This window comes from Bactrocera neohumeralis, chromosome 4 (genome assembly GCF_024586455.1).
Source record: "Bactrocera neohumeralis isolate Rockhampton chromosome 4, APGP_CSIRO_Bneo_wtdbg2-racon-allhic-juicebox.fasta_v2, whole genome shotgun sequence".
Classification (NCBI taxonomy): domain Eukaryota; kingdom Metazoa; phylum Arthropoda; class Insecta; order Diptera; family Tephritidae; genus Bactrocera; species Bactrocera neohumeralis.
In genome coordinates, this window is record NC_065921.1 from 11825836 (window position 1) to 11879502 (window position 53667).

Consider the following 53667-nt stretch of genomic DNA (forward strand, 5'->3'; position numbering starts at 1 on the left):
CTAAAAATACAAATATGATGCAGCGTGGCACATTTGTGGCTAATTCACATAGAACTTTTGCTTCGCTTTGTGTCTCACATTTGGTTTAGAAAAGTTCTTTGTTTGCTTTACTATGAGTAAGTTTACATCGAAGCGACACGCAGCAAGGCGAAACTAAATGTTGAGCAACTCTCATTTTTTTCCGCTTTGTCAAGCAACAACAACAGTCAGTCGGCATAGTACAAGTATAGCCCATAAATACTCACAGAAGGCTGATCTACGACACCAACGAAGGCACCAAGAGCTATCCTATTTCAAGTAGAGTACTACAAGGTTCAGTATTAGACCATAATTTATGCAATCTCGTGTATGATGGGGTGCTAAGAATGCAACAACCAAAATCCATACAGCTAATCGCTTACGCGGACAACATTATAGTGGTAACAGTAGCTGAACAACTTGATGAATGCATAAATGGGCGCCAATGGTTTTCGTCCATGAGAAAAAATTCAAAGTATTGCTTATAAGCACCAGGACAATTGAGAAAAAATTAATATCCCTATACTTAGGAGAGTGTGCGATTACTTAACAGCCACAGTTGAAGTATTTAGAGATAATATTGAACTCCAAATTGAAACTCAAGAAGCACTTGGCGACCACATCAACTAAAGCAAATAAGATTTACCATGTCTTATCAAGAATGATGGCGAATAGAGGCTGTATGCGCTCCAGCCGTCGACCTTTACTCGCAAAAGCGATCAGCTCAGTAATACTCCAAAGCGCTCAGTAATACTCCAAAGAGTATGCCAGACCAATGAATGCGGTTCATAGACTCACAACAATAAGAATAACTAGTGCTTTTCGAACTATATTCAGTGAAGCAGCTGAAGTAGTAACTAGTATGGCGCCCATAGACATCCAGGGAGACGAATTCACGAGATTATATAAGCTATCAGCGCCAATTACATAAATCAAAAAGGAGAGGAGGGAAAGAAGAGCATAATTATATATGGCAGCAACGGTGGCAAACCTCAGCCAAAGGATGGTGGACCCACAGACTTATACCTGACATGCATACGTGGATAACTAGGCAACATGGAGACCTGCATTTCCACCTGACCCAAATATTTAGTGGGCATAGGTGCTACAGAGGCTATCTAAACAAATTTAAAACTGACATCAGTCGGTATTGTTCGATGTGTACGGAGTCCATAGAAGACTCTAAGCACGTGTTTGTTGTCTCTCGGTTCCTAAGTTTAAGGGAAAAGTTAGAAACTGCACAAGGTGGTAGTTTAACAGTGGAAAATTTGACTGTACTTATGTGTCAGTCCTCTGATAAGTGGAAAGCTGTTCGCGAAGCTGCAACTTGCATCAGGTCTAAATTAACAGTTACAGCAGAATAGGCGTCAGTCCCTCCGAGCTATAGAGGAGACGTAAAATGTCTTCTCACTCCTACGAAGTAATGGGAACTAATACAAAATTCCTTTGTGTTCCGCTGATTGGAAGACAGACCCAGCTAAACAAAGAATTTATCTCAATTTTTTTTTTCTAACCGAATTTTTTGTGCGGAATCTTTGCGAATGTTGGAAAAGCCGACAAGTGGTACAAAGACGATTGAGAGATCGTTGAAGACATGCCTCGTTTTGGACGATCTTTGACCTCTTCAGCTTATGAAAGTTTTAAATAAGTGAAGGACATGGTGCTTGAAAATCGTTAGCCAAGTGTTAAGAGATTGCAAGACATCTCCGAGACGAGTCCGTTCGAATGATTTTGGAGGATATTTTTAGTATGAAACGCGTTATTGCCCGGCTCGTCCTGATAAAGCTGAATTTTCTTCAAAAAGACTATAACTGCGGCATGGTTTAATAAGTTTGACATGCAAACATGTCAACAATTCATCGGAATGAAGCGCCTTTTCAGTCGATTGAAGAGATAAAAAAATTCGTTGAAGTAGCTGAGTAAATATTGATGAATAATTAAATATTTTGCGTTTTATTTACAATCTCCGGGGACTTTTTTGCCACATTGTATAGATGTAGGAGTCTATTTTGAAAGCGATATTAATAATTTGTAATCGGATATGTGAAAGTGTTGTCCAAATATATATTTCATAAACATTTTGAAGACATTTTTTGTGAACAAGCAAAAGCGTTTCGGATATCCCAAATCGCAAGCTGGTTGTCTAAGCTTAACAACTGCTAAAATACATCAGACATTGGAAAACAGCTACCAAATTTCTAGGTGCCTCAAGGCATCTGCCACAAATTTTCAACTCACTTATTGTCAATTTACTCATAACCCTTAATTTGAAAAACAAAAATATAAAAACTTTGTCAGCAGAAGTTTGGGCTAAGGCGTGTCTTAAACGAAGCAATCATCCACTCAACAAAAATGTTAAGAAATGTTCACGGAAAAAGTACGAAAGCTAAGAGCATCTAAAAATGTAGATATATACATATGTATGTATGTAAAAATATGTGTATATACTTTTGTCATCCCACGCAAATTTTCAAATGTTTACATTAATGCTAATTTTGCTCTTTGAACTTTTCTAATACTTTTCTGTTGCCTTTGTCTCTTAATTGCTTTATTTCTTCGAGGAAAATTCATAAAATCGTCAGACATTAAATATTTTATGAAGCAAAATTCAGCAAGAAAGTCACAAGATATGAGTACCAAGTTTATATATAGCCCATTTATGTGTAAATAAATATGTAAGCACATAAGCACATATTTACAAAATTTTCGCATGAATAAAACTTTGATGTGCCGCTGTTAAATGCTCAGCATAAACAAAATTGATGGCGAATTTAATGAAATTAATAGAGCACAACCTTTGTGAAAAGGCGACGAGCTGACGTTATTGTTGTTATTGTGGCTTCAAGCAGCCAGAAAATTGCGCAAAATTAAAGCGGAAAGAATGTGAGTATATACACCATAGATATACTAAATATGTATATATGTATATTATAAGCGCACTGAAGTCGAAGTCACTCTCATAATGACCCCGAAAAAAGACGTCAACTAAATGACAACAGAGAAACAAAAACAAATACGAACACACACAAAGCCAACATCGCTCGTTGTGTGATGGCCAAGGATACTACGAATGCCAAGTAGACATGCCTACAAATCCATAAAGCGCTCGCATAAGAAACGGAATATTTATTTATGCGCAACGAAAATGCTTGAACCGTTTAAAGGCGACAGGAGACGGCGACAACAAGGTTATTGGCTTTGATGGCGAGCCGGATGAGTGTTTTACTGATTTTTCGCTCACTTGCTTCCATGTGCAGACAATCAGGCATAGTATTTACATATACTGTATATATACATATATTATTGTGCGTATTGGTGCTCTCGCTAAAAGCCAGAGTTTGCTATGTGCACAATTAAATTAATGTGTTTGTGCAGACAACTCTGTGTGTGAGCTTTTCTAGTGCTCGCACTCATCGATAGTTGCACCCGTTATAACTTTTAAATGAGTTAACGAACATACATATTTACATATACATACATGTATGTATATATATATGGTATAAATGTCAAAGGAACGTTTAAGCACTTTTATTTGTTTTATAAATTGTTGGAAGTACTTACGGATATCCGCAGTGGTATGGATCTATTTGTTTAGTAAATAATGAAGAAGTCCTTCACACAGTTAAAATTAAATGTTGGAAAGTCATTTAATGAAATTAAATGTGTTTTGTAATACATACATATGTAGTATATATGAAAATATAGGGTATATGTTATTAAAATATTTATAAACTGTGAGCTGGGTATATTAAGTTTGGCCACGAAAATTTTAAACCCCCAGAAGGAAACTTAAGAGACCCTATAACATATGTATATAATATTAGTTGTCCGTCTGTCTGTCTAAATTTGCGCGATTTAATAATCCCTCGGTTTATTGAGATATACTATGTATGTATGTATGCCTGAAATTTGGCACACGTATTTTTTTCCCCAAAAAGCTGTTTACTTGTAGGAACTGCCACCAGTATATAATAAAGCCGTCATACAAGCCGATCGATCAAAATCAAAAATTCGTTTGAAAATATTTTATAATATTTTATAATTGACAAAATAAGTAAACTTATTATAATTCGACTTGAAGATTCGTTACATTGCAACATGTTCTCGGTTAGATGCAAACTGTTGGCCGGTTAAGTTTTCAGGTACCTTATTATACCCTGAACGGGGTATATTAAGTTTGTCACGAAGTTTGTAACACCCAGAAGGAAGCGTCAAAGACCCTATAAAGTATACAAATAAATGATCATTATGTTGAGCTGAGTCGATTTAGTTAGGTCCGTCTGCCTGTCTGTCCGTCCGTCCGTCCGTCTGTCTGTATATATACGAACTAGTCCCTCAGTTTTTAAGATATCGTTTGGAAATTTTGCAAACGTCATTTTCTCTTCAAGAAGCTGCTCATATGTCGGAACTGCCGATATCGGACCACTATAACATATAGCTGCCATATAAACTGAACGATCGGAATCAAGTTCTTGTATGCAAAACTTTTGCATTTGACGTGGTATCTTCACAAAATTTGACATGGATTACTGCTTAAGGTAATAATATAATCTCCGAAAAAATTGTTCAGATCGGATTACCAAAGCATATAGCTTCCGTACAAAGTGAACACATAGCTACTAAAAGAAATTCACCTGTGAAGGGTATATTAGCTACATATTGTATATTCAGTTTTACAAACGGAAAAGTGTCGCAGTAAAGTTATTGTTGTCGCAGCGGTAGAATTCTGCTGAGTTTAAAGTATTCGACGGGATAAAAAATTCGGGGCCATTCCGGTTATGTAGACTCGAAAGTCGTGGAAACGTGTATCAGTAATATTTAGCGCGGGTTATGATCCTTTTATACGAACTTTGATTACACTTTTTTACAGTTATTTTGTGACTGTGATATTAGATGCTGTTTCTTACTAATATTGGCTTGCTTAAAAAAAATTATCGTAAAAATTTCTGCCTGATTTTTTGTTTTGTAGTCAAGGGTGAGAGGTAAAACTACTACTAATTACTAAAATTACAAAAATAGCTGTTTGCGATGCAATTCTTTTAAGGGGTTATATGGGTTTACGGGTTTCAATAAATCGATTTTTTTTGTTAAATTCTACAACAGCTCTTGAATATTGTCCTAACTTTTCAAGTTGATTCGAGCAATAGTTTCGGAGATACTTGATTCCTTGAGAACTTGTATGCTCGAGGCTAGCTAGGCTAAGTGAGGCGTCTTTATAATCGTCTTTCTCGTTTTTTTTTTAAGTCGTTTTTTTTTAAAGTCGGTTTTCAAGATATCTCGAGAACTACTCAATCGGCCTTCATGAAATTTTACACAGGTCTTTGAGATACAATTCTAAAAGACTTGGGCGAACGGTTTTTTCGATTACAACTGTTTGAGAAAAAAAATTCGCGAAATTTTCACTGAAAATTTTTTTTGTAAAATGTCGGCCAAAATCAAAGTTTCAGTTTTTAAGTTAAGGTTTTAACTAAAATACGTATTTTTTCACTTTAGATGAATATGTAAGGAGTTATCCTGACAACGCGGGCGCATCTCTTTTCCGAAGGGTCTCCGGAAATGGCGTCTCAATGGCCGAGTTTAAAATTTTTTTCTTTGTTAATAGTATATTTTTGTAACAATAAAAATTCCAATAACTATTTCAGTTTTTATAAGAGAAAAAAATTTTTGAAAATAGGCTGTTTTTTACTCGAGGAAACCCATGTAACCCCCTAATGATAAAATTCAGGACTCACAGGTATATTAGAGCAGGTCGATTTTTTTCTATAAATTCGCGTATGAGGGAAAAGATCATTCTGAAGAATTTTGATCGAGAGAGTGTGTGCCTAAAACAGAGTTTGAGCTAACGATTTTTAAGACAAAGGTTAAAAAATATGAGTAATTGGTTGTATGGGAAATGTGTGATTCACGATTCTTGCATTATTTGGCTCCCTATAAATCAACCCGCTACAAGGTACATATTTCTAATCTCTTTTATCTGGAAAAACGCAGAATACTAAATAGTTGTATATAGTTATGACCACGCGAGATGAAACAATATAATAGAAGGACTTTGAACAATCTTTATATATCCAATTAAGTCATTTAAAGACATTCTCAAATGAAATTTAATTTATATATACATTTCTCTGTATCCGGGATATGAAATAGAATATCATATAATGTTCTTTCCATATGAAAAAAAATGGTATCTCAGAGTACCGCAATATTAAACTAATTCTCATGTGTAAAAAAATTTTGATATGAGCTTGCAATGTGCGGTCACTTCAAAAGTCAGTGTACATATGTATAATACATATATAAAATATGTACGGTTGCTAAGAATACACATGTTTTCGTGACTATGAATTTGCCCAATGCTTGCATCATACCATATTCATACATATACATACATACAAGGTGCGTTCCAAAGTAAACAGGACGTTTTGAATCTAGCCCCCTGGTTGTGCTATCTATATGTCGACAGGCGCGTTAGAATATGCTATCTTTATCGATTGTTCAGTGAGAATTTCATGACATTTCATTGATTGGAAGTGAAGTTATTGCGTTTTAAGTGTCAGTGTGTTTGTGTTATCGGTGCGAAAATGAGCTTCGAACAAAGATCGAACATTAAATTTTGATACAAAATTGGTAAAACAAGTTTATGGCGATGATTGCCTATCCCGTAGCAGAGTGCACGAGTGGTTTCAACGTTTTCAAAGTGGTCGTGAGGACATAAATGACGATCAACATGTGGGCCAATCAAAATCCGTGATCACCGGAAATTCCATCGAAACTGTGTGTGAATTAATCAAAAATCAGTCGAAATCATCATTGAAATTAATGAAAATGGAATTGAACATCTCCAAAACATCGATTTATCGCAATTTGACTGAACATTAGGGCTTACGAAAGGCGTGTGCACGGTTTTTTTCCGCACAAATCGACTGACGACCAAAAATTGCTCAGAATCGAACATTCGATCGACGCTTGTGACCGATTATTTGACCAAAAATCACATTTTAACCATTAACTACTCCCCGTATTCACCTGATATGGCACCGTGCGACTTCTTCCTTTTCGGAAAAATGCATTTGTCCATGAAAGGAAAGCGTTATGCAGACGTAGAGGATCATTCAAAGGCTTGCACCGGCATACTGGCGGCAATACCGGCCAATGAGCTAAAACACTCGTTCGACATGCTTTTGGACCGTGCAAAAAGCTGTATTGAAGCAGAAGGAGACTATTTTGAATAAAATAAATTGATTTTGCCAAAAAAACCATTTGTTCTGTTTTTTTAAGTCCTGTTTACTTTGGAACACACCTTGTATGTATAGTATGTCCAACATGCATGGTGTTATATAGAGACACAACTTGGCTGGCGCTTGTAATTGCTCGAAGTCATGCACAATTTCGTTACTTTGCATGTCTTTTTGCATAAATATATACATAAGCACATACATATGTATGTACTTGATGTTGGACTAATATTTGCCATGCCTTGTACACACATGACTAACCGCATTCTATCCACTATGATGCCGTTAACTTCTCATGCAATTGACTTTGAACTAACATGTTGGTAATGAGTAAATGAAATGCAACTTGACTGACAGGATATTATTATTAAATAGACACCCACGTAAGGATTTGCAGACGCCACACATATTGGATATTCAAACCCACGTTCTGAATTAATATTAATGCTGCCAAGAGGTCATTGACTAGATTAAAAATGTTTGAAAATAAAATAAATTGCATAAAAAATACATTCTTAAAACAAACTTATTTAATTGCTGCGACAATGTTTAGTAGTGTTAAAATTTGTTTGAATAAAGCGGAAACCCCAGACATGGCATAATCAATATAACGCATCCTTTTGTTAGAATGGTATTGAAATTCAATAAATCTCATTTATTTATGCACGGAGAACAGATGTCATAAGCTTTATTAGTGTTTACGCATATACAGGGTGTGAAGCCTAACAGAACGGTATTTATAGGAAACATTGAAAATTTTTTGTAGAAAAAAAACTTTGTTTTTTTGTGTGTTTGAAAAAGATTTTCTCTTTATTCAGCATTACTCTTTATTTATTCGGTTATCTTGGGTGGAATAGCGATGTTTTCAGAAATGACGTTTGTCTTAAGCTCGTCATAGCTCTTTTTTCAATTCCTTTGTGGTAATGCGCCAATATCCTTCGAATTCCCTTTTCATCTACTGATTATTAAAAAATTAAAAAAATTCGGCGCAGTCCCCTACCCAAAGAGTAAGTTTTAGGCCATGTAATCGGGATATGTTTCACGATATCGTGGTCCGACAATATGCAAGTTGTCTTAAGGGGTTGCATGGGATTTTTCGGGTATAAAACAGTCTTTTTTCAAAACATTTTTTTATATTAAGAAAATCCTTCAACCAAATCTTCAAGAATTGTATCTCAAAAACCCATGTAGTCATGTAGATCGGTTGATTAGTTCTCGAGAAATCTTGCCAATTGACTGCAAATACAAAGTTTTGAGAAAAACGCGTTTAAAGGTAGCACACTTAACCTAGCTAGCCTCGAGCGCACAAGTTCTCAAGGCTGTATCTCCGAAACTATTACTTGGATCAACTTGAAAATTTAGGACAATATTTTAATATCACCCCTTAACTCAACTGGTTACCTTTTTCAATGTAAAGCGACACTATTATAGAATTATAGCGAATTGAGTATCCTAAATTGTATATAACACAACCCTTAAGTGAATGTCAAAGCCGTTTACTGTTTACATAACGATAAAAAATATGGCGCACCCTGTATACTTAGATATAAGTTCAATGCAAGCCTGCCGCAAAATCAACAAGCAAATAGTCAGCGCCTGAACGACATGTGCTTCCCGCAAAAAATTAAAATTTAATGTCGCAAACGGAAATATCCTTGACAACAACAGGATGCGCTTTGACTCCAAATTGTACAAATACTTTAATATTGTTAGATACATTTACACAAGTACTACAGCACGGGTTGAAAAATCTTTGACTAGACAGAGAAGTCATCCCACAAACTAAAAATAACTACCCTCGGCTAGAGAGGTAACCTTGAACTAGAATTAGATCAGTGTTTCGTTACATTTAATACAATCGTTCTCAAGTTATTGGTCTCAAAGTGCCAGAGCGTATGCTATTTCTGCTTAAAATGGAAAAAGTTAACTTTATTTTGATCAAATATTAATTAAATATTTTTGACTCGAAACGAAATATTGTTTAAAGGCTTCGAAGCTTCACATTAAAATCGGTATTAAAACCCATAGAACCCGTACAACAAAGTCGACTAATATATATACATATTGACTGAAATATACGGTAAAAGTCAATCGGATTTTTGAAAATCCTTATATTAGGTATGTATATGGAGGTTAAGTAAAGTATTTACTCGATTTTCAACATTTTTTACACAAGGACATATTTTTAAATGAAAAATATTCTCTCTGAATTCCAGTAATATATCTCTCAGATTTATCGTTATTTTCGGTAAATAGTCAGTTATAGACACTGGTGTTCATATATCCCTGTCTATGGATTGAAAAATGATGGTCCGATTTTGAAACTTAAGTGATATCCCTTAAAAAAACTTTTGTAAAGTTTGATCTCTATATATAGTGTACCCGAAAGAATCAGATGGAATACAAAATTGACAGTGGGAGACCCGTTCTTACCCATTTTTATATCGTAATATAGGAATTTCCTCGTAATATTATATATTGATTGAAACATGTGGACTAATTCCTGAGATATGGGATTTCACGTATAGGAGAGTGGTGCCCCGCCCATTGTCCCAATTTGTAACACCTAGAAAGAAATATCGCAGATCATATAAAATATATATGTATATAATTGACCAACATGTCGAACTGTCAAACTAGTGCCTCAGTTTTTGAGATATCATTTCGAAATTTATCACAAGTAATTTTCTCCTCAGAAATCTGTTCAACCGCCGATATCGGACCACTACAGCTTATAGCCAAACAAACTAAACGATCGGAATTAAATGCATGTAGCTGGGTATCCAAGTAGAAGTACTTTTATCAAGCTATGCTGATATATTTTGTCAGTATTGTTTGCATTTCAACATGAAGAGACTTACGCCTGAACACAGTTTACTAATCGTTCAACATAATTACGAAAATTTACGATTTGTTAAGAAAATGTTTCGCGTACTTTGCTCAACTTATGGTCAACAGAATCGGCCTACTCAGCGTACTATTCGCAACACCATCACCCATCTTGAGACCCAGCATTCATTATCATAGAATAAAACATGGCAGCCGTATTTGAGAGTGTACCAGAGTGAAGACCATGGAGAGTCGATTTGACGCCGTTCGCAACAACTCGGACTGATGGATGGAACAACTTAGCTCATTTTATAGCGAGATCTTAAATTGAAAGCGTACAAAATACTGATTGTCCAAGAACAGAAGCCGCTTGACCTTTCCAAGCGTCATTCCATCGCTCTATGGGCTCCCGAAAAGTTCCAAGAAGGACCGACGTTTTCGAGCTAAATTTTGTTCAGCGATGAGGCCATTTTCTGGCAAAATGGGCGCATTTGGGACGAAGAGAACCTGAATCTCTTCAAGAGCTGTCACTTCATCCGGAAAAAACAACGGTTTGGTGCGGTTTGTGAGCCGGCGGAATCATCGCTCCATATTTCTTAAAAATTCTTAAAATAAACTTAAGTAAACAGATGCAATAGTAATAGTCAAATAGGAAGAGTATCTGTTCGAAGATTTTTAAGTTTTGGAAGATTTTTGGTAGTTTTAAGGGTGGCCCTGATGTATAGTATGAGGTGGACGCAGTTATTACACGATTTTTTATATTTTTGAACAATAGATACATTACTTCAAATAAGTAGTAGGCAGACTTGGTTCTGCTTAATGAATATATAAAAAATTCACAATGAGATTAGAGAAGCGTGAATAAACGTGAGAGCAATAAGTACTAAGCAAAATTTTCTTTTGGAAATAATATGTGTATTTAAACTCACTAAACAAATTTATGCGCAATGAAAAAATAAAACTGTTCAACTCAGTATATGTCATACAAGCAACTTTCTTTGTGTGCCGAAATCAGCTGAGTATTGAAAATCGTACGCCAAAACAACAAAAGCATGGCTTGAGCATAAATTCGATTTTCGCATCCAATTTTAGCACACATTTTTACTTCCACTTCACTGACATACATATATTTAGCGGGTATTCCTTCGTGTTGCCAGCGTGAGGAGGTTAACCCGAAAATCTGTGTTGAGTATGTGGAGATTTTTTTGTGGCTTTATCCAAAATAAAAAGCGCTTACTTGCTAAACAGAATCAAACATGAACATGAGCTTATACATTTACACACACACTCACGCAAACTCTATTTTCTATGCAAACAAACAATAACAAGCTAACACAAGTATAAATGGTGACACTTACACGCATGTTTGTATGTGTGTGCGCTTTTGGCGCTGGCGCCATTGCGCCCCCTCGCACCGCTCGCTGCTATTTTTATTGCCTTTTAGGCTCGTGCTGCTTGACACTGATTTTATTTGACTCTCTTGTTGTTGTTGTTATTGTTGTTGCCGTTGCTGTTTACTTGCGTTTTGGTCTTGTCGATTTTGCAAACAAAAATATTAGAATGCTTTACGCCACTTTATTACTCGACTGCCATACGCTGAGTTGCAGTAAAATATACACACACAGAAATATGGAAACTAAACATTAAAGGCTCGCATTCATAATCGCACTTCTCACATCCTGTGATTTTGCTAGCATGTGTGTGCGAGTGTGTAGTTGTATTGTGTGGGCACTCTTATACCCCACTCGTGCACGTAATCCCGGCAATGAGGTAATTGGACCGAGAAGCAAACTTTTTTTTAATTTTGCAAAACTTTTCACAAGTGCCTAACGCTATAAATTGCCATAATATCACTCACTTAATATTTTCTCATTTTTCTTATTTTATTGAAATATTTTTTATTATTCTTCCGACTTTTCACTATTCATTTATTTATTTAAATATTTTTTATTTATATTCTTTATTCTAAATTTTTCACATTTTCTCTGCTGTAACACCACACTCTGCGTCCTGCGCTTTATTTTTGGTTCACACGCATCGCGTCCATCGTATTGAAGTGTTCCTACGCAACTGACAGCTCGCTTCGCCATTTGGCTGGCTAGCCGATTTGGTGGCAACAATATGCACGCGGTCAAAGCTTTCAACTTTGTTCGCATCGCTCCCGTTACACAGCGCCAGCAAATACAACAACTCACTGCCCTGCTTTGCGCTCGACTCTGAATTTCTACTCAATTTAACTTTTTTGTTGCTTACACTTCAATTGTCAGCTGTGTTGGTATGTATTGCGCGCTGGCGGCTTGCTTGTGTGTTGTTGGAAAGGACACTTTTATGAATGACAGCCATTGCCAGTGGGTACACTTTGGGGAAATTGAGAATAGTTCACACATAGCATGGAGTGTGGTTGGTGCTATGAAAAAATGCTTATGTTGAAAATGTGGAGTTTTTTTTATGTTGAATAAATCTTTGCTTATAGGGTTTTCTAAAGTGTTTTCTAGTTCCAAATACTTATTTTGACAGTTAGAAAACATCATATAGGCTAGACGAAAAAGTCTTTTCGTATTTCTAATCAAACTTGAACTTATTTTTTTGTATAATTAGAATGCACTTTAATGAACCAAATATGTACCATTTTAATCGACCACTTTTGCCATCTTTTTGCTGGAGACACTATTCCATAAGTATAAAAATTGTCTGGTTTCTCGGCGAAAAATTGCGACAAGTAATTCAAGGCTTCTCTTGAAGCCGACTTTACTTCATTAAGGGAGTTCGGCATAGACCGAAACAAAGGTCAGGGCAATATGGTGGATGCTTGAAAACTTCCCAGCCAAGCTCTCTCAGTTTTTGCCGAGTCATCAAAGATGTGTGTGGTCTAGCGTTGTCCAGATGGAAGACGAAGCCCTTTCTGTTGATCAGTTCTGGTCGTTTTTTTCGATTGCTTGCTTCAATCTCATCAGTTGTTGATATTAAAATGTAGAATCAATCTTTCGACTAGGATGGAGTACCTCATAGTGGATGATTCCTTTGAAATCCCATCAAACACTCAGCATAACCTTTCGAGGCGTCAATTCTGGCTTTGCGACAATTTGTTGAGCTTGGGCCATGATTTTTTTTTTCTTGTCTATTTGATCCACTTTTCGTCTCCTGTTATCATTCGCTTTAGAAATGGTTCGATTTCATTTCGTTTCAGCAAATAATCGCAGATGTTAATTCGATCCATACAATTTTTTACAGACAATTCATGTGGTACCCAAGCATCGAGCTTCTATTTGTAGCCAGCCTTTTTAAATGGTTCAAAACCGTTTGATGATGAATGTTATGTTGCTTAGCGATGTCATGGCTGCTTTTGTGATAGTTCTGGTTAATATTTTCCATAATTTCATCGACTTTTTCAACAATAGGTCGACCGCGGAACGGAAATTTCATTGCTGGCTTGCGTGGCATTCATCCATTTTTATACAAAAATTTCAAAGTATAGGAAATTTTTTCATTATTTTCACTCGTTTTTGAACAGCTTTAACTTTTTTTCAACTTCCCTGAATTAAATTTTTGGTTAAATGAAGCTTAAAACCTCACCTTTCCAACACTATATGGTATGACAGAAAGTGTTTGGTAGTACTCGAGATATACGACTGCAACAACATCTATTGATAAAATACGAAAATACTTTTTTGACTATCCAATATATAACTCTCGGCAACAAAAGAAGAACAATTATCTCAAAAGAGAGTTTAATCAAAAATTATGACCTCCCGACTGGCTGAACTCTTGATATATCCCAGCTTAATACAAATTTGTAAAGTGATCGTTTTGAAACAAATCCTCACTAACTGCACACTATAACTATTCCAGTTTTAAGAATAATAAAGTAATGAACTAGAATTGAAATAAAAAGTACTACCATGAAAACCGTAAAAGAAATTAAATCCCCAAATGTCGTCAGTTGGCAACTTCTCGAGCATAACTACATTGACAAATGTCACGAAAATATCCTTCGAAAGCTTACTATTTCTAAAAAATGACGCACACATTCATGTATACATATGTATATTGGTAGATGCGAGAAAAACAGCTGATTGTCGGAGCTTTCTGCTCAAACATGCACGCTTAGGACATGCGCTCACTCAGCTACACGTGCCTCGATAATATTTAGCTTGAGAGAGTAATAATAATATAGAGAGAGTGTATAATATATTTACTGGCTCTCGCGTTCAATCACAAAAGGAAAACATGTGATTTTGCAAATAAGTCCAATGAAAAGTATTGACAGTTATTGCTTTGAACGAAATTAATCACAGCACAAAATAATGGCTGAAAGCTCTGTACAAATAAAAGTTTCTCTTTTCATGCATAAGTATGTGTATACATATATATAAGTATTTAGTATATTTTTACGTACATCTGCATGTTTGCATTTAATTTGTATTATTATTTGCTTTGTTTTTTGCCGGTAAAAGCAATATTGTGGCGTTTTCGAATTTTCGCGCAATTATAAATCAGTGTGTGTGCGTGTGCGGGTACACATTTGCCTGAGCATAAATCGTTTAGAGCGCTTGACTTGATAATGTAAACAATTATTTACATGCAAGAACAACAACTTTTACTTTCACAGCATATTTATAGAAGCGTAAATATACGATTAATTGAATATACTTAAGATGTCAACTGAAAAGTCCCCGGCCTACCATAGAAAAGTACATATTTTAGCAAAAATTGTTTTATTCAACATAAGTAATTTCCTTCAAGGAGGATACACTTGTTATAGCGACCATCAAACTTTTCGATAGAATTTGTGTAGCTCGATTTATACTTTGCTTAAATAGGCCTCAGTTTCATCGATTTACTCTTTATTCGACGAAACTCTCTTCCCAGCGAGCATTCTTTAGAGATCTGAGAACAAGAAATAGTCGCTGGGGCCAGATCTGGAGAATACGGTGAATGCGGAAGCAATTTGCAGCCCAATTCATAGAGTTTTGTCAACGTTTTCACTAACTTTGGCATTGTCTTGGTGCAACAGCATCTTCTTTTTCTTCAAATGCGGCCGTTTTTCTGCGATTTCGTCCTTCAGGCGGTCCAATAAAGTAATCGCCCATCCTTTTTCAAGGTAGTCAATAAAATTTATTCCATGCGCTTCCAAAAATACAGACGCCGTAACCTTGCCAGGCGACTGTTGCGTTTTTCAATGCTTCGGAGTGTGTTCATCGTGTTCAGTCCACTCGGATGACTGTCGATTGGCCTTCGGAGTGAAATGATGGTACCATGTTTCATCTATTGTTACATATCGACACAAAACCTCGGGTTTATTACGCTTGAACATCTCCAAACGCTGCCAGGAATCATCAACTCGTCGCTGTTTTCTTATACCCAAATATTCGTGAATGATGTGATGTACACGTTCAGTTGATATCTTTACGGTGTCTGCTATCTTGAATAACTTCTTTTTATGGTAATCGAAAATTAATCGAAATAACAGGTTGTTACCGACGAAAACATCGAAATTGTGGACTTTTTCGATGTTTTCGTCAGTAACAACCTCCTTTGGGCGGTCACTGCGCCCACCGCCTTCGGAGCTCATATCACCACCTCTAACCTTAGCATACCAATCTTTAATGGCTGATTTTTCTGCGGCAGTGTTCGGAGACTAGTCATCGGGGAAAGTTTTTTCTGCAATTATGTGGTTTTCCCGTCAAAAAGCAATATTTTTATCAACACGCAAAATTCCTTCTTAACCAGTCAAAATGATATAATTCGCCAACTACTGAACCGACAGCTGTTGAAGTTTAAGGCTAGTAACGCCATGTATGTGTAAAGCCGGGAACTTTTCAATTGACTTGCTATGTATAGTCCTTAACCCGCTAATGGATGCGTATGATTATAGATTTTTTGAATAAAGTTTTGATATTGTACAAGTATATAGCATCTGATCAGTATGATCATAAACCCGACTAAATAATGGATGGTTGGATACTTTCGTTGTCTCCTCTGTAGTATGATGCGTTTGATGGATGTAGCATTGGCAAGCTTTATAGCCAAAACATTAACCAATATGTCTTCAGTCTACCAAATGGAACGTGGTTGTTCTCTATTATCCCTCAATCTACGAAATATTTACTATTTCGGTTTGCACAAACAGTTTAAATGGTCTTGTCCGGATCAAATTTGGTCAGATGGCACTATAACTTTGCCATTTTCCTTTTTTTCAAGAGAGTAAAATACAATGAAAATGTAGTCTTTTGCAATTTATACAGAGAACAGAACTCATACATTATATGTACATTCATATAATCCTTGTTAAATTTCCTGTTTACCATAACTTGCAGACTTTAAATTAATACGACGGAGCTAATATACAATTCCAATGAAGGCATAAATTACAAAATTTCAACAGTGCCAAATAATAAGAAATATACAGCCAACAATAACAACACAAACACCAACTAGAGTCGTGATTTGAATAACAGAAAACGCAGCTCTCAACGCAGCTTGTCAAAGTGACAGATACAGCAGCTGATAGCTGATAATGCATAGAAGAGAGCCGCTGACGATGGTCACATAGCCGAAGATCGATTGCGATGCCGATGCCGTTTTGAATGCCGAACGCGCAAAAGGCGGCTCGAAATCTACTTGCAAGTTGACCAACAGAGCAACGAATGACTTGCGGTGTCCATCAGCAATCAGTCGGAAATTGTACGGATGCACAAGTTGCTGAAACGCGTTACCGTTCAGGTGGTGGAAGAAATGTACTAAAGTAGGACTTAATGCTAAATTTAAGCATATTCAAGTAATAAACGCAAGTGATAAGCAAATACAGCGGCGATAATTTAAATATTAAAAAAATTTATATAAAAACTTTTAAATCATAAAAAAGTGCAGGTGCAACTGCCGTGCTTAAATATATTGTGTGTGTATTTGTGAGGAACTAAATTTAAAAAATTAATTTTTTTTTTGTAATATATCGCGTTTATAATTGGTAAGTTTAAACAATTGTATTCAAAAAAAATGTTATATTATATTATTTTATATAGTACCAAAATCGAAAACTGCGCAGCCCGGCTTATATACCTCTGTCTATGTATTCGAATTTTCGAAGTTATACTACAGTTATCGGTGTTATATAATTACTTATGTATTTGCTTACATTTACACCTCTCCGTGGTGCAGTCAAGCTGCTGTTGAGGCCACTGTCGAAATAACTTTCGCGGTCAATTTGTGTAATTGCTCTTCGCCTGCACGCGGTCACGATGTCCGTTCTTTATTCTGACTTCGCTTTGCACGTACCTTCCGCTGCTTGTCAGCTTGCATGCTTTTACTTTCCACTCAATTCTTTATCACTTACATGTCATTTATTTTTTTCTTCTTCTTCATATTTTAATATCACGTCTTCGTATCGCGCTCGCGTCTCGTCCAGCGTCCGCTACTTTATGGCGACAAAATCGGCGAAACTGCAGCCGTTGTAGACTCCAAGCAGGGCAATCGAAACCGGCGTTCACGTTGGCTCCTAAGAGACACAAGGCGGGAGCTTTGCAATGGTCTATTGACGTTCGAGTGCGTATTTTTGGTTTCTGCATACAAATGAGCCCCTCTATGTGTGTATGTTTGTACAGTTGAGACTGCAGAAATGAGCATTTTTTTGGTTTTATTTCGGATTTTGTTTTCTGAAATCGAATTGAATGAAATTTTTTTCACGCTGCTTCGATACACTTTGATCTCTTTGCTGGTTGATAATTTTCAGTTTCATTTCATTTTCGCTTATTTTTCTTGTTGGCACTTCCTTTGCAATTTTTTCAAAACATCGCAATTTTTTGCGTGTATCTCAAAGTTATTCAAGCGATGAAATAACCGCTAAATATAAAATATTTTGAATTATTGCTTTTCGCAAATATTCGCGACATTTGATTAAAGTTATTTACTTTATTGTTCATTTCTTGCTGGAAAAAATATTTATATTTTTTAGTCAAACAAAAAAAAAATAGTGAAAGCTGAAGATTAGTAAACCACAGATATTCAAATCAATAATGGTTCGAAAAAGTACTTCCAGTCTCTAAATAAAGGAATAAAGAATTATATTGCAATTCATTAACAGTTTGTATGGTATTTTTTGCTTCAGACAGTTTTTTTAATGAGTAATTTTTACGAATGAAACAAGTTTTTTTTGTGAATGTTTTAGGTATTTAAGTCTTTTAATAATTTTCTCGTGGTTAATACATCATAATAATAAACACGACTATACACAGCCACTGTAGCTCCTTAAGCTGTCTGTCCATCTGTCTGTATATATACAAAACAGTCCCTCAGTTTTTAAGATATCGTTTTCAAATTTTGCAAACGTCATTTTGTCTTCAAGAAGCTGCTCATTTGTCGGAACTGCCGATATATAACATATAGCTGCCATACAAACCGAACGATCGGAATCAAGAGCTTGTATGGAAAACTTTTGCATTTGACGTGGTATCTTCACGAAATTTGACATGGATTACTGTTTAAGGTAACATAATAGTCTCCGAAAAAGTTGTTCAGATCGGATTACTATGGCATATAGCTTCCATACAAACTGAGCACATAGTTACTAACGAAGTTAACGTTTTTTCTTGTTTTATTTTGCTTATACTTTATTTATTTTGGAAATAACGAAGTAACGCATACTTTTCTTATAAAAGTTCCAAAATTAACGCAAGATTTAACTATGCCGCCATTTATGTAGTAAAATGTTGGCAACTCTAAAAGTCTTAGTGAAAATGGAACGTTACACGATAGAACAACGTTTCACTATGACATGCGTGCTCCAAAAGAGGATATTTAGCTATACTTATGCAGAATAGTCAAGGAAAATTTCGACAAATGAGTACGATACCTCACAGACGCAACCGATTTGTCAGCTGCACTGTGTGGAACTCAAAATTGTGCTATATTAAAAGTAGCCGTGGTTATGGTCCGATTTCGCTCATTTTCAATAATTTAATAATATTGTGTAGTCGAAAAAGTCTTTTCGTATTTCGCATCAAATTTCAACTAATTGTTCTTTCAATTTACAATGAACTTAAATTAATCAAGTATGTATATACCATTTTGGTTGACCATTTTTTGATATTTTTTCGCTGGAGTTATTATTCCATGAGTGTAAAACTTTTCTGGTTTCTCGGCGAAAAGCTGCGACAAGTAATTTTCACAGCCTTCTCTTGAAGCTAACTTCACTCCATTAAGGGAGTTCTGCATTGACCGAAACAAATGGTAGTCCGATGGTGCAAAGTTAAGTTAGGGCTATGTGGTGGAAGCATCAAAACTTGCCAGCCAAGCTCTCTCAGTTTTTGCCGAGTCAGCAAAGATGTGTGTGGTCTAGAGTTGTCCTGATGGAAGACGAAGCCGAAGTTGATCATTTCTAGCCATTCTTTTCAATTGCTTGTTTCAATCTCATCATTTGAGGACAGTAAAATGTAGAATCAATCGTTAAACCAGGGTGGAGCACTTCATAGTGGATGAATTCTTTCCAATCCCTCCTAACACTCAGCACTTACTTTCGAGGTATCTATCCTGGCTTTGTGACAATTTGTTGAGCTTCACCACGCTTGGACCACGATCCTTTTCACACATTATTGTCGTATTTGATCCACTTTTCGTCTTCTCTTACCATTCGCTTCAGAAATGGTTCGATTTCATTTCATTTCAGCAAAGAATCGCAGATGTTAATTTGGTTCATTTAATTTTTCACAGACAATTCGTGTGGTACCCAAACATCAATCTTCTTTTTGTAGCCAACCTTTTTTAAATGGTTCAAAACCGGTTGATGATGAATGTTGACTTCCTTAGCGATGTCACAGCTGCTTATGTGACGGTCCTGGTCAATCTTTTCCATAATTTAATTGACTGTTTCAACGATAGGTCGACCAGAGCGAGGTGCATCTTTCACATCGAAGTTTCCAGAGCGGAAGCGAGCGAACCATTGTTGCGCTACACGAAGCGTCGTCTATGTAAAGTTCAAAAATTTCATTGGTGGCTTGCGTGCCATTCTTTACTTTTTTATACAAAAATTTCAAAATAATGCGAATTTTTGCAATATTTTCACTCATTTTTGAATTGCTGTAACTTTTTTCAACTTCCCGAATTTTATTTATTTTTGATTAAATGAAGCCTAAAATCTCACCTTTCTAACAGTATATGAAATACGAACTTTGTCGACTACCCTATATATCAGATTTGACTATAGCACTGGCACAGTTTCAGCTAGAGTATACTTTGCTACTAAATATATCCATGATTTGTAAAAATGTTCATAACTGATTAGTAATGTTTTTAATTTATTACATTTTTTTATTTTTTTTTAAGAAAAGTTAAAATAAATTAAAAAAAAAATATTTTTCGCCGAAAAACAATAATACAGTCATTATTTATTAAATAACAATTTTATAAAATATAAATCTTATCTTTATTTAACACAAGCCATATGGAAATATAAATCACACGCTCTGTTGGAAACTCGCCGCTTTATATATTAATGTCGCATTATGCATATAAACAACCAAAAATAAATATTAAAATTATTTAAAAAATTATCGCAATGCAAGCAACTTCATACAAGTATAAATATTTAACTTATATAAATGCATAAGTAATTGATTAAAAATATATTCAATTAGTTTACACAATTTATAAATAAATTTTATAAAATTTTAGCTTGAAATCTAGAATTGTTGAATATATTTGGAAAACTTTTGCGGTGTCGATTTATTTGTATTACTATATGTTTTTAAATGTATGTGTATGTGCACAGTGGAAGCCTAACGCCTACAATCCCTTAAAATATTCAAAACATTTACATTCGTAGCGCCACTACTGGGCTTAAAGCGCAAAAGTGTTTTTGAATTTTTCTATCAATGACTCCAGTGAACCCGGCGCGTACACTACATACACATATGTAAGCTCACGGGTATTCAAATTTGAGAAATTATACTCATACATACGTCCTTTTAAATATATTTATATATTTACAATGAAATTATTTTATATATAAACTTTATCACGTGAACAAAACAAAAATTAATAATTAATACTATTTAATTTAAATAAGCTAAAAAAAGCATTTCCAAAAAAAATCCAATAATTTGAAGCGCTTGATGTAGTAAGCACTTGCTGATAGTGAAATCTGCACCCACAAAAACAAAATTAATTTTAATTATAAAGTCTCGAATAGTTGCTGATAAGCTGTCATAGTTGTAAAAACACAAGAAAAAAGATTACAACAACAAAAAAGATTAACAAGAACAAAATGTTAAATAAACTATGTTTTTGCAGCGTTCAAAAATGTTCAAAGTTCGGCATGTTTCATATATTTCTAAATACCCACTTACCTACATATTTATGTTAGCATAATAACTCGCACATAAATTTACATGCGTGTTTACTATTATGTTTTTATGCAAGCAACGATTACCTCATCCATTTTTTTAAAAATTGAGGCTTTCCGTCTGAGCGCCGTATTCAATGAGTCAAGTTCAACATAAGTTTTGTCTCATGGCGCACAGATGCCTCAATTATATGCGCATACTACAAGTATATATACATACAACTTAATCATTTGCATTGTTTTTGTAAACGTTGTATTTATTTATATGGTCAGCGGTATACATATATAAATATATGTAAATATAAAACAGAACTAGCTTGAAGCCAGTGAAATTATATTCAGTGATAAGCAAATAGAGCTGAGAATAATAATATAAAGTATATAGTATATACATACAGCCTTATGTATTTGTCGTTAAATTAATAACTTTTTTTTATTTTTGCAGTCTAAGTTTCCTACTTTAAAATGGTGCTAGAAGTCAGCGTCGATCCAAACCCCGAGCATCAGCAGCAGCCACAACGTCGAGCGGACAGTGTGGAAGAAGAACAGGAACCAGTAGTAGAGGTGACCACAAGCGGCAGCATAATCTTCGACAAAGCTTACCAAATGATGGAGCGATTCTCGTCAATGCGCATCGGGCAATTTGTGTTGGAGCGAGTTGATCGAGTGCTGCGCATCTTCGAGGATACCGCTAAATGGAGCCTGCCACAGGGTAAGTGAAAACTATTGAAAAGTGAAAATAGCGGTTATTTTTGTTTTTACCTTACTAAAACTACCTTCTACTATCATTTACATAATATTGTAAATACTATATACTAACTTGCTTGCCTCCACAGATAAGGCAGATGAGACTCTGGTGCGTCCTTTGCCATGGCTACCATTCCTCGTCTTAATCGTATTCTTACGTCAAGTACGCATTTGGCTATCGCTGGTAGCATTGCTTATCGGTGATGGTCCGGTGACCGCTAGTAGTATCGTCTATTTCGTACAGACGCGTCGTCGCAAATTGCGCTCCATACGCATGCATGGCTTGAAGGCCATACAGCAGCGTGAAGAAGAGCGCAAAGCTATGCTTTGTGAGCATGAAAACAGTTTAGTGATGCGAGTGGGTAAATTACTCAGCACGGCTATGTGCCGGCCGCGCATTCATTGTGAACCAGCGGGCGTAGTGTTTTCGCCACAAAACCCAGCTATGCGTGAATTGTTGCGGGTGTGTATTGCTACTTTGTTTTCGTAAACCTTATTATTTGTTCCTGTTTTATTGACTATGCATATACCCTTAACGCCAATGTAGCCCATCGAACCACCGCGTTTCAGATTTAAGCGTCAGCGTGAGGATGACAGCCCCGAAGTGGAGTTAAGCTGTTCACAGATGCTAACGAAATATGCTAACGAGAGCTCCGAAGATGACTCTGATTATGTACCGCTACAGGAAGAGGATGATGATTCGACTATGTCCGCGAATACCTCAAACGATACGCAAGGTGAATATAACATGGTAAGTGTATTGAGGTTATATTTGCATTTACAAAACTGATTTCTAATCAGCAGGTTGAAAAATATTTTTAGATTTTAGAAAATATCAGACCAATTGAAAAGACTCCGGCGTACCTTTGTAAATACATTTTTTTGGAAATTCTTTTTTATTCAACATAATTTCCTTCAAGGATGATTCACTGATTATAGCGGCCCAACAACTTTTCTATATCATTTTTGTAACATAATTTGTCTTTTGCTTCAAAATCGGCCTACGTTTCGGCGATCACCTCTTCATTCGAAGAAAATGTCTTCCTTTCGTTCTTTTGAAATCTAAGAACAGAAAACAGTGTCTGAGGCCAGAACTGTAGAATACAGTGAATGCGGAAGCAATTCGGAGCCATTTTTTTGCCTCCGTTTTTACTGACTTCTGGCTCGGGGCATTGTGTGGATGAGATGGCACTTTCTTTTCCTTCAAATGCGGCCGTTTTCGACGATTTTCTGCTTCAAGCGGTTCAATGCTGCTATGACAGTCCTTCCTTTTCCAAGGTAGTTAGTAAAAATTATTCCATGCGCATCCCAAAATATAGACGCGGTAAACTTGGCGGCCGACTCTTGCGTTTTTCCACGCTTTGGAGCGGGTTCATCGTGTGCAGTCCACTCGGATGACTATCGATTAGACATCAACATGTAATTATGTAGTTATGTTTCATCTAATGTCATATCTCGCTGTGAAAACTCGGGTTTATTATGTTTGATATGTTCTCCAAGTACAGCTCCGAATCACCAACTTGTCGTTGTTTTTGGTCAAAAGAGAGCTCGCGCAGCAGCGCACAGAGCTTTCTCCATCCCAAATATTCGTGAATGGTATGATGATTTACCGTCATCCAAAATTATTTTGGAGGCTTTTTTGATATTTTCGTCGGTAACAACCTCTTTTAGACCCCACTGCATTCACCGTTTTCGCTACTCCTTGATGGTTGATTTTCCTGGTGCATTGTCCGGAAACTCGTCATTAATTCAAGTTCAATAGGATCGGATACCTTTGATACGAGGATCACCTCTACGACGTAATCTAACTAAGCATATGTATAAAAACATAAACATATCAGAGAATTTCAGAAAAAAACTTTGATCTTTTGCTCTTTCAGTCTTTCTCTGCTTTCCCTGAACATATTAAAACTTAAACTTTTATAGGTTTTCAGAAAAAACTGTGTACTTTTGATCATTCAACTTTTCTCCGCTTTCATCGACAAATCTCTTCACGAAGCCTTCTCTTATTAAGAGCCTTCTCTCTCTTAAGTAAGGCGCATAAGCCGAGAGTAGTGATGCGGCTTTCTTATAATATAGTGCTGCATCTAAGACTCTGAAGTTATGTCCATTATATTTTACAGTCCTTATCCCGGAAATATCAGAATGCTCCACTGTAGCACTCATTATTTCAAACATATTTTAATACCATATCTTGTAATGTTCTTCTTTACTATTGTAAAATATATTTGCTTCGAAGTTTTCTTCTAAATTTTATTTATTTTATTTTCTCTAATTCAGGATACAAGCGAAGATAATGTCAAAGATCAAAGTTTCTCCGAGAAAACAGAAACGACCGAAGAAAAGTCACCAAAGGAAAAGAAAGTACCAATAATAGAGATCAATGCTAAAGAAGTGGGAAATACTTCGACACCCAATAATGATCATAACGTTAAGAAAGAGCAAAAAGCAGTTAAATCGGAGATTGATAAAGTGGTAACTAAGTCACCGAAAACACCACACACAACGCTGGATAATGGCCAAAGTAACAGCGGCAAGAGCGGTGGGCTGGGAGAAGAGGCAGTAGTCGGTAATGGATATTAAACAAATTACTAATAAGCTATGCTTTTACGCTTTTAAATACTATGTTATGATATATTAGCATTAACTCTCTTTTTTTTTACAAAGCTACCTTTAAATATAGTATAAATGTAATACAATTTTACAGAATCGCAAAAAACCAAAATAGAAATATTCACTGAATTAGTCGAAACGAATCAAGCATTAATCAAATATAAAACTTTTTAACGAAGTCGAAAAATTTATCGAAATACTTTCTTATCGAAATCGAATAAATTTTTATGGAAAATTCTCTTATCGAAATTTGTATAACCTTTTTTATCGAAATCGAAAAAAAAATTTTAAGGAAATATCTAACTCCTCTTTATAGATTTTTTTATCGATATCGAATTTTTTGTTATCGAAATTTCTTGTTATCGATTTTTTTTTATAAAGTTCTGAAATCAATACCTATACACATAATTATTTAAATAAGTGTCTTTTATAAAATAATACGAACAGATGTGGAAATATATAAACACAAATACGATTTTAAATCTATTGAATTTATTTAATATCGCTGCTATGGTTTCCTGGAATTCAGTTAGCTTAGATGGTTTAAGTAGAAAATTTTTCCAATTTTCCAAAAATTAACAATTTTTTTCACACATTGTAATGGCTTTATGCTTTCGGCAAAATTTTTTTTTCGTTGCAAACTCTAAAAAACCAGCATAATTCTCTCTTTTGTGCCGCTCTCCCACACAGTACAAACACAGGCAACGCCTGAGGTCACAAAACCTCAAAATGCAAAATCGCTAAATCTTTCCAACGGTCACAACGATGAGCAAAAGAAAGCAACGCCTGGACATGAAAGCGCCGCCCACACCAAACCACATTTGCCTCCACAATTATTGAGCAACGTTGTTTCCAATGCAAGTAATTATCAATCGAATAACATTACTTTTTATAAGAACTTTTATAAATATTTATAAATATATATTTTAGCTGTATTTAATCGATAGTATTTTGCTTTTGTTTTTGTTATTCCCTTTACATATTCAATCAAACCTGATTCCAAAGATCCCAGTGATGGAAAATTAATAGATGCTAATGATGCTTGTTCCGATAAACAAATTGAAATCCCAACCAATAATCCAGTACTACCTCAACCACCAACACCACCACCACCACAACAACCACTGTCATCTTCCTCAACACTTTCGTCTCCATCCTGCTCCACCACATCCTCCACCTCCTCATTAGTTTCGTTTACGGCAAGTGATGATTTTGTTGTCGACCACGATCGTAGTGATCCGCCGACTCCAACGCCCTCACTCAATACGGCATCGTCGGCAGAGGACGTCTATCTGAGTCCGTTCGGTGTGTGTCTGATTTTCTGTAACACTAAAATGCTTGTTTGAATTGGCTTGGGAGTGAGAGCTTGTTTAAGTTTTGAAATTATTTTATTAAGAATTGTTAAAAAAATATTTTTTTGTTTAAAAATAATTTTTTATTAAAAAATCTTACTGACTAAATTTAAAATTTCCACACACATTATTTTTACTTTGTAAGCTCTTTCTCCAAACCAATTCATAAAACATCAGTTTTCCGCTCCATATTTTTTCATTCATCCTTTCAATCGCCCATCCTTTTTTAATGTGTAAACAGTGTTCATTGATCTGCCATGATCCTTCACTTCTATGCAATTACAAATCTTCTTCATATGTTGAGTCATGCAATATATAATCATGCCTAATATTTGATTACTTTCTTTTTCAAGGCTCTCCCCCAAACTTCAACTCATTTCATAAGCCATTATCCAGCCAACAGAATATGAGTTCCAAATTTGGTGATGTAGAAGGTAATTACGCTTTAATGATTATATTTGAAATACATTATAATATAAGTACAATCAACAATGTTTCTAGATTACCATTAATATTACTGTAATCGTAATGCTTAAAAATTTTGGTATTATCATTCACTAATTTACATACATATAACCACTTTTCTTTCTTCAGATGCAGATCCATCAGTTGAAGATGGTGATGAACATTCTCAGCATGCCAAACAATTCAAATCTCAACCTGAGCATAAACCACAACATCAACAGCAACAACATAAACAATCATACCGATACCGCAGAAACCGACGTTGAAAATCCGATTATTTTATATACTATATATACATAATACTTTTAACTTAGTTTAAAATATAGAAAGTCTTTGTAAGAAGTACGATTTTAAATTGTCTGTTAAATAATATGGATTTCAATGTAATTTTTACTACTAAATGTTAAACAAATAAAACTTACGATAATTTCGAACTTTCATTGAAAGTAATATAATACATTTTTCTTGTGACTAAATTCATGTAGGGAAATCTGACAATTCAACAGAGTTGAGACCTCGAAAACTAATATTGACACAGCACATATACAGATAGATTTAATTCGGTGGCGGATTCCAGACCGTCGTCTTTTCCTCAGGCAAAAAAGTCAAACTCAGAGAATTCGAAAACATCGAACTCAATATAGAAACTGACGGCGTTAACAATGTTTTAAGATACATTAAAAAAATTATTATCGTATTTAATTCCATAACATCCTTAGAATTATGTTCCAATTGCTCTAATTGATCCGAGTAAAGGTTTTAAAGATACATCCTTGAAAAGTTGATCACTCGAGGTCTGCTATGAAGTAACTTAAAACTTTACGCTAACGTGTCCTTCTCGAAACTGAGTTTTCAAAGTCGGTTGGCAAGTTTGTGGTCTTAACCCTTGGCACTCCGAGAGATTTTGAACGTTGGCTATCAGCTACTCTGCGCCACTTTACAGCAAAAACAAGCATTTACTAACCCTGGTTATTATAATTTTAGAACTAAGAAACGTAATGTAATAATGTTGGACTGATATGAATTGGTTGAGATCGAGAAATATTTATTTTTAAAAATTTTGCTACAAGTTTTCGAGAGAAGGGTTCTGCGGAATATCGCATTTGATGGAACGATCAGCTGTACGAGTTATACGACGACATTGATATAGTTCAGCGAATTAAGAGACAGCGGCTACGCTGGCTAGGCTCTGAGAGTTTTCGACCCCGTACCCGCCGGGAGAAGCAGAGGAAGAGAAAGACCTCCACTCCGTTGAAGAGATCAGGTAGAGAACGGCCTGACTGCACTGGGTATCTCGAACTGGCGCCAAATAGCGAAAAGAATAAACGACTGGCGCGCAGTTGTGAACTCGGCTGTAACCGCGTTAGCGTTAGGTATTATAGCTTTGGTCAACCGAATCGAACCTTATTATAATTCGATATACAATCTTTTATATGTTAAGTTAATTTCCTATATAATATTGATATAAGTACTAGGCTTTCATTGATGAAAGATGTTCCTATATTTACTAGACTTATAAAATGTGTTAGTTATTATTTTAACATTGTAAATAGTTAACATTGTACATTTTTCCCCTTTAATAACACTTAAGTAATCTATACCAACTTAAGTAGTAACACTTTTCCTAGTCTAGAGTGATTTATTAGTAATTTTCAAAGTGGTCCGATATCAGCGATTGATAAAACTACTATAGAGTTTTAGCTCTAGCACGAGATAGTGCGCTTACTTCTGCTGTGAAAATACTGAGTTATGACAAAAACATAAAACAACATTATACAAACTATAACTTTTTTATTCGACAAGAATGTGTCAATATGGGAATTAACAGTTTAATTAACATACTTTATTCTAAGTGTTCATTTGAGTTATTTTTTTTTTTTGAATCGTTTAAATTCAGGTTTCTGAAAACAGCGACTATCGCTGCTAGAGCAATTTAACTGTCACAATTACAGTAATAATAATAATAACAGATAATAATATCTACAAAAGAATTTTAAATGCGATAGCGTTAATCTGTTAAAATGGCCAGACTTGTTACGTCTCGCTATTTCCATTTTTAAAGTTTCCAATCATATTTGATCGCGCTCATCCCGCTGTAGATCATGTGTTTTAGGATAGTTCCAGGATTGGATTTTCGTCTGGCCAAACAAGATGAACAATAAATTGCCCACGAAGTACATGCCACTGGCAATGTAAAAGACAATGCGCCATTGCTCCACATTATTCTACAATTAAAAGCCGCTTAATAAAAAAAATTAAGAGTTCTGTGGAAATAATAAATAGAAATTATACAAACCGCATCGGTGACAATGACGCCCACCGCCAGTGGGGCCAATAAGCTCATAACATTTGCCGCACAATTCGCTATGCCCATAAGGACACCAGCAAAATTGGGGGATAAATCAATATGATTGATGAGGAAACCCAAATTGCCGGCTGTATTCACACCAACAGCGATCACCAGCATAGTAAGCGCCAGCGCACTCTGATCGGCACGCATATAGCCAAGTAGTATGAGCGGTACTATAGGCACCCAATATCCGATAGTGTTGAAGAGTTTACGACTGGCATTAACACTGGTGTAGCCACGTTTAATCAGAAAACCAGCTAAAACACAAAATACGAATGTCAAAAGGATATTAGCCAGATAAGGTGCTGAGGACATGATAGCATTGCTCTGGATATTTTGTTTCAGTATATTCTTCATATATGACGGGATTTCTGTCATCATTGTCCAAAAGCCCCAAGCGTAGGCACACTGTGCCAGCAATAAAACCCAGAAAGGCAGAGACGTGAATATCTTCAACCATGGTGTCTTCATAGTTGCATGTTCAGGCTCCGGTTTTGACGTTGTCACCATTGCGGCTTCAATATACAAACGCTCCTCATCGCCCATCCATTTGCAATCACGAGGTGTGTTAGCGCCAAAAAAATACCAGGCGAAACCCCATATTATGCTGAATAAACCGGCGAAATAGAATATGCCCGGCCAACCTAATGAGGAGGAGGCAATCAAACCGCTAACCAACATCATCAGCACGCTACCAAAGGCCAGCCCGGTATAGCAAAAGGTGCCAAGTGAGCTGCGCTCCTCGGCCAGTATCCATTTGGAGAGCAGTGTGTGTACAGATGCAAACGTGCTACCCTGTAAGAGACCTTGACACAAACGCAGCCCAAAGAGCACTTGCCAATCGCCCAAACGTACGCTCAGCGGCGTGAGTAAAGCCAAAAGTCCACTTAGTACTATACTAAGTAGTAGCGTTATTTTACCACCAAATCTACGCGCCAATTGGCTGCCCGGTATTTGTGTCACAAAATAGCCCCAAAAGAAACTGCTCAGCAGGTAGGATTTTGTCGACTCGGACCAATGGAACTCCTTGGGTAAAAAACTTTGTTTATGAAGAAATGTAATATATTTTTTTTCTAGTTTTCTTACGTCAAAATCGGGGTTTGCGAAATTCTTATCCATCATTGCCACTATCGCCACCGAGAGATTTACGCGTTGCGCAAACGCAGCAGAGAGCCCGAAAAACATTAGAATACATTGCACATGACGAGCGCCAAAGAGCGGTGCTGGAATACAGAGAAAATGCCATAATATTTATTCAAAATGTATTACGTAATTTGTTTTAATTATTATTTATTAAAAATTAAATTAAATTGTTCCATGAACTTTGGGTAATTTATTAAATTTTTCCACTTGAAGAAATTAGCACATTTTGAATTTTTTTACAAACTTTTATTTTTGTTATCATCTTTCTGCTCATTTTCCATTTAATATTCAGGTATTGTCACAGTGTTAGAAGGAAATGAAACTTTAAGTTTAGAAACCAAACAAGTTGATTGATCGAGCGATGAAAACCATCTAACAGTTTTTGATTTTTCATAGTAAGTATAGAGTGAACAGCGGCAATAGGCGGTTAGGGTGGCACAAAACACACTTCCGTTAAATTAACTTTTAGTTGTGATAGAAAATTATAGTTTTTTTTCAATTTGTAAATATAAATACTTTATATACTACGAACAGAATATATTTAGTTTGCCATGAAGTTTCTAACCGTCCCACTGAATGGAATTGAAATTAGATGAGGTTTGTACGTACGGTCGATGATGTCTTCTTCGCCATAAATCTATTTCCAAAGGCCCAGAACTCTGACGAATTCCATGAACTTACAGTGTGCTATTGACGTGATGTTTTCTTTATCGACATAAATGCATGCGCTCAAGGGGAAGATCCCATAAGACATAAAAACAAATAATCAGCATGACGAGCTGAGTCGATTTCCATCATCAGAGATTGAGGAATCGGATTGACCATATCCAAATGCTACAGCTTTATTGCCGTTCAGAAGACTGGACAAGTGTTCCCTCCATAAATTCAGTATGCTCTGGACAACAGCCATTAGATCACCGTTTTGGGTCCAACAAGTGTATGCTACGGTCGTAACTAGTATTCAATGTCATACATTTTATAAGAATAATTTAAATATTACATTAATGTAAGAAATACATATTTCTATTGGGTAGTCGAAAAAGTCATTTGTTATATTTCCAGTGCCACGAATCACATTGTGTCATACCATATTGGAAAGCTGAGATTTTAAGCTTAATTTAACCAAAATTCAAAATTAAATTCAGGGAAGTTGACAGAAAAGTTACAGTTGTTCAAAAATTATTGAAAATAATGAAGAAATTCGCTATATTTTGAAATTTTTGTATGAAAAAGGGAAGAATGCCACGCAAGCCACCTATAAAATTTACGATGATAACGGAGACGATGCTGTATCAGTACGTGTAGCACAACAATGATTCGCTCTTTTCCGTTCTAGAAATTTCGATTTACACTGATGGAAAAATGTATCCAACGGAAAAATGGCAAAAAGTGGTCCACTAAAATGGTACATACTTATACTTGTTTATTTATTTTATAAATATAAAAAAATAAGTTGAAGTTTGATTCAAAATACGAATGTATATATGTAATATGTATTTGCGTGATAAATTTCTGTTAACTTCTTGAGTGGGCCTTCTTCGCTATTTGTTGTATATTTCCTGAAGTTTAACGGCAAATGGAAACACCATTTTTTGTTGTGAGGCAACTCCGAATAATTTGTTGAAATGCGATGTTTAATTGCATGTCAAGAGCATGTTACTAAAGTAACAATACTTCACAAATTAACTACCATCATTACTCTGATATAAGTTAATAAAGTACTTACTGAGAGGCACTGACTTTGATATTTGATCTTATCAGGCCAATTTTAGTTAATTTAGTTAAGGGTCGCTAAAAAATAAATACATTTCTAATTATACCGGGTTTTCCTGTAAGGATGATATGATTTCTAAGTGTCGTTTACAATTTCATGTTGGAAAGATATACACAAGAACAGCGTTTACAATTTATTCAATTTTATTATGAAAACAATGGTTCACCAATTGCAACTTTTCAAACATTAATCAAAAACAAATTTTTTTATCAAAGTCGAAAAAATTACCGAAAAACTTTCTAATCGAAATCGAAAAAATTTTTATGGAAAATTTTCTTAACGAAATTTGTATAGCCCTTTTTATCGAAATCGAAAAAATTTTCTTATCGAAATTTTTATAACTCCTCTTTATAGAATTTTTTTTATCGAAATCGATTTTTTTTGTTATCGAAATTTTTCGTTATCGATTTTTTTTTTATAAAGTTCTGAAATCGATACCAATACACATAAATATTTAAATAAGCCACTTTTATAAAATAATACGAACAGATGTGGAAATATATAAACACAAATACGATTTTAAATCTATTGAATTTATTTAATATCGCTGCTATGGTTACCTGGAATTCAGTTAGCTTAGATGGTTGAAGTAGAAAATTTTTACAATTTTCCAAAAATTAACAATTTTTTTCACCCATTGTAATGGCTTTATGCTTTCGGCTAAATTTTTTTTTCGTTGCAAACTCTAAAAAACCAGCATAATTCTCTCTTTTGTGCCGCTCTCCCACACAGTACAAACACAGGCAACGCCTGAGGTCACAAAACCTCAAAATGCAAAATCGCTAAATCTTTCCAACGGTCACAACGATGAGCAAAAGAAAGCAACGCCTGGACATGAAAGCGCCGCCCACACCAAACCGCACTTGCCGCCACAATTATTGAGCAACGTTGTTTCCAATGCAAGTAATTATCAATCGAATAACATTACTTTTTATAAGAACTTTTGTAAATATTTATAAATATATATTTTAGCTGTATTTAATCGATAGTATTTTGCTTTTGTTTTTGTTATTCCCTTTACATATTCAATCAAACCTGATTCCAAAGATCCCAGTGATGGAAAATTAATAGATGCTAATGATGCTTGTTCCGATAAACAAATTGAAATCCCAACCAATAATCCAGTACTACCTCAACCACCAACACCACCACCACCACAACAACCACTGTCATCTTCCTCAACACTTTCGTCTCCATCCTGCTCCACCACATCCTCCACCTCCTCATTAGTTTCGTTTACGGCAAGTGATGATTTTGTTGTCGACCACGATCGTAGTGATCCGCCGACTCCAACGCCCTCACTCAATACGGCATCGTCGGCAGAGGACGTCTATCTGAGTCCGTTCGGTGTGTGTCTGATTTTCTGTAACACTAAAATGCTTGTTTGAATTGGCTTGGGAGTGAGAGCTTGTTTAAGTTTTGAAATTATTTTATTAAGAATTGTTAAAAAAATATTTTTTTGTTTAAAAATAATTTTTTATTAAAAAATCTTACTGACTAAATTTAAAATTTCCACACACACTATTTTTACTTTGTAAGCTCTTTCTCCAAACCAATTCATAAAACAACTATTTTCCGCTCCATATTTTTTCATTCATCCTTTCAATCGTCCATCCTTTTTTAATGTGTAATTGATCTGAATGATCCTTCACTTCTATGCAATTACAAATCAGTTGCGAATCTTCTTCATATGTTGAGTCTTGCAATATATAATCATGCCTAATATTAGATTACTTTCTTTTTCAAGGCTCTCCCCCAAACTTCAACTCATTTCATAAGCCATTATCCAGCCAACAGAATATGAGTTCCAAATTTGGTGATGTAGAAGTTAAAAATCGGATTATAAGGAGTTACATGGGTTTATAGCTTTCAACAAATCGAATTTTCTCTAGAATGGATCCGTGTAAAAGTTTTGCATATACAGCATTGAGAACTTGTGCGCTCGGGGCTAGCTGGGCTAAGTGCGCCGTCTTTAAAGGCGATTTTATCGAAACTGTGTTTTTGAAGTCGGTTGGCAAGATTTCTAGAGAACTACTAAACCGATCTTCATGAAATTTTACACAAGTCTTTAAGATACAATTCATAATCCACTATTCGAAAGAGAAAAAATGTCGCAAAATTTTAATTTCTTTGTAAAAATGTTTGCCAAAAATCCAATTTTCAGTTTTTTCTTTCCAACACCAAAGTTACGGTTTTAACTAAAACACGTATTTTTTTATTGTTGATGATAATGTACGAAGTTACCTTGCCAAGGCGGGCGCATCTTTTTTCCGAGGGGTCACCGGAAAGGGTGTCGCAATGGCCAAGTTTAAAATATACTTTTTCAAAAATTTCAGAATTTCTGTGTTAATAGTGTATGTTTGTAACAATAAAAAATTTTAGTAAAATATTTCATTTTTCATATGAGAAAAGGCAGTCTTTTACTCGAGGAAACCCATGTAACCCCTTAAACTCTACGTAAACGCGTTTTTTCGAAACTGAGGTTTCAAAGTCGCTTGGCGAAATTTCTAGCAAACTAATCAGTCGATTTCAGGTCTTCGGATATAATTTACAAAGTCTTCAACGAAGCATTTTTTTTCAATTCCAACTATTGTTTTTTTTTGTGTTATTGCAAATACTTGAAAAAATTTGCAAGAAATTTTCTCCAAAACTTGTATTTTTTGTAAAAGCGTCTGCTCAAAATACAATTATCATTTTGTTTCTTCCTTCGTCTAATACTTAGTGTGTGGTTTTAATTACAACGCGTAATTTTATACCCTGGAAGGGATATATAAACTTTGCCAAGATGTTTATAACAACCGGTAGGAAAGCGTTTCCAATCTATAAAATATATATCTCAATGATCAACGTGAAGAGCTGAGTTGATTTAGCCATGTTCGCCTGATTGTACATACACGAATTAGTTCTTTAGTTTTTGAGATATCGATCTGATGTTTTGCACACGTTCTTTTTCCCCAAGAAGCTACTCATTCGTCGGTATCGCTGATATCTAAAGCATATACTTAGGTAGCATGCAAACTAACCGAACGAAATTAAGTTCTTGTTAGGGATATTTTGTATTTTTGAAAGGTATTAGGTTTCCTTGTTTATATTCTGAGCTATGACATGTTGGTTGGTGACATAAAACAACATTATACAAAACTATATTATTATTATTAGCAGGAATATGACAATATTGGAATTAACAGTTTAATTAACATACTTTATTCTAAGTGTTCGTCTGAGTTAATTTTTTTTTCTTTTGAATTGCTTAAATTAAGGTTTCTGAAAACAGCGAGTATCGCTGCTAGAGCAATTTAACTCTCACAATAACAATAATATTATTATCTACAAAAGAATTTTAAATACGATAGCGTTAATCTGTTAAAATGGCCAGACTTTTTTACGTCTTCGCTATCTCAATTTTTTAAGTTTCCAATGATAAGTGATCGCGCTCATCCCGCTGTAGATCATGTGTTTTAGGATAGTTCCAGGATTGGATTTTCGTCTGGCCAAACAAGATGAACAATAAATTGCAAACGAAGTACATGCCACTGGCATTGTAAAAGACAATGCGCCACTGATCCACATTATTCTACAATTAAAAGCCGCTTAATAAAAAAAATTAAGAGTTCTGTGTAAAAAATAAATAGAAATTATACAAACCGCATCAGTGACAATGACGCCCACTGCCAGTGGGGCCAATAAGCTCATAATATTTGCCGCGCAATTCGCTATGCCCATAAGGACACCAGCAAAATTGGGGGATAAATCAATATGATTGATGAGGAAACCCAAATTGCCAGCTGTACTCACACCAACAGCAATCACCAGCATAGTAAGCGCCAGCGCACTCTGATCGGCAGGCAAATAGCCAAGTAGTATGAGAGGTACTATGGGCACCCAAAAACCGATAGTGTTGAACAGTTTACGACTGGTATTAGCACTAGTGTAGCCACGTTTAATCAGAAAACCAGCTAAAACGCAAAATACGAATGTCAAAAGGATATTAGCCAGATAAGGTGCTGCGGACATGAGAGCATTGCTCTGGATATCTTGTTTCAGTATGCTCTTCATATATGAAGGGATTTCTGTTATCATTGTCCAAAAGCCCCAAGCGTAGGCACACTGTGCCAGCAATAAAACCCAGAAAGGCAGAGACGTGAATATCTTCAACCATGGTGTCTTCATGGTTGCATGTTCAGGCTCCGGTTTTGACGTTGTCACCATTGCGGCTTCAATATACAAACGCTCCTCCTCGCCAATCCATTTGTAATCACGAGGTGTGTTAGCGCCAAAAACATAAAAGACGATACCCCAAATTATGCTGAATATGCCGGCGAAATAGAATGTGCCCGGCCAACCTAATGAGGAGGAGGCAATCCAACCGCTAACCAACATCATCAGCACGCTACCAAAGGTCAGACCGGTATAGGCAAAGGTGCCAAGTGTGTCGCGCTCCTCGGGCAGTATCCATTTGGAGAGCAGTGTGTGTATAGATGCAAACGTGCTACCCTGTAAGAGACCTTGACACAAACGCAGCCCAAAGAGCACTTGCCAATTGCCCAAATGCACGCCCAGCGGTGAGAACAAAGCCAAAAGTCCACTTAGCACTATGCCAAGGAGTAGCGTTATTTTACCACCAAATCTGTGCGCCAACTGACTGCCCGGTATTTGTGTCACAAAATAGCCCCAAAAGAAACTGCTGAGCAGGTAAGATTTTGTCGACTCGGACCAATGGAACTCCTTGGGTAAAAAACTTTGTTTATGAAAACATGTAACAAATTTTTTTTTTAGGTTTCTTACCTCAAAATCGGGATTTGCGGAACTCTTATCCATCATTGCCACTATCGCCACCGAGAGATTTACGCGTTGCGCGTACGCCGCAGCCAATCCGAAAAACATTAGAATACATTGCACATGACGAGCGCCAAAGAGCGGTGCTGGAATACAGAGAAAATGCCTTAATTATTATTCAAAATGTATTACGCAATTTGTTTTAATTATTATTTGTCAAAAATTTAATATATTTCGGGTGCATATTTTCGATTCCATGAACTTTGCGTTATTTTTTAAAATTTTTTCAGTGATAGAAATCATTAAGCACATTTTGAATTTTTTACCAACCTTTATTTTTGTTATCATCTTTCTGTTTTTTTTCTATTGAATATTTAGTTATTGTCATACTGTTAGAAGAAAATGGAACGTAAAGTTTAGAAAACACAAATTATTAATGGACCTGCGACCAAACAAGTTGATTGATCGAGCGATGAAAACCATCTAACAGTTTTTGATTTTTTATAATTAGTATAGTATAGAGTGAACAGCGGCAATAGTGTTATGATGGCTCAAAAAGCACTTCAATTAAATTAGCTTTTAGTTATGATAAAAAACTATCATATTTTTCATTTTGTAAATCTAAATAGTTTGTATACCCCGAACAGGATATATTTAGTTTGCGATGAAGTTTGTAACATCTAGAAGGAAACGTACAAGACCCCACCGCTTGAAATCGAAATTAGATGAGGTTTTTACGGCCACCTACGGTCGATTATGTCCTCTTCTCCATAGCATGTATTTCCAAAGGCCCACCACTCTGAGAAATTCGAGGAACTTGTTATGCGCTATTGACGTTATGTGATCTTTATCCACATAAATGGATCACCTCAAGGAGAAGATCCCATAAAACATATAAACAAATGATTAGCATAACGAGCTGAGTCGATTTAGCTATAATCGTCTGTTCGTCTCGTATGTCCCGAGTTTTAAAAATTTAGTTTGAAAATTTCACAAAATCTTTGTAAAATATGTACATTTAGAATAATAGAAAATTATGAGGTTATAGCCTAGCCAACAGCACGACAATCGTTTCTTCTCTTCGCTATTTGATGTCAATTCGAGATATCGAGTACATCCAGGTTTTTCTCCACCTGCTGTTTCCAACGGAGTGGAGGTATTCCTCTTTCCCTGCTTTCACCGGTGGGTACTGAATAGAAAACTCTCAAAGCTGGAGTGTTTACGTCCATCTCTTGGTTCGCTGAACTTTGTCAATGCCACCGTATATCTCGTACAGCTTCTCGTACTACCGACTGCGGTATTAGACGTTGCCAATGCGCAAAGGACCATAATTCAGTTTAGTCTTTGTTCGTTTGACTGTTCAATTGTCTTCTCAGTCCAAATTAGCAATTGTTGGCAATAGTGATTCCGCGTTAGATTTCAAGACTAAAATATGACTTCAAAGTTATATTCCAACCACTTCATAGTCGCGCAAAGTAAAATACATTCAATGGTCATAGATTAAGGAATCGGGTTGACCATATCCAAATGCTACACCTCCATAAATTCAATAGCCCTGGGCAACAGCCACTAGATCACCGTTTTGGGTCCTACAAGAGTATGCTCCGGTCGTAACTAGTATTCAATGTCATACATTTTATAAGGTGTGTGCCACGAATCACATTGTGTCATACCATATAGTTTTGGAAAGGTGAGATTTTAAGCTTCATTTAACCAAAATTAAAAATTAAATTCAGAAAAATTGAAGTTAAAGCTAAAATAATGAAGAAATTGTTTTAAATTTGTTATAAAAAAGGGAAAAATGCCACGTAAGCCCCCTATAAAATTTGTGAAGTTTACGAAGACGATGCTGTATCCGTTCGTGTAGCACAACAAAGGTTCGCTCGTTTCCGTTCTAGAAATTTCGATTTACACTGATGGAATAATGTATCTAACGGAAAAATGGCAAAAAGTGGTCGACCAAAATGGTATATATTTGTATTTGTTTATTTATTATTATAAATATAAAAAAATAAGTTGAAGTTTGATTAGAAATACGTTAAATTTCAATTAACTTCTTGAGTGGGCCTTCTTCGCTATTTGTTGTATATTTCTTGAAGTGTAACGAGAAATGGAAACACCATTTTTTTGTTGTTAGGCATCTCCTAATGATGTTTAATTACATGTCGAGAGCATGTTACTTAAGTAACAATACTTCTGATATTTATTAACTTATATCAGAGTAATGACTAATACTTACTGAGAGGCACTGACTTTCATATTTGATCTTACCAAGCTAATATTAGTTAATTTAATTAAGTATCGCTAAAAAATAAATACATTTCTAATTATACCGGGTGTATTTTCTTTACATAATGTTCAAGTGCCAACAAAACAAAGAGCCGGTCGATGAAAATATTGCTGTCATACAGGCAAGAACTGCTGAAGACCACAATTTTTCGATTCCAAGACGTTCTCAAGAATTTTGACTGTCTCAAACCACAACCCGTTGGATTTTGTGAAAGGATTCGAGCTTGAACTTATATAAAATTGTTCTCGCTCAAGAACTGAAGCCACAGGACAACGATATGAATTTGCTGATTTTGCCATGGAACAACTTGAAAACGATAACAAATTCATTAAGAAAATCATTTTTTTCGATGAGGCTCATTTTCATCTGAGTATTGCGGTTAATAAATAAAACTGTCGATTCGGCTGTGAAGAAAATCCTTAAGATATTCATGGACAAACATTACATTCACTTAAATTGACAGTTTGGTGTAGTTATTAGTCTGGTGGAAACATCGGATCGCACTTTTTTCGAAATGAAGCTGATGATACTGTTATTGTCAATTGAGAGCGGTATAGATGATGACCAAGTTTTTATGGTCACAATTCGAAGAAGTTGATCTTAACAAGATTGGGTTCCAAAAAGACGGGGCTACGTGCCACAAAGCACCTGCAACAACCGAATTATTCCGAGAAAACTTTGGAGATTCGGTTTATTCAAGAAATTGTGACATTGAATGGCCTTCAAAAACTTGTGATTTAAAACCATTTGACTAAGATTAATTTAAGTCATTGCTTTTTAGCACTAAACCAGATTTTCTTCAAGGTTTAGAAGTCAATATTGAACATGCTATGCATGAAATACAACTTGATTTAGTGGAAGAATTACGCGAAAGTAGGATTCATCGACTTCGTTTCTGAAAAGGAAGTCATAGAGGCCTTTTGAATGATATTATATTCACAACTTAATTGTTTCGATTGTACTTCACATTAAATGAAAATCATTTGAATGACTATAGAGGCCGCCAAAGAGATGCTTGATGATTTTACATTCAGTCAATACATTATTACTGGAGAAGAGACGTGGGTTTATGAGTATAACATAAACTGTCCAACAATCTAGTGAATGGCGCTAAAAAAAAAAACCGAAGCCGAAAAAACCAAAATTCACTGAAGGCACTGAAGATTATTCCAGACGAGGGTTATAAAAAGTGTATGTGAAAATTGGATTAAGCGCTAGAATGCTTGTATTGGGGCAAGAGCTAATTTTGAAGGTGATCATACAGTTTTTTTTATGAAAAAACATTGAAATTTTGTGTTTTTTTGTCAGTCCACTTAATAGTTGATCAGATCGATATTAAACAAAGTTTGTTTCTTCGTTTCAACAGACCTAAATAGCTATTTGTTACCTTATTTTGCATTTGGAGTAGCGTTGTAAGCATAAAATACAAAAAAAGGAAAACATACACACATATATATATTGGGAAGTCGAAAAAGTCTTTTCGTATTTCTAATCAAATTTCTACTTTTTTTATATTTATAATATACTTTAATAAACCAAATATGTACCATTTTGGTAGACCACTTTTTGCCATTTTTCCATCAGTGTAAAACTTTTCTGGTTTCTCGGCGACAAGTTAGTTTCACAGGCTTCTCTTGAAGCCAACTTTACTCCATTAAGGGAGTTCTGCATTGACCTAAACAAATAGTAGTCCGATGGTGCAAGGTCTGGGCTATATGGTAGATGCATCAAAACTTCCCAGCCAAGCTCTCTCAGTTTTTGCCGAGTCATCAAAGATGTGTGTGGTCTAGCGTTGTCCTGATGGAAGACGAAGCCTTTTCTGTTGATCATTTCTAGCCATTTTTTTCGATTGCTTGTTTCAATCTCATCATTTGTGGACAGTAAAATGTAGATTCAATCGTTCAACCAGGCTGGAGTAGCTCATAGTGGATGATTCCTTTCCAATCTATCCAAACACTCAGCATAACCTTTCGAGACGTCAATGCTGACTTTGCGACCATTTGTTGAGCTTCACCACGCTTGCACCATGATCTTTTTCGCACATTATTGTCATATTTGATCCACTTTTCGTCTCCTGTTACCATTCGCTTCAGAAATGGTTCGATTTTATTTCGTTTCAGCAAAGAATCGCAGATGCTAATTCGGTCTATTAAATTTTTCACAGACAATTCATGTGGTACCCAAACGTACGTATAGGTAATGTTTACAGGAAAGTAATAAACATATTCTGCCTGGTGGTGTTCTTTGATAATGAGTAAATTTGTAAGCGATTTTGCATAATATTTTATTGAAGTCCTACAATTTTTCATGTATCTATGTATCAGCTTTAAAATATACACATTTCAGATCACAATTATAACAACTACTGCATCTCCTCAAATTTAAATTTCATTTCCCCACAAGGCGTTAGAATTAGATTACTCTTATATTGCATTTCATTTTGCTCATCGGTCCAGGAGATTTTATATTTACGTAACAAGCGTGCCAACAGCACTTCCATTTCCAAATCGGCTAAACGTTTACCAATGCATGTACGCGGTCCAAAACCGAAAGGCAAATAAACGAATGGATTCTGCGATTTAACCTCTTCAACAGGGTTCGACACATTTTTGGGCGTTTTCAACCAACGCTCCGGTAGATATTCATTGCAGCGTGGAAAGAACATCTCCGAATTGCAGACTTCCATATTTCGCATGTGCACGGCGGTACCCTTCGGCACCTTATAGCCGGACAGCACCAGATCACGACCAGTTTGACGCATAGTACCCGAGACGATGGGCATTATGCGCATCGATTCTTTAATGCAAGCACGTAGGTAGGATAAGCTGTTGAAATTTTGAGCATTCAGTGGTGACTTGTGTTCCGGAAGTAGTGTCCTTAGCTCCTCACGTAAAATATCTTGTTTATCTGGATTTTTTGCCAGATAATATAGCGCAGTTATCACTGTGGAGGAGGTCTAAAAATAAAAAACAAAATCAAAGTGTTGAAAAAACTCAATAAGCAACAATTAATTTTACCGTGTCCAAGCCGCCAAACAACAGATCGATCGCCATCACTACCGCTATATTCCTATCGAGGCCTAAAAGTTTCTCGAACACAGATTTTCTCGCCTCTTTATTACCGTCCGCTTCGATGCGCTGCAGCGCTGAATCCACAAACTTTCTTGTAATCTCTGTAAGTTCATCGTGTAAGCGCATCAGACGCTTAAAACTGGGCGTTTGATAGTAACGCCAAATAGAAGGCGCTATATCGTGATCGTAAGTATACTGCATAAACTCCGACATGGCGTCAGACATGCGTAATGCAACCGCATTAGCCTTGCCGGTGATGAGATGTAGGCGTGAGTTAAGCGCCACATAGCATATGGACTCAAATGACCACATGCGTAGCTCCGTGAGCAAGTTGGTGGTGAGCTGGCCGGTAGCAGTGTCACGAATGTTAGCGATTCTATATAAAGAAATTAATGAGAAATATTTTTTTTTTTGGCCCAAACAATTTAATATCAGAAACTCACTTATCCACCAATTCCATTGAAATGCTGTCAATTTCTGGTAATACCTCACGTATGTTTTGAACCTTCATCATTATGGGATTGACCTTCTGACGTATATTGAACCAGCGCTCGCCTTGCCTTGATTATTTAACAAATTTTTATTAGAAACCTTATATATTTCACATCCTCATTTGCTACTTACTCCCCTGCTAGACCCCATACACCACCGTAGGCATCCGGATTTTGTACCTCTCTATAATATCTGATGCTCTCAATGCCCCTGCGTATTGGCCAAACACCTTCAGTTCTGAATACTTTTTCAAAATCGTTGGGGTTGTAAGTGCAAATCAGATCAGAACGTCCGAATGAACCACTTATGACGAAAATGTCACCATGACGTTCGCGTAGTGTTTTATACATTTTCAAAAAATTCGCGCCATACAATTTACCTATAGAAAAAGTAGTATATATAAATATCACTAATTCCATAAATTTATTAAGCATTAATTAAATTTTACCGCCTGGCATGAAGTCCATCATTAGTCCCATACTAGATGGTCCTGGTATTTCCTTATATTCCTTGGCATTCGCCCATTCTTCTTCAGTTGTTTTTTCTGTCAGTTGATGCTGAAATATTTCAACAAAGTCCCCAAAGAAAGTTTTCAAAACATTAAATAAAGCATTTTCTTAAAATATAAATAGGTTTTTATGAAACCAACAGAGTTAGGTGGGACTAAAAGGTAAGGTTTGTAAACGGAATCTCGGTTTTATCGAGGTTATTTTTGGCCTTTGGTGACTGCTAAGCAATACTTCTGGTCTTTCTAATAATTTTTTTGTTATTTTTCGTTAGCTCAAAATATTCTAGAGAAATAGCGGGTGATCCAATAGAGGTACTTTTTTCAATAACATTTGTTAACAGATCACGCGTGATTCGTGTCAAGTTGTCATGTTATTTTTATTCAGGATTGTTGGGCATTTAATCGTGAAAGGACTTCCGCCTTAAGAAAGTTTACAAATCGTTCAACTTTCTTACAAAAATTCTGTAAAGATTGTGTATTATGCGCTTCGCTCAGCTTATGATCAACATAATCGATACCATGAGCGTGAGAGATCGTAGCAAAATAACTGACTTTTTTGCAAAAACGAGCTCTCTACATTCATCAAACGCATCTTTGTACAAATGTGCCAAAACCGAGAAAATCAAACTGGAGGCACTGAAGACCATTCCAGCCGAAGCTTGTAACAAGTTTCGAAAAAAATTATTAAACATTGGCATGTTTCGGTGCAAGAGCCTATTTTGAAGGATATAATACAATTTTCGTCAAATTCGATCAGATGTAGATATGTATAAGCATTTTTAAATACCCAACCCGCCCAAATACCTCAAAAAGTTGGATTTTTCGGTGAGACATTTAAGCAGGATTTACTGTGTTTATATGTTAATTTAAGTAAGAGCGACCAATTCTTATTTTAAACCTTGAAAAGACATAATATTTGCATAAAAGATCGGCTAATTATATGCCCGAAAATATTTTTGGCAGAATAAACCCAAAATGAAAGAATGAAAACAAAGCTTTCTTTACTGAGCGGAAAAAATGAGCAAAAACAAGTTCAATGCTCCCGCTGCTCTACTCAATTGCAATGTGTGCAAAAAACTCAGTTACGCACGCACAGACATTTAATTCGCGTTGCCATCAGCTGATAAGACGCGTACGACAGCTTTTGCTTGTGCTCCACAAATTTCTACAAAATTATGAGTGCAGCTGCACCCAAATCAGCACTTACCTGCTGCTCCAACGATGCACTGCGTGTAGTCAATGGCCGCAAATGCGCGGCGGGCATCAGACGCAGTTGTTGTATAGCGCTAAGCGGCTGTTGCACATAGCGGCAGAAGGGTTGAAATCGACCGCGTAACATTTTTTAAGCTTTTGGTTTTATTTGCTTTGTCTTTTATATTAATAGGCGCGTACTTTTGCTTTTTGTTTACTTATTATTTATATTCTTGAGATCAGTTATTTTCAGTACACACACTTTAATATTTGTTTCTTCTTTTTAGCACCTCAGAATAAGTTCCAATGCAGGCAAGGCGCCACCGAAGTTGATATGAAGTCGTCCGTGGTTGCAGTGGCACTGAACTCTTCGGCTGGAGCACATACAGTTTAAGTAAAAGTATTGTGCTACTTAAATTCAAGGAGAAAGTAAAGAAGTATACAAAATTTGTGCAAAATGCAATGAGAATGACGCACCATGAGAATCAGAATTGGAGAGCAGTGGTCATTTTAAATGACAAAAATTACAAGTAATAAGCAAGGGCTAAGTTCGGGTGCAATGGATCATTTTATACTTGCTACTTACACGGATCAAAGCCAGGAAAATACCTTAAGGTGTAAGAAACAAATCACAGGATCGGAATCCAGAAGTTTTATACAGACATGTACTCTATATAACTCATACACAGACCGACATGTTCGACAAAACTTTTGTTAGAAACCCGAAAATCATTATATGCAGTATGCAGGAGTTTTGGTAGTATCGACCCGGTTTTATTTCTTTTTGCCAATACTAAATATTATTAACATGACACATACTAACAAAATGTCCCCTAGTTTTCATTAAGGTACCTCACATACAATCACCAAACGCATGGAGGAATGTCAGCCGTATGTTTGAAAATCCTGATATCAGTTACATGGGGGCTGGATAAAGTCCCAATCTTATCTATTTTAGGCACATACATGTTTGAGTAAAACCCGCTCTCTCATTTTCATTGACATAACTCCAATATTGGCTCATATATGCGGTATAAAGTCACCCAGAAGTTCGAAAATCTGTATATTAAGTATATGAAGGTTCAGGGAAGTTTCGGCCCGATTCAACCAATTTTTGATACATAGAGATACTATTATCAGGAAAAGATTCATTATGTAAAGAATGCGAAGAACTAAATATAGTCGAAACCGCTAGGACAAGCCCCGAGATATGGGGTTTGTACTACAAGTGGGACGCCCATCGTCTAATTTTACCCCGGTTCCCATAAAGCCCTCTCATATCATCTTGAGTGTAAAATTTTTTGTCGCTGGCATATTTAGTCAGTTCCGTTATATGGAGAGTGAACAGGCTTATCTTCCGATTTCACTCATATTTACAGTTTTTTTATATTTTTTGTGTAATTTTTTTCATGAGTGATTTTGGTTGTTGTGGCTTTAGTAGTTTAGGAGATATGTACATTAAACTTATTAAAGGGCGAGGTCACGACCACTTTTTCAAAAAGCCATAAGTGCAATTTGCTACTGCGATCCCCTGTGTACAATTATTTATCTTAATTTGGTGTGTAGTTATGGCTTTCATACTTTTCGATTAATGGCATTTTGTGGGCGTGGCAGTGTATCGATTAATAGTGACAATGAAATTATGTACAGCAAACTATAAAAATAATGAACAGCTATTTTTATGTGTGACTTTAAAATGATGTATCTATTTGGATTAGGGAAACTAACGGGTATTTTTTTAGAAAAAGTTTATTCATGAACAGCTATTTTTATGTGTGAAACGTTTTTACAACTTTTTGATGTCATTTAAATGTTGACTCTATTTGGATTAGGCCACACAAACTATTTTGAGGGAAAACAATTCATCTCAAGAAATGGACCCGTAAGTTTTTTTTAAGAAAGGTATTTTTTGACAGTGAACTAATGGTTCAACTCGTGGCATTATGAGAAACTGTTACATCATAATTAATAATTTTTAGTGCCTAAATTGGAGGACGTTGAAAGAAACTTTTGTTGAGACCATTATCTCGCGTGGTGATTCCAAGGCGTGGTCTGGTTTGATATAGCGCGCTTCAATCGTGCGATTTAAAAACTGTTGTTTCGGTTGTCTACGTTAATAAAAGAAAATTTTTACGTATTTTGAGTGATGATAATCCACTAAGCATTATGAGACACTGTTACATCATGGTTTATAATTTTAAATAATATTTTACGTCCCCCAAGTTGAAAGAAACTTTTGTTGAGACCATTATCGCGCGTAGTGAATCTGTGGCGGTGAATCGCTATTGTTTCGGTTGTCCTCGTAGATAAGATCAAAACGATGACGCCTTGGAAGTGATTTCGAGCCAGCCGGGCAGTCTCTTGCATAATCTTTATAATAAAGCTAAGTTTTTAGCCACAACATTAAAGTACATATATGACTTTCTTTTGTTCTTGAAAAGCACAGGTCTAAAAAAAACAACCTTCACTTAAATTCTTTGACTTTATTCATAGAACAAGTACAGAACTTCATTTTAAAAAATAAAGTATTAGTATTGGGTATAGCTGAAAAATTTTGTGGCATCTTGCCATATATGTATTTCTAAAAGTTTAGCAGAACAATAATAAAATCTCGCTTCGCATCATAAAAGTGAGCTGATTTCGCTGAAAATAGCAACGAAGACTTTACAAATTGTAGACAGAAGACCACGTAAAAACTTTTACTTAGAAGGGCCGGGAATCGCGCTGTAAACTTTGGTATACAACTATTCTGGATCCGTGAGTTCGGGTGCATTTTCAACGATGAGTTCTTTAAGTTGTTCTTCGGTATCGAATTGTATTTGGTATGAATAAATTTATGTTATTTTCAAAAGGATGAAAACCTGCTAATGTTCAATTTTGTATCTGGAGACTTTATATTAGAAGAGTGTTGTAATTTGCAGACTAGAAGCTAAAATTCTTTACGGTTAGAATTAAATAAATAGTTCTGTTCAGAAGAAAGTAATTCCAGCGGGCAAACAGATATGTCACCTCTCAAATTATAACATGTATACATGTTCTTACTTCACCAAACTCGGAGAAAACTTTTAAATATAACTTATTATATTAATTTTATAAAATTACATATTTTAATTTTGTTTATTACGCAAAACTTTTAAGTTTGTTCAAGACGTTTTTTATCTTATTAAATGGCATCCGGTGGCTTGCATTAGAGGCAACACAACCTAAATTAAAAGAAGCATAAATGTTCCATATACTATACCTATGACCTACCTTGATTTTCTAAAATGTTTAACCTACCGTCCAGAGGTCCTTCAAGGCCTGAATCAGACCAAGATTTGTATTTCAAAGTATCAACGAAATAATTTACTACATCGCCATGTATAATACATACTTGGTTTGAGTTGAAGCAGAAAACTTTTCTACAAGTATATATTATTAATCACAGAAGTATTTGAGTGATTCGATGTAGGTTCACCCTGATTCTCTACCAAACTTACCGAATATCGTGTATGGCGGCTGTAATTGTTATCATTCAGAGGTTCTTTTTTCAAAAGCATCTTAATGATAATTTAATTAGTATTTTAATATAATTTTGTAAATGAGTCAGAAAATATATTTGTAATAGGTAATAATTTAAGTTATCTATAATGAAATATGAAATATTAAAATGTCAAGTTTATTAAAAAAGTTGTTAAGGCAATACTTTGTATTTTACTTTTAGTTTCTTCATATATCGCTCGTTCCTAAAAGAGTCGTCGAAAATTAAAATATGAAAAGTTATAGAGAAACAGGAATGTATTTATCGGACGAGTAAACCTGAGCAAAATCAAACAAAAGCGTGATTATTTCATTTCGAAGTTAAAAGTAATGACGTCAATTATTATATAATAATATAGAAAGTACAAGTATTATACATGTCAACCAAGCATTTGTGAAACATTTCATAAAAATATGATTTTGAGAAATGGACTTAGTAAGTTCTTCCTGTCAACATAAACTTTTACTAACAAATGCATTTTCAAACAACTCCAATATAACAGCACATCAATTACAAATTCACAAATTCTTAACATGAATATTACTAGAAAAAAAAAGAATCACTTATACAGAGAAACTACCAATAGCACAGTCCTCCTCTTCGATCGGCATAAATCTGAACTTCACCGGGGCCTTTGGTGCCAAAATGAGATTGCTTACATACTGCATTTCATCCGGTGAGGCCCAGCTAATCTTATACAAGCGCACAAGACGCGCCATCAGGGTTTCCATCTCCATTTCGGCTATACGCTTGCCAACACAAGTGCGTGGACCGAAGCCGAAGGGTGCATAAATGAATGGATTGCTGCTGCGCAATTCCGGACAAGCACTCTCACCCGATTTCAGCCAGCGTTCGGGTATGAATTCCTTATAACGCGGATAAAACTGCTCACTATTGCAGAGCCTCATATTGCCGAGGTGCACCGAAGTGCCGCGCGGTATACGATAACCGGAGAGCACAACATCTTTCGGCAGTGTGCGTAGATTGCCCGGCGCTATGGGTGTTATGCGCTGCGCTTCTTTGATGCAGGCGCGTAAATATGGCATGTTCTTGGTATTCTCAACGGTTAAGGGTGTATTTGGATCGGGCATAATTTGCATTAGTTCACGACGTAAAGCACGTTGCTTCTCCGGATTTCGCGCAATGTGATACAACGTTGTTATAAAGGTGGAGGCTGTCTGCAAATAAATGTGCTATTAATATAATTAAATATTTATGCTACTTGAGCGCACCGTGTCCATGCCGGAGGTCAATGAATCGATGCTCATCAACATTGCGTAGTGTGTATCGATAAGCAAGAGCTTCTCCAGCACACTCTTCGCTTCCGTTTTGCCTTCACTTTCAAAGCGGTGCATTGCCTCGAGTACATACTTATAGGTGATCTCCGTGATGCTATTGTAGGCGTGCATTAATTTTTTGAAACCCGGCGTTTCAAAGTACTTCCACACAGAGGGTCTCATATCGTAGAGAAAACTGAGATTGAAACAATCAGCTAAATTTTGAGCCAACACCGCTGCTTCTTTATTGGCATTTTCACTGGACATATTTAGGCGTTTATTTAGCGCGATATAGGTGACCGACTCAAATGCCCATTTTTTAAGTTCAATATGGAAATCGTTTTTCAAAAGACCAGTGATCGGATCGCGCAGCGTTTCAAGCCTAAAGTTGATGTTATTGGAAATTTGTTAACGATGAACATAATAAGAAAGTTATAGAGCTCACCTTTCCACAAATCTCAAGGTAATTTTATCTATTTCCGGCAGATCCCCGCGTATACTAGCCGATTTCATCATAACTGGGTTCACTTTATTACGCATATCACCCCAACTGCGTCCATGCCTAGAAGATATGTTTATATGTTTACAAATAAAAAGAATCAGTAATAACTAAAGATCTCTTTTTACTCAGTCACAAGTCCACTACGGCCCTTAAAGAAGTCTACACGCTTCACTTTGCGATAGTAATCGAAACTCATTAAAGCCACACGTATCGGCCAGATGCCTTCATTACGATAGACCACTTCAAAATCATCCGCATTGTAGGTGAATAAGGTATCGGGACGACCAAACATACCCTTCAATAGAAATATTTCTCCATAACGGCTGTGCAGCTTTTTATGCATATCGATATAGTTGATATTATAGAATTCACCTTAAAATGAAAATGATTTTTTTTTTTCCATTTTATTCGAAGAATATTGCATGAGTTCAATGAAGGTACTTACCACCAGGCAGAAAATCGCGGAAAAACTTGTACTTAGAAGGGCCGGGAATCGCGCTGTAATCTTTGGCATTCGACCATTCTGGATCCGTGCGTTCGGGTGCATTCTCATCGATGAGTTCTTTCAGTTGTTCTTCGGTCTAGAATTGTATTCGGTATCAATAAATTAATGTTATATTTAAACTGTTGAAAGCCTGCTAATGTTAAATTTAATAGCCGGAGAGCTTATATTAAAAGAGTGTTGAAATTTGTAGATTTGAAGCAAAAGTTTACGGTAAAGAATTAAATAAATAGTTATGTTCAAAAGAAAGTAATTCCAGCAGGCAAACAGATATGTTGACCCTCGAATTATGGACATATTTTCTTACGTAATAATATTTTTATGTTTTAACACTACTTGGATACCAGTTAACATCCAAATAACGATTATACTTAAGCGTTATACCAAGTGAAATACGAAAAATATTTAATATATAAGATATTTTCATGATTTTTACTGTGTCTTCAATTTTTAGTAAAAATCTTTACTCCGCCAGCTGTAAACTTCAAATGTAAATTTAATAAGAGCATTTTTTTTTTGTTTGATATACATATATACGAGCTAAAGTCAGAAGGCGAAACATCCTCTCCACAGGGTTGTGCGGTAGGTTTGCGACCCATCACGCAAAAATGTCTGCAATGAACAGTCTGGAATGCGAGACCCTCGTTTTGATGACGACCATGGCAAACGAAATAAGGATTACGATTTGAGAGTATACACCGGGAATTCGGGGTGGAAGAGAGACTCCGTCGCCGAGTACTGCCATTTACAACGGTGGATGAATGTCTAGCCACACTCCGCATCAAAGCAAAGTTCGTCAACATATCGCTAATTTGCGCCCACGCCCTGATAGAAGAGAAGGACGATGTATATGTATGACGTGCGTACGCTTCGAGGACCTAACACCGACTCGAACCATTTAATACATGTTAAAAGTTCAACAATAGAATGGATTTAATAATATACGGTTAACAGGTTTTACGAAAGGATATATGTTCAAATATTTCCTAACAGAAAATTGAAGGAACCTCACACTTATCTAAAGCGTTATCGGTCAGTGTCCACTAAGAAATCCTACGATTGCGGCAAGATGAACTTTGCTCAAGGCAAGTAGTTCAACAAATCTGTACAGACAGACATCGCGAAATCCTCGTTTCTTGTTTATTATTATGTTTCATTCTAGGAACTCAATTATTATTGGGAGAATTTTATGAACTATTGGAAAAAGAAAAATTTTTGCTCTCAGCACATTTATTAACGATTTCTTGTCAAAAGCTGCTTTATGGTAGTTCGCGATGTCTTTCAGAACTTTTACTGATTTGATACGATATATTTGAATTAAAATGTGTAATACAATTTAAGTTAATTTCTTCATAATTTACATATATAGTATAAGTGCATACTTCTATGGTCGAAAAAGGCTTTTCGTATTTCTAAACAAACTTCAACTTATTTTTTTTTTTATATTTAAAATTACAAACAAAGAAACAAAAAAGTAACATTTTGGTCGACCACTTTCTGCCATTTTTCCGCCAGAGACATTATTCCATCAGTGTAAAACTTTCATCAGTGTACCATTGTTGTGCTATACGAACTGATACAGCATCGACTCCGTAAACTTCACAAATTTCATTGGAGGCTTGTGTGGTATTCTTCCTTTTTTATACAAAAATTTCAAAATATAGCGAATTTCTTCAATATTTTCACCCATTTTTGAACAGCTGGAATTTGTTTTTGTTTCTGTTTTTTCGACTTTCCCGAATTTTATTTATTTTTTTTGATTGAATGAAGCTTAAAATCTCATCTTTCCAACACTATATGGTATGACACAATGTGATTGGTAGCGCTGGAGATATACGACTGCAACCACATCTATTGACAAAATACGAAAAGACTTTTTCGACTACCCAATATATTATTTACAGCTTATTTATGCCTTGTTGCTATTGTTATAAAAGGAGACACAGCTGAGCAACAACAATAAACCTAAAACCCGGTCTACGAAACTTTACCCAAAAAAGTATATTTTTTTATGATTTTATCTGCTTATTACGAATTACATATGTACATATCCATATGCAAATATTTATTACGGTTGAATTTGCTTTCTTTTTTAATAATTTCATAATATTTATAACCGCGTGATATATTTTAAGCACAAAATAAAATATACAAAGAAGTATATAATGCAGGTACAAACAAAAACAACAATGTCGTCACTTTAGTTCACTGCACTCAGAATATTTATTGAGGTATATACATACATACATATATATATTCATTTAAAAATCACACAAGTGCGCTTAAGTACATTATTTGCAGATATGCAGCTATATTTGTTTTTACGATATGGATTTGTATGATCTTTTTTAAATTTAATTCATAAGATCCATGTTTTTGTATTTTTTATGTACGCAGTAATAATATTATGTAAGAAAAATTTTAATTGCATTTGCGAAAAAGAAGGCTGAATGTCTCATTTCTTGCGTTTACCAGTGTTAATCTTTACATTTACAAACTGTGGAAAATTAATAAACTTGACTTCGTTTCAAAAATTATTCCAATTTTTTTTTTATTTTTTACCAATTTGCGTTTTATTTATATTCCAAATCCACCACATTTGTTCGAAACCACTCTGCCTAAATATAGTAGATTTCAGTAGCACTCACCGCACTCGAAAAGCCGGTACGCCGCTGGTGCGCTTGCTGTGCGGCACAGCTCAGCTGTGGAAGTCGAGCGAGCCCAGGACCGGTTTTCTTAACTGCGTATAGCATCTTCCACATTTTGTTTTGATACTTACTTTTATTGCGCGCTTTCTTATTTACTTATTGCTTTTTTATTATTTGTATTTTATTTTTTGTCGGTGAATATGGAATTGCCGAAAATTGAAGTGAACAATTAATGCAAAGCCGGTGCAGCACTGAAGTCGCCGGAACGCTCAGCGTTACTGAATATTCAAGCTGCTGTAATGCCGGTATTTAATTGATATCATGGTTTGAAATTTAAATGAAACACAAAGAATGTAATCGAAATTTTTGCCAAAACGCATTTGGGGAGTGATAAGTGATAAATAAATGCACAAGGAAGTAACACTGAGAGAAATTAAATGAAATAATCAAATACAAAAAATAATAAAAAATATAGTAAGTATGTAGTAAATATAAAAGACTCGGCTAATTCCATAAGTAAACGGATGGCGCTCCCCGCGTCGGTTGGGCTGGAGAAGGATAATCGTTTAATTATTATATAAATATAAATTTATACATACATATATTAAGGCGGATCAATTATAGAGAGCCAAAAAAATAGAAAAAATCACCAATGCGAGAAATAGTCTACGGACTTTTCTGAACAACTTTTTTTAAGAGTCGTTGTGTCTAAAAACGGTTTTGATTTTTAAGGCAAAGATTTTTAGGATTTATACAAATTGTTTCGTCAGTTTTTGAGTTATCCCAATGAGATTTAATATGTAAGTGTATTCACATAATCTATTGATTATTTGTCGGAATTGGCAAATATCGGACAACTATATCCATATCTTCCATACAACCGAATATTCAGATTTTTTAAACTTCGCCCTAAAAATCGTTAGCTTTAAACCGGTTTTAGACACTTAGTCTCATAGGCAAAGTTTTTCAGAATTATCCGTAGAACTTTTCTTGCATACGTGATTTTATAGAAAAAAAAGCGACCCGCTC

The 53667-nt window shown here is 35.5% G+C and overlaps 5 protein-coding genes across 7 annotated transcripts; 1 reads left to right on the plus strand and 4 right to left on the minus strand.

The window, feature by feature from the left end:
• Positions 1 to 16712: 16712 nt before the first annotated feature.
• Positions 16713 to 27049, plus strand: LOC126755305 (uncharacterized protein DDB_G0284459). 3 transcript variants are annotated; one of them, XM_050467774.1, is made up of 9 exons: positions 16713 to 17049; positions 21863 to 22129; positions 22254 to 22627; positions 22712 to 22915; positions 24445 to 24733; positions 25468 to 25638; positions 25783 to 26082; positions 26483 to 26563; positions 26724 to 27049. In XM_050467774.1, exons 2-9 carry the CDS (start codon positions 21883 to 21885, stop codon positions 26858 to 26860), a joined length of 1803 nt encoding a protein of 600 aa, XP_050323731.1. In that variant the 5' UTR covers positions 16713 to 17049; positions 21863 to 21882; the 3' UTR covers positions 26861 to 27049. The 3 variants fall into 3 exon arrangements, with proteins under 3 accessions (XP_050323731.1, XP_050323732.1, XP_050323733.1); XM_050467775.1 differs by having other exon boundaries at positions 21869 to 22129; XM_050467776.1 differs by lacking the exon at positions 25783 to 26082 and having other exon boundaries at positions 16718 to 17049.
• Positions 27050 to 28365: 1316 nt separating this feature from the next.
• Positions 28366 to 30425, minus strand: LOC126755307 (putative inorganic phosphate cotransporter). The gene is made up of 4 exons (XM_050467778.1): positions 30332 to 30425; positions 30031 to 30167; positions 28891 to 29970; positions 28366 to 28819 (listed from the first exon to the last, which is right to left on the minus strand). The coding sequence occupies exons 1-4, from the start codon at positions 30366 to 30368 to the stop codon at positions 28664 to 28666; spliced, it is 1410 nt and encodes a 469-aa protein (XP_050323735.1). The 5' UTR covers positions 30369 to 30425; the 3' UTR covers positions 28366 to 28663.
• A 4488-nt stretch (positions 30426 to 34913) lies between these two features.
• On the minus strand, positions 34914 to 37130 carry LOC126755306 (putative inorganic phosphate cotransporter). The gene is made up of 4 exons (XM_050467777.1): positions 36968 to 37130; positions 36647 to 36783; positions 35507 to 36586; positions 34914 to 35435 (listed from the first exon to the last, which is right to left on the minus strand). The coding sequence occupies exons 1-4, from the start codon at positions 37023 to 37025 to the stop codon at positions 35268 to 35270; spliced, it is 1443 nt and encodes a 480-aa protein (XP_050323734.1). The 5' UTR covers positions 37026 to 37130; the 3' UTR covers positions 34914 to 35267.
• A 4056-nt stretch (positions 37131 to 41186) lies between these two features.
• LOC126755163 (probable cytochrome P450 12b2, mitochondrial) lies at positions 41187 to 44536 on the minus strand. Its single transcript, XM_050467545.1, has 6 exons — positions 44206 to 44536; positions 42939 to 43047; positions 42623 to 42869; positions 42442 to 42558; positions 41945 to 42374; positions 41187 to 41883 (listed from the first exon to the last, which is right to left on the minus strand). Exons 1-6 carry the CDS (start codon positions 44335 to 44337, stop codon positions 41290 to 41292), a joined length of 1629 nt encoding a protein of 542 aa, XP_050323502.1. The 5' UTR covers positions 44338 to 44536; the 3' UTR covers positions 41187 to 41289.
• A 3297-nt stretch (positions 44537 to 47833) lies between these two features.
• LOC126756279 (cytochrome P450 12b1, mitochondrial-like) lies at positions 47834 to 52947 on the minus strand. Its single transcript, XM_050469229.1, has 6 exons — positions 52639 to 52947; positions 49934 to 50069; positions 49614 to 49860; positions 49432 to 49548; positions 48942 to 49368; positions 47834 to 48887 (listed from the first exon to the last, which is right to left on the minus strand). The coding sequence occupies exons 1-6, from the start codon at positions 52750 to 52752 to the stop codon at positions 48273 to 48275; spliced, it is 1656 nt and encodes a 551-aa protein (XP_050325186.1). The 5' UTR covers positions 52753 to 52947; the 3' UTR covers positions 47834 to 48272.
• Positions 52948 to 53667: the final 720 nt, after the last annotated feature.

Excerpts from the sequence above, each read along its gene's own strand:
- LOC126755305 (XM_050467774.1), top strand. The coding sequence starts at position 21,883 with ATGGTGCTAGAAGTCAGCGTCGATCCAAACCCCGAGCATCAGCAGCAG. Across the intron at positions 22,628-22,711 it reads CTATGCGTGAATTGTTGCGG|CCCATCGAACCACCGCGTTT; the intron begins GTGTGTATTGCT and ends ACGCCAATGTAG. Across the intron at positions 25,639-25,782 it reads CAACGTTGTTTCCAATGCAA|ATCCCAGTGATGGAAAATTA; the intron begins GTAATTATCAAT and ends CTGATTCCAAAG.
- LOC126755306 (XM_050467777.1), bottom strand. The coding sequence starts at position 37,025 with ATGACAATAACTAAATATTCAATAGAAAAAAAACAGAAAGATGATAAC. Across the intron at positions 36,587-36,646 it reads CCGCAAATCCCGATTTTGAG|GAGTTCCATTGGTCCGAGTC; the intron begins GTAAGAAACCTA and ends TTTTTACCCAAG. Across the intron at positions 35,436-35,506 it reads GCGTCATTGTCACTGATGCG|AATAATGTGGATCAGTGGCG; the intron begins GTTTGTATAATT and ends TTTTAATTGTAG.
- LOC126756279 (XM_050469229.1), bottom strand. The coding sequence starts at position 52,752 with ATGTGGAAGATGCTATACGCAGTTAAGAAAACCGGTCCTGGGCTCGCT. Across the intron at positions 49,861-49,933 it reads CCGCGATTTTCTGCCTGGTG|GTGAATTCTATAATATCAAC; the intron begins GTAAGTACCTTC and ends TTTCATTTTAAG. Across the intron at positions 49,369-49,431 it reads ACCTTGAGATTTGTGGAAAG|GCTTGAAACGCTGCGCGATC; the intron begins GTGAGCTCTATA and ends CATCAACTTTAG.
- LOC126755163 (XM_050467545.1), bottom strand. The coding sequence starts at position 44,337 with ATGTTACGCGGTCGATTTCAACCCTTCTGCCGCTATGTGCAACAGCCG. Across the intron at positions 42,559-42,622 it reads GTATGGGGTCTAGCAGGGGA|GCAAGGCGAGCGCTGGTTCA; the intron begins GTAAGTAGCAAA and ends TAAATAATCAAG. Across the intron at positions 41,884-41,944 it reads TGTTTGGCGGCTTGGACACG|ACCTCCTCCACAGTGATAAC; the intron begins GTAAAATTAATT and ends TTTTATTTTTAG.
- LOC126755307 (XM_050467778.1), bottom strand. The coding sequence starts at position 30,368 with ATGGAAAATGAGCAGAAAGATGATAACAAAAATAAAA. Across the intron at positions 30,168-30,331 it reads AGATGATAACAAAAATAAAA|CACCGCTCTTTGGCGCTCGT; the intron begins GTTTGTAAAAAA and ends TCTGTATTCCAG. Across the intron at positions 29,971-30,030 it reads TCGCAAACCCCGATTTTGAC|GAGTTCCATTGGTCCGAGTC; the intron begins GTAAGAAAACTA and ends TTTTTACCCAAG.